Here is a 72,089-nt window from a genome sequence, read left to right as displayed (position 1 = left end):
TCTTGACCACACTTGGAGTTTCGTGAAGCTTGGCCTCTCTAATCCATTCCTACCGAATATTTGAAAAACTAAAAGCAAGGAAGAAACTAAGTTTAAAAAACTCGAATAGCAGAAAAGAATTAGGAACTTGGTAACGGAAAATGGAAATGCATTATTAATTCAGTTCTATATATTTTATATTTCACTCTTCTTTAATTAATTTTGGTATTAATTGATATAGCTATTTATTTTTAATAGAAATGTAAACTATAGGAACAATAAAATTAAAAATAGATAGATAGTTGATACCAAACGATGCTTGCAATTATTACTTGACTGACACTTTTTATATTTGGTGTCTTCTTAAAAAATCTTATTATGAATAAAGTTTTATAGAATTTAAATAAATATTTTTAATTTTATCTATATTATTTTAAATAAATTAAAATTAGATTTTGTTAATATTATATTATTATTAAAAGTTATGAGACAATCTTAAATAATACGAAAGCTATATTATGTTTGATCGTTCATCGATGTATTATGAGACAATCTTAAATAATATGAAAGCTATATTGTGTTTGGTGACTTGGTCGTACATCGATGAGTAATTCATGAATAAGGAAAAGGTAAAATAGTGTCGTTAGTGGAAATTTGATCATATAATACATGTGAAAGTGTTGTCCTACAAATGCTTTAACTCTATAGCTAGGAATGAGTGCACATGAAGAGTGTATATATATGCACATATAATGCCACTTTTGATGTAAGAATTAGAGTGCACATGGATTGTAAAGAAAAAGAAGATATTGGAATATTTTGATGAGATTTGTGAAGAGAGGAGAGAACGTGATGATATGCCATTTAACAAAAATTTAACAATTGCTCTTTTGAAAACAATAGATTCATAGTGTTTCTCCAAAAACAAGAATTTAACAACTACTAAAATTATAATCATGATGCTTAGTTAGTTTGAAATTCAACCATTTTTTAATAAATTTGATACATTTAAAAAAAATTTGAGTTAGATGAGATTTGTGAAGAGAGGAGAGAACGTGCTGATATGTCTATACTCTGTAGGATGGTAGGTGGGGTATAGTTTTGATGGTACTTTGATAATTAAACCATTTAACAAGAATTTAACAATTACTATTTTGTTTTAATAGATTCAAAGTATTTCTCCAAAAACAAGAATTTAACAACTACCAAACTTATAATCACGATGCTTAGTTAGTTTAAAATTCAATCATTTTTTTTTTAAATTTTGATACATTTATAAAATTTGTGATTTATTATGGTAAATTTAAATAAGAGTAATAAGTTTTTTAATAATATTTAAGGTATGACATAATTAAAACAGAGAAACTAATGAGAATGATTATAAGCTTTTGTAGAAATCATCATAAGATATTTGATTTTTTTTAAGATAAAAATTTGATCTAAATCATAACTAAAGAAGTAAAGTTCTCAAATTTACATAATGTAAGTTTAACGTGAGTTTGTTTAACAAAATTTAACTTCATTTTCTTCAGTATTCGCTTTTTATTAATAGGTATAAGGTCGATTTGCTCATTTTACAATAATAACTCATGCTGAGAAGACAACTTTTGGATGTTGAGAGTTCTTTGTGATAACTATTAAAGAGCGAGTTTATATCAAGTGTCTGGTATTTCTAGATGATGGCATATGATCAAGAAGAAGATATTTAAGGTCTTATCAGTAAGATGGTTCAAAGATCCAGTTGGAGTGTTAATGTTAGACGCTGGCCTAAGGATCTCTAGAGGGGGGGTGAATAGATCTCACAGAGTTTTTCGGAATTATTTCGAACTAAGGCGAAAGCGGTTCTGAATCGACTTGCGTCTATTCCGGACCGTTATTGCAAGGATCGTATATGTGACAGAACCACAAGATAATTGAGATTAACGATGAAATGATATGTTATCGAATCAATATGTTTCACTTTAGAAAATCGATTAACTTCTGATTTGATAAACTTTGATTTGCAATGCAGTAATAATGAAAGAAGCAAAAACACAAACACTTGGTGATAATGATCAAATTGATGGTGATTCGATGTGTGATGAATTGTGATGTTTATACAAGTTCTTAATTCACGATTTTAACACTCGAATCGTTGATCAATTTGCAATTATAACCAAATATGAACAGAACGTAAATGAAAAGATAAAGGCGACAAGAACACGATATTTGTTTAGGCAGTTCGTCGGTCGTCCTCGCTACGACTACGTCTGCCCCCAATTCCAAACTGAAATTGGGAAATCTTCCATTAATGTTGAAAGGAGTTTATACAAAGAAGATAACAAAGCGATGAACAATAAACCAAATTTGTCGATCCTTTGAATCTTCTTCCCCCTTAATCTTGAGCCAGATTAAGGTCTTCCAAGAGCTTCACTTTGATCCCTTTCTGCAGTGTCTTGAATTGCTCGAACACTTGTTCTTCAATCTTCACACTCATCTGGATCCTTGATGAAGCCTCTTGATAAAAACCCCCAAAATTCACCTATCTTGGAGGACAAAACCCTCAGATTTTATTCACCAAAAACCCCACAAATCTTCACCCACTAGGAATCTTCAATTCCGTTCCATGGACGTTATCGAACTCGATCACTAACCCTCAATGCAAGAATGATTATGTGTAATTGTGTCGGAGATGATGAAGAACGAAGATGAGAAGCATTCGTGTATCTTTCAGTTGTTGGTGTTGAGAACTACAATAATGAACCTTGGACAATATATATGAGAGCTTATCAGTTGGAGCAAAGAAAACCAGAAATTTTGCATTTTTGATCAGATAGGTCAACCTCTTGTAGTGCTTAGGTCGACCTAACAGAGCTGCATATTCTTTGAATAACATTTGTTCCCAGTTAGGTCGACCTGCTAAAAAAGTAGGTCGACCAGAATCCACTTCAGATACGTTTTGGGGACCTTTCCTCAGTTTAGGTCGACCTAGTTGTTGTGTAGGTCGACCTGGCAGAATGATATGTAAATTTCTCTACTTTAGGTCGACCTGGGTTGGGAGTAGGTCGACCTGACTGTTGTTTTTCTGAGTTCCTCTTGTTTTACTTGTATTGAGTCGACCTATATGCATAGTAGGTCGACCTGCTCTGTCATGAGTGACCAATGCTTGCTTTTCTTTGAGTTCTTCTGCTTGTGCCTTGTTGCTTGTATGCTTGTGGAGTTTGCCATGAATCAAAAACATCTTTGTGAGTGTGATCTTGTATTCACATACTCCCCCTTTTTGATGATGGCAAACCGGTAGTAGAAGCTTTGGCAATAAGTGGTAAAAGCTCCCCCGTACACTCAGCTGAGCTCCCCCGTACACTCAGCATCTATCTCCCCCTTTGACAACATCAAAAGAGATACAACGAAATAAAAAGGAGAGTAATGAGAGAAACGTAGATAAAACGCTAGCATTCATAGTATAATAGATAAAAGGTAGATAGTTATAACATAAGAACCAAGCAGTTATGAAAGTACATTTCAACAGACATAATATTAAAAAAAAACTAAGTACTTAGAGCATGTAGCAAATGATCATAATAATAGAGAAATGAAATGCAATGAGATGATGTAATGAGAATGCATCCTAACGCCTGCCCCTTCTTCCTCTTCCTCTTTGAAATGTATGAGGGCGATCTTTTTCAACTTGTTCCAACAGATCCAGCACAGATAGGTTGAGAGTGTTGAAGCTTTGGCTTATGTTGGCATGACGATGCAGAGCAGTTTCTTCAAACTGATTTTGTCTTAGGGTCGAGTTGGATGCAAACGTCTCAAAATCGCTTTTGTGGTCTTGAACCAAGTTGTACAACGAGTGATATTGTCGTTGTTATTCGTCATAGCGATCTTGTTGGAGCTGTTGCATCTGTTGGAATTAGAGCTGCTGTGTGTCGAAGTGCTGTTCTTGTAGGAGTTTCATATTTTCTAACATGGAAATGATGTTGGTTTGATCTGGCGGAGGCGGAGCTGTGTATCCCCATGGGATTTCCTCCTTTTGAGGAGGAACATATCTCCAATTTTCATCCGTATCTTGTGGAACATCTTCCATAGGGTGATCATCATCATTTGCATTGTCTTGATCAAGTCCTTCTTCTTCATTTCCTGCAATGTTTCCAAACTCTGTGGGATCATCATAATTGTAAATAACCTTCCCGGTTCCCTTTTGAATGAGATAGTAGGTTTTCCTAACTGGATTCCAATGGTATCCCATAAGGGTCAAGGTTGTTTGTGAGAATTCTTGAGATTGTTGCATGCTGATGTAGTGCAAGTGATCAAGCCTCATGCCGAAATGGTTGACAATTGTTTGAATTATTGATCCATAACACAGGGCGGTAGTTTTCTGTTGGACCTCATGAAACTTAGCAGCTAGAAAGTAAGGCCAATGTATACGCGTTCTGTTTTGCAGCAGATACATGAGCACAACTTCATTCCGTTCAATTCTTGAGTACCCTCCTGCTCTTGGTCGAATGATTCTTGAGATGACCCAATTTAGGAGCCTAGGATCTCGCTTCAGGTGACCGGCTGTTATTGTTTCATTTGGTTTGTCAAAGACGGAAGGGTCTTTGAGGATAGATTTCATGTAGGCCACATGGTCATAGTTTCCCGGTACATCCCCGTCTTCCATACAGAATTCATCACCTACAATTTTGAGACCAAAAATGCTAATCCAAGCCCGTTTGTCAACAACATGCGACCTAGAGCCCATTTTGAATCGGAAATTACAACCATCCCCTTTTGTAAATCCTGCATAGAAAGCCCTGGCAGTATTTTCACAGTACGGAGTATCACATTGCACTAAGGGATGAATATTTTGATGTTCAATCAGATCAGCGACATCGGGGATATGCATATTTTTGACAAGATTTGGATCATAGGTATATTGCTTAACAATTTTTCGTTTCATCTGCCACTTCTCAAAATTTTCCCTACAGTCAGGATGAGCAAGAGCACTTACCGGTTGAGAAGATGAACTAGCAGCAACTTCCTTTCCCTTTCTTGATTTTGGAGGCGTGTTTGTTGAGTATGAGAGTGAGAAGGAAGATTTGTGACAGATTTTGTGCTTGAGGAATTAGGGTTGGCCGTACAAATGGGATGCAAATGAGCAAAAGAGGTAAAAGAGATGATTATGTATGAGGGGGTATGGGTCGGGTCGACCAACAGACCCAATTTGGGAAAATTTTATAGCAGTAGGTCGACCTAATTTAGGGCTGGGTCGACCTAACAGACAAGCCTTAAAAAAATGCAGATTAGGTCGACCTAAAAGAAGGGTAGGTCGACGTAACTGGGCATTTTAGTTTGTATGTTGAAAAATGACTTGTGTAGGTCGACTCAGAGGCAGATTAGGTCGACCTATATTCCCAAAATTTGTGAAAATGCTCTATATGAGATGTGTTTATGTCAAGTTACTTGCTTGTATGTTTGGAATATGATATGCTATGATTAAAGATGAAACACATACATGAGCAAGAAAGATATATGTATGAAGTCACTATAAGCATGTTAATTGATAGCATATTATAGCATCAATGATATTTTTGGAAGTGAACAAGAACCATGTTACCGTCTTCTCAGTATGTAGGTGTCACCGTTTAGTGGAAGCCTTTAGTCAATGTGGAATGATGCCTGGCTTGATGATGAACTACCTTTACACTAAGAGAAAAGTTAGCTTAAGAGAGATCAATATATATATATATATATATATATATATATATATATATATATATATATATAAAGTAAAGGAATAACTTTAAGAGAAACAAACGTAATTAGCCAAAATTAGAGATATCGAGTATCCCTAATTCCCTACGAATGTTGAAGTATTGCTCCGTTGCTAGAGGTTTGGTGAAGATGTCAGCTAGTTGCTTCTTGCTCTCTACATGTTCAAATATAACGTCTCCTTTCTCTACATGATCTCTTAGGAAGTGATGCCTTATTTCAATATGCTTGGTTCGTGAGTGTAAGACAAGATTCTTACTCAAGTTTATGGCACTTGTGTTGTCGCACGTGATAGGTATACGATCAAGCTTAATACCAAAGTCAATAAGTTGTTGCTTGAGCCATAATACTTGCGCACAGCAGCTTCCGGCAGCTACATATTCTGACTCAGCAGTAGATAATGCAACCGATACTTTTTTCTTGCTATGCCAACTTATCAGTGAATTTGAGAATGGATGACATGTTCCACTGGTGCTCTTTCTATCGGATTTGCAGCCAGCAAAATCTGAGTCGGAGAATCCTATCAAATAACACTCATTTCCCTTCGGATACCATAGACCATATGTAGGAGTACCACGTAGATATCGCAGAATTCTTTTGACAGCTTTTAAGTGAGATTCCTTTGGACAAGATTGATATCTTGCACACATACACACACTAAACATGATATCTGGTCTTGAGGCAGTAAGGTACAATAGTGAACCTATCATGCCTCGGTACAATTTCACATCAACCTCTTTACCTTTCTCATCTTTGTCTAGGTTGGTATTTGTTGCCATAGGTGTGTCAATCTCCTTTGCTTCACTCATTCCAAATCTTTTGAGCAGCTCTGTACAGTATTTAGTTTGACTTACAAAAGTTCCATGACTGAGTTGCTTGATTTGTAGGCCAAGGAAGAAATTTTGCTCACCCATGAGACTCATCTCAAATTCACTCTGCATAAGCTTAGAAAAATCTTTGACAAGTTTTGCATTAGTCGGCCCAAATATAATATCATCTACATAAACTTGGACTAAGAGTACATCTTTATCTTTTCTTTTAATAAAGAGAGTAGTGTCAACTTTACCCCTAGAGTACCCTAGGCTAAGAAGAAATTTGCTCAAACGTTCGTACCAAGCCCGAGGGGCTTGTTTAAGACCGTATAGAGCACGTTTCAGCTTGTAAACATGAGTTGGATACATGTAATTCTCAAAGCCGGGTGGCTGAGCAACATAGACTTCTTCATTTATGTAGCCATTTAGAAAGGCACTTTTAACATCCATTTGGAATAGTTTGAAGTCTTTAGAACAAACATAGGCAAGTAAGAGGCGAATAGCTTCGAGACGTGCTACAGGAGCGTATGTCTCCTCATAATCAATACCTTCCTCTTGATTATAACCTTGGGCAACTAATCTAGCTTTGTTTCTAGTAATGACGCCGTTTTCATCAAGTTTGTTACGAAAAACCCATCTAGTGCCTATTACTTAATGATCTCCCGGATGAGGAACTAAGTCCCAAACATCATTCTGTTTAAATTGGTTTAATTCTTCTTGCATGGCCATTATCCAATGCTCATCAAGTAATGCGTCCTTAGCGTTTTTCGGCTCAACTTGTGAAACGAAAGCAAAATGATGACAGAAGTTACTTATCTTTGAGCGTGTTGTAACGCCCTTTGAGATGTCTCCTATTATGTTGTCAATTGGATGGTCTTTCACATTTGTCCAGGCCTTAGGAAGTTCTTCATTGTTTGAGATGCTCTCCTTTTCATTTTCATCATGAGACTCATCTTTCTCTTTCTCAGCATCTTTCTTTACAATATTTTCAGTCTCGTCTTCCTTATCTTTGACAATGTCTTCAGTGGATGGACCTGCACCATTAAACGAAAGACCTTTCTCGACATATTTTGTATAAGATTCATCAAAAGACACGTGTACTGACTCTTCTACTATAAGTAATCTTTTATTATATACCCGATATGCTTTGCTAGATTGTGAGTAACCAAGGAAGATGCCCTCATCAGCTTTAGCATCAAATTTACCAAGATTATCCTTACCATTGTTCAAAACATAACACTTGCAACCGAATACATGGAGATGAGATACATTTGGTTTTCTACCCTTTAGTAATTCATAGGGAGTTTTGTTCAGTATAGGACGTAATATTATCCTATTCAAAACATAACATGCGGTGCTAATCGCGTCAGCCCATAAATACTTAGGTAGACTACCCTCATTCAGCATTGTTCTTGCCAACTCCTCTAGAACCCGATTTTTGCGTTCAACCACCCCGTTTTGTTGTGGTGTTCTAGGAGCTGAAAAGTTATGCTCAATTCCATGTTTATCACAATATTTTTCAAAAAGATAGTTTTCAAACTCTCCACCGTGATCACTTCGAATTGCAACTATTTTGGTGTTCATTTTATTTTGACATAATCTTGCAAATTGTGTGAAAGCTAGAAAAGTTTGATCCTTACTAGGTAGAAAGATTGTCCAACAAAATCTAGAGTAATCATCGACAATGACAAAACCATAGATGTTTCCACCTATGCTTTTAGTCCTTGAAGGGCCAAAGAGATCCATGTGAAGTAGTTCAAGAGGGCGTGATGTTGAAACCACGTTCTTTGATTTAAAAGAGATTTTTGTTTGCTTTCCCTTTTGACAAGTATCACATAGATGATCTTTTGAAAACTTCATTTTAGGTAAGCCGATTACTAAATCTTTTGTGACAACTTTATTAAGTAAGTCAAAATTTATGTGGGCAAGACGTCTATGCCAAAGCCATGAGTCTTCGCCTAGAGCAATTAGACACTTGGTACTAGACTTAGATACCTCATCCAAGTTTAGCATATAGATGTTGTTTACTCTTAAGCCATTAAACATAATGTCTCTTTTCTTAGTATGTTCTATTGTGCAGCCAGAATTTGTAAACATTACTTTAAAATCTTTGTCGCACAATTGACTTATACTTAAAAGATTATGCTTAAGGCCTTCTACTAGCAGTACATCAGTTATAGTTGTGGTAGAAGGGTTACCTACACGTCCTTTACCAAGTATGGCTCCCCGATTGTTATCTCCATAGGTGACATACCCCTTTTTCTTTGCGTGAAACTCAACGAAAAGAGATATGTCTCCCGTCATGTGTCTTGAACATCCGCTATCAAGGAACCACAACCTTTCGGCAATGTCAAGACACTTTTCCTGCAGAATTAATTTAGAGAGGGAGGTCCCCAATTTTCATTGGGTCCTTGGTAGTGAGTACATAATTTGTTGCACTTGGGCAACCATTGAAATACTCCTTTAGGAACTAAAATTCTCCAAAATTTGCATTTTTCAATGGTATGACACTTTTTGCAACAATAATGACAGGTAATATGATGAGAATATGCTGTTTTGCTAGTTTATACTTTTGGTACAAAAGTGTATTTACTATATAAAGGAGTATACGATCTTTTGAACTTATTTGGATCAACCGCAAAAGTCACTTTTGGTTCTAGAGCCTTGTCTAATTTGGCTTTTAGATCTCTTACTTCTTTTTGCCAAATGTGACATGTCTCACAACCAAACCATGATGTAGGATCTATTTTAACTTTATCCTTTTGAATGTCTAGCATAGATTGTTTTAAAGCTTCCATATCCTTTTCGGTTTTCTCAACTTTTGATTCAAGATATGAAAAGATTTTCTTATTTGAGGCCAAAAGTTTGAAAGCTTCAATTGCATCTCTATGTAATTCTTCAAAAGCAAGTTTTAGTTGAGAATGAGATACCTTATCTATGAGTTCAGGTTTAAGATGACTTACATCTTTCTTTTTCTTGTGTTGATGAGCCATAAGGCATAAGTTTGCTGATTCTTCTTCATCGCTTGATGAGCTTTCACTAGATGAATCACTTTCCCATGCTATGTAGGCTCTTTTAGATTTGTTATGACCTTTGCTTTGGTTCTTCTCTTTTTCCTTCTTAAGGTATGGACAATCCGGTTTGTAGTGATCGACTTTCCCACAATTAAAGCAAGGGCCTTTGATTTTTCCTTTGTTGTTGTCATCTTGTTTGAACTTGTTTGATTGCTTTCTATAGTTGATCAAGCCTTTGTCAGAATGCTTTGCTCCATTTTTCTTTAGATATTTGTTGTATCTTCGCACAAATAGTCCCATTTCCTCATCATCGGAGTCTTCGTCATCACTTGTATCACTATCCTCTTGCTCTTGTCTTGAGGTCTTGGAGCTTGAAGCCTTTAGAGCTATTGACTTCTTCTCTACCTCTTTCTCCATGTTCTTCTCTTTCTTTGCCCTTTTCTCATGCATGTCAAGGCATTTAAGGTGTTGTTCATGTTCCTCTAGTTTACCAAAGAGAGTGGTAATGTCTAAGGTGTTTAGATCATTTGCTTCCTTTATTGCTGTAACCTTGGGTTGCCATTCCCCGTTCAAACATCTTAAGATTTTGTTAGTAGCAACTGCATTGGAAACAGGTCTATCAAGAGAATTTAAACGATTTTTCAAGTGAACGAATCTCTTCTGCATGTTTTCGATGGATTCACCATCTTCCATGTGGAAGAGTTCAAATTCTTGAGTTAACGTATTGATTCTAGCTAGTTTGACATCATCCGTTCCCTCGTGGGCAACTTGCAATGTGTCCCACATAGCTTTAGCGGATCTACAATGGGAAACGCGATAGTATTCATCAACTCCTAGAGTTGAGATTAGAATGTTTCTCGCTTTCCAATCGTATCCATATCTCTTTTCATCTTCAGCATCCCAAGTATTTTCTGGTTTTGGAACAACTGCACCAGCTGCATTTGTCATGGTGATCTGAAAGGGACCATTGACAATATCTGTCCAGATGTTCCTATCAATTGCATTGATGTGGACACACATACAATCTTTCCAATAGCCATAGTTTTCACCATTGAAAACTGGAGCTCTATTGTGAGCCCCTTTAGGTCCGGAAGCCATCTTTCCAATAAGTGTTTCACGTAGCACGGAATAAACCAGAGCTCTTGATGCCACTTGTTAGACGCTGGCCTAAGGATCTAGAGGGGGGTGAATAGATCTCACAGAGTTTTTCGGAATTATTTCGAACTAAGGCGAAAGCGGTTCTGAATCGACTTGCGTCTATTCCGGACCGTTATTGCAAGGATCGTATATGTGACAGAACCACAAGATAATTGAGATTAACGATGAAATGATATGTTATCGAATCAATATGTTTCACTTTAGAAAATCGATTAACTTCTGATTTGATAAACTTTGATTTGCAATGCAGTAATAATGAAAGAAGCAAAAACACAAACACTTGGTGATAATGATCAAATTGATGGTGATTCGATGTGTGATGAATTGTGATGTTTATACAAGTTCTTAATTCACGATTTTAACACTCGAATCGTTGATCAATTTGCAATTATAACCAAATATGAACAGAACGTAAATGAAAAGATAAAGGCGACAAGAACACGATATTTGTTTAGGCAGTTCGTCGGTCGTCCTCGCTACGACTACGTCTGCCCCCAATTCCAAACTGAAATTGGGAAATCTTCCATTAATGTTGAAAGCAGTTTATACAAAGAAGATAACAAAGCGATGAACAATAAACCAAATTTGTCGATCCTTTGAATCTTCTTCCCCCTTAATCTTGAGCCAGATTAAGGTCTTCCAAGAGCTTCACTTTGATCCCTTTCTGCAGTGTCTTGAATTGGTCGAACACTTGTTCTTCAATCTTCACACTCAGTTGGATCCTTGATGAAGCCTCTTGATAAAAAACCCCAAAATTCACCTATCTTGGAGGACAAAACCCTCAGATTTTATTCACCAAAAACCCCACAAATCTTCACCCACTAGGAATCTTCAATTCCGTTCCATGGACGTTATCGAACTCGATCACTAACCCTCAACGCAAGAATGATTATGTGTAATTGTGTTGGAGATGATGAAGAACGAAGATGAGAAGCATTCGTGTATCTTTCAGTTGTTGGTGTTGAGAACTACAATAATGAACCTTGGACAATATATATGAGAGCTTATCAGTTGGAGCAAAGAAAACCAGAAATTTTGCATTTTTGATCAGATAGGTCGACCTCTTGTAGTGCTTAGGTCGACCTAACAAAGCTGCATATTCTTTGAATAACATTTGTTCCCAGTTAGGTCGACCTGTTAAAGAAGTAGGTCGACCAGAATCCACTTCAGATACGTTTTGGGGACCTTTCCTCAGTTTAGGTCGACCTAGTTGTTGTGTAGGTCGACCTGGCAGAATGATATGTAAATTTCTCTACTTTAGGTCGACCTGGGTTGGGAGTAGGTCGACCTGACTGCTGTTTTTCTGAGTTCCTCTTGTTTTACTTGTATTGAGTCGACCTATATGCATAGTAGGTCGACCTGCTCTGTCATGAGTGACCAATGCTTGCTTTTCTTTGAGTTCTTCTGCTTGTGCCTTGTTGCTTATATGCTTGTGGAGTTTGCCATGAATCAAAAACATCTTTGTGAGTGTGATCTTGTATTCACAGTTAATTCATTGTAGAATGAAGAAGAGTATCTTTAAGTTTTAAAAAGAGAGGGAGAGTATGCAAGCTCATCTGGTCATGCTCTAGATGTTTTAGAGTGACCAATTTAAATTATAAAAGTTTAAGAATAAGTATTCAATGTTGGGGTTATCAATTCAAAGGTCAACATGGGGAGCATTTTCATTTAGGCTTTTATTTGATGACCAACACACATTGTGAAAGACATACCACATACTCACTAAAAATTTTAAGGTGACAGGTGTGTAGGTTCTCTCATATAAATACTTAAGTCTCCACTTTTCAAATCAATGTGGGACTTCCTCACACACACTTCTTAACTCACACTTTCTTGTTTCAACACCCCCCTCAAATGTGAGTTTATCCATAATCCTCCCCCACGTGAGGAAGCTCTTTCATCACATACAATTGTATCTCCATTGAAAATCTTGAATATGACACTTTTACCCATGACCATGTGGGGATACTTTCGATACAAGTGAGACAGTCTCTTCACTTGAACTAAATGTTCATGATACCACTATTGGGGCTATCAAATCCGGGGTCAACATGAGAGAGCATTTACTTTGGGAATTTTATTTTATGAGCAACAAACCTTGTGAGAGACTCACTGCATACTCACCCAAAACCTTAAGATGATAGGTGTATGAGTTCTCTCACTTATAAATGCTCACGTCTTATCTCACACTTGCTTTTTCTAACATTTAAGTACTGAGACAATTAAACATAATAATATTTTTCAAACCTTTTATGAGTTCATAAATCTTCTTGAAGGGGTGAGCGAGGGATTAACTTCCTTATTTCTCCAGTGTTTGAGAATTGAAATAATGCATGTACATCATCAGTAAAGTTTTATTTAAAAGCACACCGTTTAGCAATTTAATCATCCTCCCTCTAATATTTGCATAAGTAAAAGTTTGATAAAGAAACGGAACAAGAGATATATTTGAAAACAGTAGGTAAAAATTAATAGAATCAAAACATACAATGCTCATTTCATTAAAATTATCATTTAGAAACAAACAAAGTTCAATGCAGTACGCAATACAAAACAAGGAAATTGATAATCAACAACACTGGCTTTAGGAAAGGTTACTTTGGCTTGCTTTGTTTTCAACCACTCTAATTTGGCAAAGAATTAGTTTTAACATTAGGACCAACATCCTTGAAAGATAAAACATTTTCCCTCATTAACTCTTGTACTCTAACCTTCAATGCATTGCAGTTCTCTAAATCATGGCCAACACCACCTTGATGGAATGCACAATAAAGATCAGACCTAAAACCGGCTGGAAGAGGATTTGGAGGAGTAAAAGCTCTTGTTGTAATCAAACCTCCTTAAACTAGCGCATGATAGAGCTCAGTGTAAGTTATGGGGATAGGATCATAGGTGGCCCTATGGCGATTCTGGTTTTGTCCAACAATATGACGTTGAGGAACTTGTTGAGCATTGACAACAAGAGCAACAACATCTATAAATGGTTGATTGTAATACTGAGCCTTTTAACGAGGTATTCTTCTCTCATTGGAGACAACATTGGTTTCTTATCTCTTTCTTTGGAAGTTCCCAAAGGATTTCTTTATACCATTAGAAGATTCACAAGCAGTAGACATTTTGCCCTTCTTAATCCCCTTTTTTAACCTCTGGCTAATATTCACCAAGTTTGTGAAGTTTGAAGATATACTTCCAAACATTTTCTCCTAAAAGAAAAGTGACAGTGTTTCCATAAACATGCTTGTAAGTTCCTTCTCAGCTAGAGGTGGTTCAACTTGAGAGGCTAGCACTTTCCAACTTTCAAGGATTCTTTCTCCTTTTGAGTCATGTTTTGTAGTTAACGAAGGTCAGGGGCCATGTCAATGTTGTATTTGTATTGCTTCATGAAGGCATCAGCTAAATCCTAGAAGCATTGTATACGGTTCCTTTTAAGTCCCATATACCACTTGAGTGAATCACCAATAAAACTATCTTGAAAGCAATGAATGGGCAATTTATGATTGTTCTTGTGGGAAGCCATCTTTCTCACTTACATGCCCATTCAAACTCTGGAGTCTTGAACTTTGTAGGCATCATAAGGTTAGAAACTAAGCACATGCTATTAGCATCAACACTAAAGAACTCATTGCCTTCCATGGCCCTCAATATCTTCTCTAATGTATGAAACTGTTCTTGGACACCTTCATGTTCAACAACATCTTCTTGAATTTCACTTCGGGTATCAACAACATGTTACTCGAAAAGAGGATTCTCATAAGGAGCTCAGAAAGCTTGGGAAGTAATATGCACAACAGGATAAGGTTCAGTGAATACAGGAGCTTGAAACATTGGTCGAGAAGATTGTCCAATCATAATAGTAGTGGCCAAACGTGGAGAATGATTCGGAGGCAAACCAAACTCTGGCCATGTAATGGTTGGCATTTGGTTAAGTTGAGGATCAGTAACAACATCTATAACTTCTAAGAAAATAGTTCTCCAAGGAGGCTCCCCTATAGTAATCAAAACTTGCAACATTTTGTGAGCTTGGTCATGCCCAACTTCAACTCATCAATTTCCATTCTAACTTCCACGTCATGTTATTCTTGGTCTGCCATTCTTCGTTTGTTGTTAGCTCTAGTTGCGTACTTGTGTTAAGGAAAAAGCTTGACGGTTGACAGATAACTTTTGAAAGACATAATCGGAATGAGATTTTTGGACAACCTGGATGTATGCATAAATAATGTAAAGTATGCAAATGATATGCAATGTAATGCAATGCAAACATGGTTACAAACATGGGAGGTTTAAAGGTTCAATGTCACGAGCACAGAGTCATCGGTCTAACCATCCTAAAAGTTATGTATTGTGGTTACTTTGCACCTGAAGAACAATTTTCTAAAAAGGGTTACCAAAATTATGAAATTCAACCTGGGAATTATAAATGTTGCAATTTACTTGCTTATTTGATAATATTCCAAGAGAACCTCATATGAGTGTAGTATTGTGTAACAACCATTCTGGAATTGAATCCAACTAAAGTTTTCACACTACTTCCTAATGGCCAAGTTGGGTTAAGGGGTTCTAATGGTCCTCAGCTTCTACAATCATTTTGAATGTAATGATGTTTTTCGAATTTAACTAGGTCAACAAAGATTACCTTCAAAGAGGCCTCCACTGAGTGGTGGATCTCATATTGACTTTCTTAAGATTACTCCCTCAAGAGAAAAAGACTTTATGACACATCCTATCATAAGTGCCCTCAAATCCGGGTTTAGGATTTATCTCACCACACAGGGGATGTCAAGTCCTTTCCCATACAACCCACAAAATTACAAGTATTCACATAAACAGTTTATAATAGTAATAACTGTAACACCCCATTTACCCGACGAATATATTTAAAATCAGAGTTACAAAAATTACAACATATAAACAGGATGCCATATTTACTTCTTAAAACATCAACATTTAACCGCATGTAAAACAGATACATAACACTTAAAACTCGGATGAACCGATAGCAACATAATCTAGTCTTTGAAAACAAAACAACTTTCATTATTTAAGCAGCAGAATCACAAACTCAACTTTAATGATTTAACATCTTGTCCAACTAAAAAACAACTTCAAAACAAAAATATACTTAATGAAATCAACTTAAAATTCAGCAACTAAAGTAATAGCAACAATAAAGCAACAAGCATTCATCCCCCCCGAGTGTTACGTATCCGGGCAACAACACCTGACTCGAACTAATGAAGGTAAACAACCTTCACTCTGTATTACCTTCATATTACAAACATAGGGGTAACATTCAAACAGAAGGGGTGAGATATCAAACTATATATTCAGATGTATGATAAATATTATATTAGAATCAGTCCATGCAAAATCACCGCTTTACAACTTTTAAACAACATGTATCACAACAAAAATCATCAACTTAATAGAATAGTTATTTCATCATCACAATAACTCAAAAATGAAACTTAGAATGCGACTCGTTATAATACACATGCATGTGGTACTAATAGTGCATTAGCTCCCAACTTAATATTACCAATAAATAGAGGCATCAACAAGGCATAAGCCTTCAACTTCAAATTTTGCCAATCCGGGCCAACTTACAGAGCATGAGCTCCCAACTTTTATGCTATGTATGCGACAATATTATGAAACACAACAATAACCACAACAATCATCATTTACAACACAACAACAATTCAACACTGTCATAAGCCTACAACAAACAACAACAACAACAACAATAATTCGCCATTAGCATAAGCCAACAACAAACAACAACAAAAACAACTCAACATTAGCATAAGCCTACAACTTGATTTATTCCACTCAATAAAGGCACGCAACATAATTCATCACCACTGGAAATTTCTCCTCAATAGTATTTACTTTAGACCAACTTTGTACAATTCTCAGTTTTAACCGAAATATTCACATACACTCTATATAATTAATCAGGCAGTTCGACTATATTCCGCTAGATAATTTTTCTGAAACAACTTTTAATATTTCCTGCTCTTCTATACAATTTAGTACTACTGTTAACAAATTCATACTGATAATGGTATTGTTCTAGTGTCAGCAAGCTCCAATTATTTTGTTCTGTTATTTACTCATTAACTGTAGCTACTAGTTGTTGTATTATTTACTGTGATGTTTTTCTACTAATTGTCTCCTGGTAATGTTACTAAATTATTCAACTAACTAACATTTATTTTTCGTTAATTAACAAGTACCATATTGTCTCCTAGGAGGCTTACGCCTCCTTTCCCATGTCAGTGTGGAGGCAGGCGCCTCTCACACTTTATTATTTTGTTTTAATGTTTTTTCTTCTCTTACATGAGGCAGGCGCCTTTTACATTTGTGGCCCTCGCTACTCACAATGGTAATACTACAAGGGTATTAAACAATTAAGACAGTACAAACACCAATCACAGACATAATAATTCACACCATTACCATAATCATATAGGGAACAAACAGAGATTTGGTACAATATGAAACAACAATCAAACACAGAACATCAATTTCACACAACCCAAATCCTATATAATATTCATCATAAACCCAATTATAGAGTCAGATCCACCCCTTACCTTGGATTGGAGGTTGCTCTATAACTTTCTACCGATTGAAGCCTCGCGCTGTAACTTCCAACTTTTGCCTCTTTTCCTCTTCTGCAACTTTCTTATAGGTAATTCTCCCAACCCTTCTTTCCAAAACTCTAATTAACCTAATTCTCCTTATTTAACCAAACCTTATAATTTTATTATTTTCATTGGGCCTAACTTCCACACCCCACCTTTACTACAACCAACCACTTAAACAAGCCCAACAATTAATCTCATAATTATTTCAATATTACGGCTACTACAAATCAATTAAAAATTTCAAGATTTCAACAAATGATTCGAAAATAATCTAATTAAATAATTAATTAAATTAACGGGCGTTACAATAACAACAATAATAATATACATAACAAAGATAGGCTTAACCCTCTTAGAGATAATGTAGTATCCCAAGCAGTGTCGCCATTTTTCTGTAGCATTGAAAAATTCAGACTAAGCCATCAATTGACTTAACTTGTTATTTTAGTAGAGTCGCCACCGTGTTTTATTGTTTCCAAGGGAAATGGAAAAAAGAGAGAAATAAAACCTAAAGAAGTTTTTTTTTAAAATCAAAACTAATAAAATAAACAAAGATCTTAGGTTCGGGGGTTAGTTATGCAAGGGAAATGTATGATCACTACTCACATCTACGGTACTCAGTCAGAACCTCTTTGAAAATATATATTTGTTATTATTTTTATTATTTTCGTGTTTATGTGTTTTTGTTTAAATAGATTAGGATGGTGAGAAAAGAAATTTTTAAAAGTGTGTTTGGAAAGCACCGCATCTTGTGGCTACATACCTCTAAAGTGCAATAGGGAAGTCAGAGCGTTTGTAGTTCCTCTTAAAAGAAAAGTAAAGAGCCAAATGACAAAATCTTTTTGGGTGTTGAGCTTTAACAATATTACTCAACGGGTTTTTAAAATATAATCAAAATTCTGTTATGAAATATTGTTACACGTTTCTTGTAATAACTTTCAATAGCCCTTGTCTACAAAAGATAAGAAATTTTATGTTCCTTTACGATAAATCATTCGTCTTACAATAAATCATCCTCAAAAGAAGCGATAATTTTAAGATCAACAACAATACCTTCAAAGAAAAATTGATTTTAAGAGCTGAAAATGTAAAGATTGCGCGACATAGCTTGTAAAAAATCTGAAAACAAATTAAACATGTTAGAGCATGAACAATTTTTTCGATTGAAAAAGCAAGAGAACGAAGAATAACAAAAAAAATAGTTGAACCTTTTATCGTTTCAAAATCCAATGGATTTTAAAAGCTTTTTCAATTGAAAAAGCAAGAAGCAAGAAAAAGAATAGAAAAAAAAAGTCGGACGCTAAGTTTGTAAGGGAATGATATTGATTATATAGTAACTCGTGAAAATCCAAAAGGTTGGTTATTGAATATGTGTGAAAATTCCAAAAACCAAATAAATTTTTCAATATCCGTCAAAATGGAATAAATTTATAACAAACCCTAATATTATAGTTGGAATCAAAGTGGAGCCGTCAAAATTCAACAAATTTATTTATTGCAACAACCAATATTATTGTTTAAGAATCATAGTAAATTTTTTCAAAGTGTCCTTGAAGTCTAAGAGATATCTAACATTTAAATAGATATTAATTAGAAAAAAATAAAATAAAAGATTAAAATAGAGATTAACCGTGAATAAAATATTAAAAAAAATTAAAACAGACTAAGAAAAATTGTGATAGTGACACATCATATTAATTAAATGCTAAATTAATAAGTGGGAGAATAAGTTAAATATAAAGTTGGAATCAGAAAAATTTAATCATTTAATCAAAAGGGTATACTTAGAGCATCCACATCCATACCACCCAATTTGGTGGTATAAATGGACCCCACTTAATATAATATATTATTTCACACTTCTCAATTATTTAAACCACTAATTAAAATTTGTAAATATCCATACTACCCATCTAAAAACTTAAAATGGGTCCCACTAATCACACAATATACACTAAAAAATTAAAAAGTACCGTAGCATTATTTGGATATGGTGGTTATGTAATACTACACTATTTACATTCAATTATCCATACTATTATGACACAAGTGGTACATGTGGCAAATACCACCCCCTATATTTATGCTCTTAAAGGTTATACTTAGTTTCTTTATATACATTAAATTTTATATATTTATAATAGATTTAAAATAAACATTTATGAGACAACTTATAACTTCTAAGAAGTCATTCGAACGATTTATAACTATTAAATTAAATAAAATATGAAAAAAGAAATTTGTGATTCATCACGAATGAATTACGCTATGTATTAACTGACCACGTGATAAACCTTGCAGATTTTGCAAGATGAAATACATGTTATACTTTAGGTGTAACAAATTGAGTTAATCAAACTTCGGTTCGTCGATGGCACCTTTCTTAAACCACCTACTAGACAATCATCCTCTTCTTCCTACAATACATCTTCTTCACGTATGAATTAGTTATCGATCTAGAATATTCGGCTTAAACTCCTAACCTTAGGGTTAGGGGCCTTGGTTCTGGTGACGATCTCTGGTTTGTAGTGCAGAAATCTAGATATCACAATGATAAACAACAATGGTAACTTTGAATGGAGGAAGGTTAGGAATAGAAACAACGGATAGGAAGTCGGGTTATGAATACAAGATTTTAGTGTGATGGAGACACCCAATGGTTGGATTGAAGGGGTTCAGGAGGTTAAAGGATTCATTAGAAATTACTTTCACGAATTCTTTAAAGAGAAGTGCAGCATAAGGCCAAGTCCAGAAGGGATTGATTTCAAAAGTTTGAATGATGATGAAGCTTTGTATTTGGAAAGATAATTCACAGAAGAAGAAATCAAAACTGCAATATGGAATTGTGAAGGGGACAAAACACCGGGGCCGGAATACGTACTTAACCCCTAGGTACGTGGTTCGATTCATGCGGGAGGCAAAAACAATATTTCCTGGACAGCCGGTAAGCGGACCTAGGGGGAGTATTGATTAAGCTGGTGACATGCTCGGTTGGCCGACACGGTTGATGCGTGTAGCGGATATCGGGGTGTTATACACAACATTGTTTATCACCCTTATACCGAAAGTCAAAAACCCCCAAAATCTGTTAGAATATCGGCCAATTTGCTTGGTAGGGTGTTTACAAAAAATTCTGTCTAAACTTCTTGCAGGAAGATTGAAGGAAGTCATAAGAGTAATATCTTTGGGATTAATCTGAGCACGAGAATCATGGATATGACGTCGAATTTCTTAAATTGTGGAGTCGGTGTATTGCCTTTTAAGTTCCTGGGAATCAAGGTGGGAGGGAATCCTAGAAAGGTTAGCATGTGGAATGAGGTGATTGAATATGTCCGTAAAAGACTTAAAAAATGGCGTGGGAGGTTTTTGTCAATGGGAGGAAGGGTGACGTTACTAAATTCTATTTTGAACGCGGTTCCAATTTACTCTTTATCGTTCTACCGTGCTCCTAAAATAGTCCTAAACGAGATAAGGCGTATTCAAAGGAAATTTCTTTGGGGGGGAGTGGAAGGAGGAAGATGCATAAACTGGGTCAGCTGGAGTAAAGCTTGCAAGTCTAAAGTAGATGGTGGGCTGGGCATTCGCGACGTTGGTTGTATGAACATTTCGCTACTCATGAAGTGGAAGTGGAGAATTCTCACTAAGGATTCAGCTACTTGGAAGGAATTATTAAAGCATAGATACAACAAAATGAAAGTAAAGATGTTCGCAAACGACAAAAAAATAATCAACAAGGGTGACTCTATTTGGTGGCGCGACCTTATACTCATTAACGATTGCGACGAGTCTAACGATTGTTTTGTTTCCGACTTGATTCATAGCAGGTTGTGCAATGATGTAGACGCATCTTTCTGGTTCACCAGGTGGGCGGTTTTACAAGCATTATCGGAGGCCTATTCGAAGCTTTACGAAAATGCTAAGAACCTGTTAATGACCGTGGCGGATGTAGACCGGTGGGAGGCTGATAAGTGAATGTGGGATGCTGCACTATGGTTGAAGGAACAACATGAAGATGAAATTTTTTTGGTAGAGGACCTCATCATACAGCTGCATCAGTATAAACCAAGGGAAAATGGAAACAAGGATGAATTCTGGTGAGCTGCTAAAGTAGAGGAAGGATTCACTGTAAAGAGTTGTGCTTTTCAGTTATATGGTAGAGGACCAGCTGGGGTTATGCAAGAAGATTGGCTGCGCAAGATGGGATTTATGTGAAGCTTGAAAATTCCTTCCAAAGTTAGTATCTTTGCATGGAGATTCATTTGGGAAAGATTACCTACAAGAGAAAATCTGAAAACAAGAGGTGTGTTGGTTCTTGATAGGGACTGTTGTTGTATTTTTTGCTTCAAAGAATTAGAAAGTTCTATCCATCTTTTTGATCAATGCTCGTTTACTACTAGTATTTGGATTAAGGTTAGAAATTGGCTTGGAGATTCGGTTAACATATCTATAGATGCGCTGAAGAATTATGGTGACAATTTTGAGAATATCAACTTTATAGAAGAGCGATTAACTATAGGAGTCGTTTGGCTAGCGGTGGTGTGGTCAATATGGAAAGTTAGAAACGCTATTGTTTTCAACGACTACATATTCAATTTCAATGAATGCTTTAGTGCGATTGTTTTTGCTTCGTGGAAGTGGTTTAGAATAGTTAATGAGTCTTCTATGATATGTAATTTTCATTATTGGAGCACTTACCCTTTTTCGTGTGTAAAGAGGTAATAGGTTCCATCTGTGTAATTTCTTGTGATTAATATACCATAACTTATTAAAAAACTGTATTTTGGCTAATTAAATAAGATAGTATATATATATATATATATATATATATATATATATATATATATATATATATATTTTACATTATGAATATACTATATTCTCTAGACTCCAGTCACATATTGAAATGGCGAAGGTAATTTTAAAATAAATGTTTCAAGGTGATATTGATGAAATGTTATGAAAATAATGAATATAGATGGTACTATATAAGTGTAGTGTAGGAAATATGTACTATGTATGGTAGGATAAATAAAAGCATTCTTTGATATTCGTGTGATATCTCTCTCGCCACATATAGCACTTCTCATAAAATATATTACATTGATTTATTTGTAAGTGGTACAAAAGTGACAGGTGATTTTTCTAGTATCAAATTTAATAACATAATGCAAGTCTAGGTGTGAATCATAATGTTATGAAGACAACTAGGCCCAAAAGATATAAGAGACAGTCCATGTGGCTGAAGGATTTTATCTTAAAATAAGGAGGTGAAGATAGTATTATTTTTAGTAATGTTTTAAGCTTTGTTAGTACTGGTTCGGCCCATGGCCCATATAAGGACACAAACCCTACTATATATTGTATGCTGCAGCATTTAAGAATACAAGAAGAAAAGTTGTTTTGTTTAATTGTCTTTTTATGTAATTTTAAGAATAGATCTAGGGTACCTAACATTAATCTATCACATAATCATATCCCAACCCCACTACTCGTGACAATGAGGAGGATTATGTGGATTTGAGTATGAAGGTGGTTAAGAGAAGGGATCCGCTTAGGGGTATTACAATGGCTAAGGCTGTTAATTCTGGTTTGCAGACTGATGGCACTGGTGTTTTGATAAGGTTGTTGCGGTCTGAGATGGTTTCAACGACGCCGGAGGTTGATGAGAGTATTCCCCGTGGTGGCGGTCACCATTGGACGAGTCTTGTTGTGCTTAGTATTTGTGGTTGTGGCTTGTCGGTGAGCTTTACTTTGTCGTTATTCAATGCGAGTCTAGTTTTATGGATTTATTGTTGCTTTGATTAGAGTAGTTTCTTCTGATATGATTTTATGCAGTTAATGAGTTTCAACCTGTGTGAGTTCAATATTTAGCATATGTATAGATTTTACCTTTGCGATTCATATGCCTGATTTTGATAATCTGACGGCTGTTGATTGATATGTATACTTTCCAAAATTGAAAGAATTTGCCTATGTATGGAAACTTTGGCTCTAGAGGTGAAAAATCACTAGCTTTTCAAACTCACGGTGAAAACTACTTTGAACGCACGGTAGCGGTGTTTCACTTTGGTACCAAACATATATAGGCTTAGTTAGTCTGATTTTGTTGATATTCTGATTTATTGCTAAGTACCATGAAATATAGATGTTGTATTGTTTCTGTTTTGTATGCATGTTATCTCTTCCTTGATTCTCTGGAAGGGCATTTAATTTCATAATTTGGGTGCGGAAGCCGAACATGATTGATAACGCGAAAATGTATCGTTTATTTGGCTTGATCTACATATATTATTTCCCTATTTTATCTTAATTATGTTGCTTTATGTCGGTATTATGCTGGTATTTTCATTGTTTCAGGTTTTATGTTCGTTTTGGAGACTATTTGTGAAAAGGAAAGAAATGGAGCTAAAATCACTACTATTTGTGCCTAAAAGATGGAAAAGGGGTGCTGAAGCAAGAAAGGGGTGCAAAGAAAGCCCAATTGTGCAAACTAAAAGCCCAATCCACGAAGATACAGGGAGATGCCCATCTCCAAATGGAGACCCCCGTCTCCAAATGGAGACCCCCGTCTCCAAACTGAGACCCCCGTCTCCAAAGTTGAGATGCCCATCTCCAAAGTTGGAGACCCCCGTCTCCAAAGGCCCAAAGCCCACAAATGACCACGTCACAAATAGAGACGCCCGTCTCCACCTCTCCACTATTTTCTCCACTTCTTTCTCACACAAGGCGCACGTCTCCAACCTCCCTAAAAAAAGCTCCACTTGAGACGCACGTCTCAAGTCTGTTCGCCTAGTCTTCCTGAAGAAGTGGAGAAGGTGCTATATTCACGGAACGAAACTGCCTACGCTCAGCTATAAAAGGAGACTGATACTTCAGTTTCCAGCGTCCGAGTTTTTCAGCAAGGATCAACATTTTAGTTTTAAGCTTTCATATTATTTTTATTCCAGTATTTTATTTCCAGCATTATATTTCCAGCAATTATTTTCTATCCCGTTCATCTTTTCTCACAACAATTTCTCCACCGGAAATTGTTGTGAACCTTTTATTGGATCTAACCTTACGTTAGATCATAGTATTTTATTTCCTTGTTTTTATAATTATTTGATCGAAGAATTTATCGAAGAACAATCCAACCGATTTGTGGTGGAGGTTCGAGTACTTGAAGATCTAAAGATTTATTCCAGATTAATTTTATTCAGGTTTATTATTTACCGCCTTTATTTATATTTATTTGCATGATATATTGTATGCCATTTAATATGCCTAATATTATGAACCGAATTTATTTATGCATGTTTAACCATATTAATATGTCTGGCTAATTTATTTATATATCGGTATGTAAAGTAAGTTAACCGTGGGATCCGAAATAAATTGGCTTAATTATGTTTTATTAAATATCACTTGTTTTTGGTTTGTATGTCTAATTTAATTAGTAAGTCTTAAAACCAATAGAGCGAAAGTTTGAGGGGTTAAGACGGTCAAAGGTTAAAATCAATAGAGCGAAAGTTTGAGATCTTTAACTGGATAGTAGACATAGGACATTAGTTTTAAGGATGGCGAAAGCGTATTAAAACTAATTAGAACTTATTTATTTTCAAAAAGTGTTTTTACACCCGCGCGGGATGGCGAAAGCGTACGTTAGGGATATTAGCATGTTCCGAGTCAACAGAGCGAGAGTTTGAGATTAGGAGATTTAAATAGATAACGACTTCATAAAACAAGCATTTTATTAACTATATTGTTTTCAAAAAGCGTTTCTAAATCTGGTGGGATGGCGAAAGCGTACATTAAGAGTTAGGATCGTAGTCTGAATCAATAGAGCGAGAGTTTGAGAGGAGGACTTTTAAATAACATAGTTAGTAAAGATTTTTAGTCGAATTATGCAAAAAGCCAATGGACCTTCGGATCACCTTAAGTTAAACGAAATACATGCTGATATCTGTCTTTTATTATATTCTTTATTTCTCACAATCACCTTCCCTTAGGAACAATCGAAATATTAGTAGCCTTAGCTTTACATAGTAACTTTAGATAACGGTAGGTCGATTTATAGTCCCTGTGGATTCGATATCTTTTAAAACTACACGACACGACTGTGCACTTGCAGTTATCCCGACTAATAGACACGCAAAGTCGCGATCAAGTTTTTGGCGCCGTTGCCGGGAACTATTCAAGTCGATATCGTAACTCGCTGTTACACCGTAGAGACTAAGGCATTATTATTTTTTTCTTTTCATTTATTACTATGTATCACCCAAACTTTTTCTACAACTCCCAACAACAGTATTTCGAGGGATACCAAGAATCCCATAAATCCGACCTCGAAATACTGTTGGAAAATTTCAAAGCGTCACAAACTCATTCTCACCCAAATCACCTCTGCAACTCCCAATCTCAACATTTCGAGGAACCACAAGAAACCTACAATCCAAACCTCGAAATATTAATTGGGGATTACAATTCGACATTAGCTTATCCTCAACTGAATTCCCTTTACAATCACCATTCCCAACATTTTGAGGAGTCGCAAGAATTTTATTCTAACCAAACCTATCCTCAACCGAATTTCCTCTATGATCACCATAATCAATATTTTGAGGAGTCACCAGAATCCCATAAATCCGACCTCGAAGTAATAATGGAAAATTTTAATGAAACATCTATGATGACAAGGAACTTTGTGGAAACACAAAATGCGACGCTAACCTACTTCGAGGAACCACAAGAATCCTATAATTCTAACCTCGAAGCATCAATAGAGGATTTCAATGCAACGCAAACTTATCATCAACCGAATTTCCTCTACGATCACCACGCCCAACATTTCGAGGAGTCGCAAGATTATCATAAATCCAACCTCGAAATCTTAATGGAGGAATTCGTTGAAGCACAAACTCTCTCTAGGCTAGAATCTATGATGACGAAGCACTTTGAGGAAACACAAAACGCAATGCTAACTCCCTTTGAAGAACCTCAAGAATCCCATAATTTTAGCTTTGAAACATCAATGGAGGATCCCGACGAGACGCTAACTCACTCTAGATTAGAAGCCATGATGGAGCACTTTGTAGAGACACAAACCGTCCAAAACCAAGAGTTTATCAAACAAAGTCTTCAAAACAATGAAACCCTTAGGCAACTGACCACTATGGTTGAGTCCCTCGCGACTCACAACATGGCATTAGAAACTCAAATCTCCCAACTTGAACAAAAGTCGCTAGGACACTTACTTGAGGAGTATATGGAAACAACCATTAGTGAAGAACAAATTGAAATTCCTGAGGAGAGTGATAATGAGATTGAGGAGAGTGATTATGAGATTGAGAAGAGTGATGATATGGTTGAGAAGAGTTCTAGTGAGAAAAGAGTGGAGATTGACAAAAACCCACCAACACAAACTGAAAGGGAGGTTGTAGAAGAGGTAGAGAGGGAAGCACCTATTATTATTCCTTTTCCCTATACCCCACCGATTTCTATCCCGCAAAGTTTTGTGGAAGCTAAGGTAGACTCCAAATCCATAATGTATGTGAAGATATTGGAAAATATCCACACCAATGCACCCTTATTTGAAGTCTTGCATAAAAAGAGAAATTTAGACGACCACGAAACTAAGGATATCATTAGTGATAAGAGGGTAAGGTTAACCTTTGAGGTGGTGGATAATATCACTAAGCCCGAACTTGAAAAGCTAATACTTAGGATCGATCCAGAACCGCCACCACGATTTCAAAAGAATGAACCACCCCACAGAAGAAAGAAAAGAAAAGGTGAGGGATATGTGAGATGGCTTGATAAGTGGCCATGGAAAACGAGGTTTGTTAAAAGTTCAACCGAGGAGTCATTCTCAAGAGAACCACCTTGAGTGCTTGCACTCTTAAGCCGTCGAGCTATTGACGTTAAACAAAGCGCCGCGTGGGAGACAACCCACGAGTTTTCAATTTAATGTTTTCCTTTTATTGTTTGAACTTGCAGATAATAAAGATATGGATCGCCTGTCACGTCTCGATCATATCTAGGCGAAAAACCTATAGATGATCATCTCAAAGATGAGAGGGTCTCCACGCACATTCCTACGAGTGTTGCTGCTGGTGGTGACACAAATTGATGAGTATGATAGGAGAAGGTATTTCCTCCGGACGCGGAGTGGATTTGGTCGTGATAGCCCGCCGGTAGCATCCATACAGGTTCTGTTTTTCCTTTTTCACCTTTTATCAAAACATTGAGGACAATGTTTGGTTTAAGTGTGGGGGAGAAGCTTTACCGCTTTCATTTATTACTTTATTTATTGTCTTCTAGTTGTGTTGTCGAGTCTTTATATGTGATTTTCAGTTGCTATTGAATTTCCCCAAAATTTGAAAATTTTAACCTCCAAAAAAAAAAAATTTTTGAATTTTGACGCATGGCATACACACTCCGAAAGTATAGAGGTTGTCACACTTTAGGCATTGTTAGAAAGACTTGGAGATGTTTCAACAACATCGATACTGTCCTGACACCCTAAACCCCCTCATTATGTGATATCAATTTGGATGCCCATTATTTCGATACCTTAGGCTCAAGTTTTCAAAGTAGCTCTTAAGTAGTTTATATTAGCAGTCGGCACCATCTTAAGCACAAACTACGTAGGGAGTCGATGAATATAAGTGAATGATCCTGTTTTTTTTAAAATGATTGAATTGAAGAATAACCTTCTAAGTTAGGTGACCCTCACCCGGTCATTTAGCCCAATGGTTGTTAAGCCAATAAGGATTTAATAATTAGCACCCGCTGTTGGTTGGCCTAGAGGTCACTGGTACTGGGCTTGGTAGGGTGGACTACGGTCTGATCCCCCGCAACCGTAGTTGGGAAAGATGGGGCTTTACCATTTAAAAAACCAGAACCCCGTGCTAAAGAAAAAGGATCATAGTCGCTAACCGATTTCCCCTACTATGTGCGTGTACGGATAACGGGCTTAATGTGATTGCGCTTGAATGAAAAGAGTGAAAGGAAAAACGAGAGATATAGGTTGAGTTATAATGGCATAATTCGAATTGGTTTGTATAAGGAGGGAGTTTTTGACATTATGTCGTTACGGTATCCTTGGTGTTGGCATTTAGTACCTATCGATCTAACCTTAGCCTAGTAACCACGTATGACTAGGAGTCGTGCCGTGCCTTTGTTTCAAAGACTTTGCTTAATCATTTTCTTTTACCGTGTGGTTGATTGCTTGAGGACAAGCAATGGTTTAAGTGTGGGGGTATTTGATAACGCGAAAATGTATCGTTTATTTGGCTTGATCTACATATATTATTTCCCTATTTTATCTTAATTATGTTGCTTTATGTCGGTATTATGCTGGTATTTTCATTGTTTCAGGTTTTATGTTCGTTTTGGAGACTATTTGTGAAAAGGAAAGAAATGGAGCTAAAATCACTACTATTTGTGCCTAAAAGATGGAAAAGGGGTGCTGAAGCAAGAAAGGGGTGCAAAGAAAGCCCAATTGTGCAAACTAAAAGCCCAATCCACGAAGATAGAGGGAGATGCCCATCTCCAAATGGAGACCCCCGTCTCCAAACTGAGACCCCCGTCTCCAAAGTTGAGATGCCCATCTCCAAAGTTGGAGACCCCCGTCTCCAAAGGCCCAAAGCCCACAAATGACCACGTCACAAATGGAGACGCCCGTCTCCACCTCTCCACTATTTTCTCCACTTCTTTCTCACACAAGGCGCACGTCTCCAACCTCCCTAAAAAAGCTCCACTTGAGACGCACGTCTCAAGTCTGTTTGCCTAGTCTTCCTGAAGAAGTGGAGACGTGCGTCTCCCAAGTCTGCGTCAGAAGGTGCTATATTCACGGAACGAAACTGCCTACGCTCAGCTATAAAAGGAGACTGATACTTCAGTTTCCAGCGTCCGAGTTTTTCAGCAAGGATCAACATTTTAGTTTTAAGCTTTCATATTATTTTTATTCCAGTATTTTATTTCCAGCATTATATTTCCAGCAATTATTTTCTATCCCGTTCATCTTTTCTCACAACAATTTCTCCACCGGAAATTGTTGTGAACCTTTTACTGGATCTAACCTTACGTTAGATCATAGTATTTTATTTCCTTGTTTTTATAATTATTTGATCGAAGAATTTATCGAAGAATAATCCAACCGATTTGTGGTGGAGGTTCGAGTACTTGAAGATCTAAAGATTTATTCCAGATTAATTTTATTCAGGTTTATTATTTACCGCCTTTATTTATATTTATTTACATGATATATTGTATGCCATTTAATATGCCTAATATTATGAACCGAATTTATTTATGCATGTTTAACCATATTAATATGTCTGGCTAATTTATTTATATATCGGTATGTAAAGTAAGTTAACCGTGGGATCCGAAATAAATTGGCTTAATTATGTTTTATTAAATATCACTTGTTTTTGGTTTGTATGTCTAATTTAATTAGTAAGTCTTAAAACCAATAGAGCGAAAGTTTGAGGGGTTAAGACGGTCAAAGGTTAAAATCAATAGAGCGAAAGTTTGAGATCTTTAACTGGATAGTAGACATAGGACATTAGTTTTAAGGATGGCGAAAGCGTATTAAAACTAATTAGAACTTATTTATTTTCAAAAAGTGTTTTTACACCCGCGCGGGATGGCGAAAGCGTACGTTAGGGATATTAGCATGTTCCGAGTCAACAGAGCGAGAGTTTGAGATTAGGAGATTTAAATAGATAACGACTTCATAAAACAAGCATTTTATTAACTATATTGTTTTCAAAAAGCGTTTCTAAATCTGGTGGGATGGCGAAAGCGTACATTAAGAGTTAGGATCGTAGTCTGAATTAATAGAGCGAGAGTTTGAGAGGAGGACTTTTAAATAACATAGTTAGTAAAGATTTTTAGTCGAATTATGCAAAAAGCCAATGGACCTTCGGATCACCTTAAGTTAAACGAAATACATGTTGATATCTGTCTTTTATTATATTCTTTATTTCTCACAATCACCTTCCCTTAGGAACAATCGAAATATTAGTAGCCTTAGCTTTACATAGTAACTTTAGATAACGGTAGGTCGATTTATAGTCCCTGTGGATTCGATATCTTTTAAAACTACACGACACGACTGTGCACTTGCAGTTATCCCGACTAATAGACACGCAAAGTCGCGATCAATGATTGAGTTGGATATGGGGTGTTTCTAACACTATATTCGTATACAGGTATTTCCAGTAGAGCTTACGCAATTGCCGCACATAGAAAAACTTTATCTAAATAACAACAAGCTGACCGTTTTGTGGGTTATAGGCTGGTTTCTATCGCTTTGATTAACAAAACTTTAAACTAAAATATAAAAACGAACTGAGATGAAGAAGAAAATAATATCATAAAGGTTTAGATCTATATTATAGATTATAGTGGCAACCAGACCAACCCATTCTCATAACTATATTGAGTAATTTATAGTTTATTACTTTTCATTTAATTTTACCACGGCTATTTTGATTCTCTAGTTGGAGCAGCAGCATTTGGTTGGAGCATGAGTCTTTCAAACCCACAAAAAGTCAGGTTAAGCACCTGAAAATCAAGAATACCTAAAGGTATATATACATTTCATCCAATCAAAATTTTACATTGTTATGTCACATAAGTAATCCCTCTTATGCCTTCATTTTTTATTTAGCAAACGGGTGAGAAGAGTTTTGTATGCATAAGAGATGCAACAATTGCCTACATGAACGAGAAAAAAAAATACAAAAAGCTTTTTATGCCGTGCTTGTAGGGATCAAAAGTTGGTCACCTTGCAGTCCGTAAGTTATTTAATTTACAAAATGTGAGTGTATTAGTTAAAATAAATTGTTGAGTAGTGATACTAATTTTATTATCTAATAGGTTTTTACTTCAAATTTTTATTATCAATATTTAATATTTATTTAAAGTTGTTTATTTTCTCTTGCAGTGGTGATCAATTTCTGTAATTCCATTTATTGGGACAGAGTTCTTGATAGAGGAAATGACCAAAAAAATTGAATTGGAAATCACAAGGCCGCATGAATCTTGGTTTCAAGGAGTGCAGGTAAATATGAAAATATTAGTATATGTTTGACATGTGAATATGTATCCACAATCTAAAGTCGTAATTATCAATTTTTATCTTTTCTTCCACTCATACGTGTAAAAATAACTTATTTTGATATTTACTGGTGGTCAAGGTGGCGGGATGGACCCAAGTATACGGGAATATTCTAACATTTGCGACAATAAAAGGCGCAGGTCATATTTAGACGATGCTTTTCCACCGGAGAGAATATTTGTGATGTGGAAGACATTTTTGGAAGGAAAACCACTTCCAATACTTGGGAATATTCTAACATTTGCGACAATAAAAGGCACGAGTCATATTCATCCGAAGCTTTTCCACCGGAGAAAACATTTGTGATATGGAAGACATTTTTGAAAGGAAAACCACTTCGAAAGAGACCCCATTCCATTATTAAAAAAAGATATTAAGAAAAAAAATACAATTATATAACATTATTTAAGCAAAAAGTACAATTATGTAACATTAGTTTTTTTTTTGAATACATTTGATGTGATTTTAATGAAGTGTGTATTGACTGGTATTTTTTATAAATAGTAATTATAGAAGCAATTCATAACTAGATTATAGTAAAAAATTACTCGGATTAATATTACAAAGATAAATTTATTATCAGTTTATTAATCATATTTGAAGCTGAGGCTGAACAATAGTCATATAAACAATGTTTAAATTGGTTATAGATTAATGAAAGAAATCAAGGGCTTACAAATGTCACATAAGCAAGCAATGTTTAAAATGTTGAAACTAATAAAAATAGAGTTATATCAATATCACATGTTTTTGACCATAAGGTTCCAAACAACTGATCGACCGCTTAATTTCGAAGAAACAATCAACCTTCATCAAAAATAAGAATATTCTGGATAGAGTTTTGGTTGTCAACGAGCTGCTGGATTTTGCCAACAGGGAAGGAAGAAGCTGTCTAGTTCTGAAAGTAAATTACGAGAAAGCCTATGATTGTGTAAGCTGGAATTACCTACGGTTTGTGATGAAAAGTATGGGATTCACCCGCATTTGGATTGAGGAAAATAAAAAGTATTATTAAAACATTAAATTTAAGTTAAAATGAAAAAATTATAAAAATACTAATATTAAAAAAATTGAATATTAAAAATAAAAAGTAATTAAGAAAATAAAGTTTATATTGTTTTAGATCGAATAATATTCCAAATTTGTTCCCGTAAATATTTTAATATTTTGATCAGTAATTTCATGTACCCATTAATATTCATTATTTTGATCTGTAACTCCGTCTTCTCTTTAATATTTATTATTTCGATCAATAACTTCGTGTTCCCGTTAATATTAAAAAAAATTGACCAGTAACTTAATGTTTCTGTTAATATTCAAAAAAATTATCAGTAACTTCGTGTTCTCGTTAATATTCAATATTTTGTCAATAAGTCGGTGTTCCCGTTAATATTTATTATTTTGATCAGTAAACTTCGTGCTCCCGTTAATATTTAATATTTTTATCATAAACTTCATTTTCCTGTTAATATTCAACATTTTGACCAGTAACTTCATGTTCTCATTAATATTAAATATTTTGATGAGTATATTCAATATTTTGTTCAATAACTTCATGTTCCCATTAATATTAAATATTTTGATCAATAATTTTATGTTCCCGTTAATATTACATTTTTTATAAGTAACTTCATGTTTCCATTAACATTAAATATTTTGTTCAATATTAATTTTTTTACATTAACTAATTTGATAAAAACATAAATTTTATATAAATATATAATCCTACAACTTCTCTATAAGAACTTTCCCGCCAAGACTCTTTTATCATAATTAATTAATTAATTAAAAACAAATTTATAATCCCACTACCTTATTATCAATTTAAAAGTCATTAATATTATATATATATATATATATATATATATATATATATATATATATATATATATAATCCTACAACTTCTCTATAAAAACATTCCCGCAAAGACTCTTTTATTATAATTAATTAATTAATTAAAAGCAAATCTATAATCCCACTACTTCATTATCAATTTAAAAGTCATTAATATAATTAATTATATATATATATATATATATATATATATATATATATATATATATATATATATATATATATATATATATATATATATATATATATATATATATATATATATATATATATATATATATATATATATAATCCTACAACTTCTCTATAAAAACTTTCTCGCCAAGACTCTTTTATTATAATTAATTAATTAATTAAAAGAAAATCTATAATCCCACTACTTCATTATCAATTTAAAAGTCATTAATATTATTAATTAAAAAATAGTTTATCTTTTATTATAATTAATTAATAAAAACTAAAACTATAATCCCACTATTTCATTATCAGTTTAAAAGTCATGAATATTATTAATTAAAAAATAGTTACTCTTTTATTATAATTAATTACTAAAAATAGTAGTTGACTGATAGTACAAAAGTAACATAGTCATAAAATTGTAATTCCAGAAGCAATTCATAACTGATGGATTATAGTAAAAAAATACTCGGATAATATTACAAAGATAAATTTATTATCAGTTTATTAATCATATTTGAAACTCAGGCTGAACAATAGTCATATAAACAATGTTTAAATTGATCATAAATTAGTGAAAGAAATCAAGGGCTTACACTGTCATATAAGCAAGCAATGTTTAAAATGATGAAACTAACAAAAATAGTGTTTTTTTTTAAAGAGCCAAAAGCAAAATATAACAAAAATAGAGTTATGTCAATATCACATGTCTTGGACAATGTTTATATGTTTCCTACCTTGTTGTATAAACCCGGATTTAAAGGGATAATGCTAAAAAATACATGTGCGTTGGAGCTTTCTCGGAAGATTCTCGTTGCTTTCAAGCTCTTGATAGAAACCAAATTTTTTTGACTCCCTTCTCCACCAATCAACATGTGAAACATGTCCTGAGTTGCTGCCCAATGCTAGAAAGGGTTATTGTACAACATATTGCACTTGTCCAATGTCCTGATGATTCAACAATATGGCCAACAGCTCAACACAGTACACTTCAGTGATTTTGAAACTTCATACTTTTGATGATAGATAAAGTGAAAAATAAAGAAAAGATTCATGTGAAGATGAGAGAAAGACACAAAATCACCCTAATTTTACCCAACACATCACATACCTTTGTCTATGACACTCCACAAATTTGAGGTATTGTGCATCCCACTATCATAGGTAGGTATTTGAGTGAGACCTTAAATATTAATCCACCACCACAAACATAATATATTATTATGTTAGCTTTTCCTATATGAATTAGTGTTTGATATCTAGTAAAATACTAAGTGAAAACAAAACTACGGTATAGATAATTTCCACTAATTCATAAAAAAGTACATGTCAAAATATTTGAATCTAGTCCAAGTATTTGAAACCTCAATGTCCCAAATTTTTGAGAGACTTGGTTCTATCTGACACCAAATGACACCTTCTTATTTATTAGAGACAACTTCTTCGAGTGTAAAAATAAAAAATTTGCAATCATTACAAGACACACAAATGAAGCACAAATAATTGTCCGTACAAAAATAAAACATTTCTCAAAGCCATACTAAGGTTGTTGGTGCACAATGAATAAAGATGGTGACAAAGAGAATAATAGAATAACAGCGCAAAAGAGATGAGAGAATAAATGTTGTATTCTACTTGCGTTGTTAATAAATGATAGCTACTACAAGGCTATTTATACAAAAGAAAATTTGCCACCTAAGCCCTAACAGACTAAACTTAGTGAACAAGTCTAAGGTACAAACAGTACAGTACTACAAAAATACTAAAGTACCCTTACTACTAAACAGCTAAGCTAATGGGACCCAGAAAATAACATCTTCTGGTCAACAACATCTTCTGAGTAACCATCAGAAGATCAACCCACATCAGAACATCAGAAGCATCTTCTTCTAATTAACAACAACTTCTGAATATTGAATTACTCTTCAATACCATCCCTTAATTCATATTCAGCTAGCCAAAATCTACAACACCAACTCCATCCCTCAAACGGATAAGGTGTTCAGTCTTGACATCCTTCATCAGAACATCTGCAAGTTTCTTCTGGTTGCTACAGTGTGTAACTTCTGATAGTCCATTTAGAAATGCAGATTTCTCCTTGAAAACCCATCTGACGCTGATGGTTTTCTTCTCCTTTGGAAGCTTAGTTAACTTCCAAGTCTTATTTCCTTCTAAAGCCTCAAGTTCTTCTTTTATGGCATTCAGCCAGCCTTTCTTCTCGAGTGCTTCTTCAATACCCAATAGTTCAGAATCTCCTTCTGATTCTGGAACCATATCTCCTTCTGGATTTTCTTCAGAGGTTTGATTACCACCAGAAGTTCCACCTTTGTTAACTCCTGGGTCTTGTTCAAAACTACCACCTTTAGAAGTTGGATCGCCTTCAGAAGCTCTGCCTTCAGAAGTTCCAACGTCATAATCTTTTCTTTCAGAATCATGACCACCGTCAGAAGCTGGACTACCTTCAGAAGCTCCGCCTTCAGAAGTTCCACCTTCAACGTCATGATTAATACCAGAAACATGATCATCTTTAGAAGCTTGTCCTCCAGAACCTATGTCTTCAGAGTTTTCCCTTCCAGAAGCATGACCACCACCAGATTCTTGATCATCATCAAAATCTGGATTAGAATCAGATTCACAATCTGACTCATCTTCAGAGTCTCCAGAAGATTCTTCATCTTCTGACTCTAAATCTTCTTCAGAACTTTCAAGTTCTGACTCATCATCAGAAGCAAAATCTTCTTCAGATTCTGACTCATCTTCTGATTCTCCTTCAGACTCAGAATCACCTTCGGATTCTGACTTGTCTTCAGCTTCAGAGTCATCTTCTAACTCTGACTCATCTTCAGAATCTTCAAAGTCATCTTCTGATTCTGAATCATATAAAAATACTCCTTCAGAATATTCAGAGTTATCTTCTTCCCCTTCAGCATCAGAAAATGACAAACTCACAGGTTCCTCATCAGATTCATAAGCCATTAATAGCACAGGTTCATCATCAGAATCTCCTCTGGCTATTTTTGCTTCTTCTTTGTTTGACCAACAATCTTTAGCAAAGTGGCCAAACCTATTACAACAGTAACACTGAATCATTCTCTTGTCATACTTCTCCTTTCCCTTCTGATGTTTCTCCTCATCAGAATAGAAGACTTCTGACTTCTGCGACCTACCATGTTTTTTCAGCTTCTGGTCCTTGACAAAAGAAGCCTTCAGAGCCTGCTCAACTTCCCTCTCAGAAGTTCTTTTAGTCAGACGCAACTCTTGCGCTTCTAAACTGCTTTGCAACTCTTCTATTCTCATGGTTTCCAGATCTTTAGAATGTTCAATGGATACAACAATATAATCAAATTGAGGAGTAAGTGACCTCAATATCTTCTCTATGATTACTTGTTCAGAAAGAGTTTCTCCACAAGCCTTCATCTCATTAGTGATCACAATCACTCTAGAGATATACTCAGAGAATTTCTCATTGTTCTTCATGTTGAGATTCTCATATTGCTTTCTCAGGGATTGAAGCTTCACCTTCTTCACTAATACGTCACCACCGTAACACCTGACCAGTATATCCCACGCCTCCTTTGACGTCATAGAATCAGCAATCTTCTCAAACACATTCACATCCACACACTGATGGATGAAGAACAACGCCTTTTGGTCTCTCTTCTTCGTCTCTCTCTGCGCTTCTCTTTGTTCTTCCGTTGCATCTGCTGCAACCGGAATATATCCTCCAGTGACAAGATCTAGAACATCTTGAGCACCAAATAATACACGCATTTGAATAATCCATCTATTCCAGTTTTTACCATCAAGAACTGGAAGTTTGGTATTCAAGTTGCTTCCACTCATCTTTAAACTTGTGCAGACAAAAACAGATTTCACTCACACTCACACAGTGTTTCCCAACCGACAAACAATCAAGAAAAATGTGATTGAACACAACTTTGTTTCCCAGAAACAAAATCAATCACACAGTCACACAAACTCACGTTCACTCGTGTTTCCCTGTGTTTGGAACCGGAGCTCTAGATACCAATTGTTGGTGCACAATGAATAAAGATGGTGACAAAGAGAATAATAGAATAACGGCGCAAAAGAGATGAGAGAATAAATGTTGTATTCTACTTGCGTTGTTAATAAATGATAGCTACTACAAGGCTATTTATACAAAAGAAAATTTGCCACCTAAGCCCTAACAGACTAAACTTAGTGAACAAGTCTAAGGTACAAACAGTACAGTACTACAAAAATACTAAAGTACCCTTACTACTAAACAGCTAAGCTAATGGGACCCAGAAAATAACATCTTCTGGTCAACAACATCTTCTGAGTAACCATCAGAAGATCAGCCCACATCAGAACATCAGAAGCATCTTCTTCTAATTAACAACAACTTCTGAATATTGAATTACTCTTCAATACCATCCCTTAATTCATATTCAGCTAGCCAAAATCTACAACACCAACTCCATCCCTCAAACGGATAAGGTGTTCAGTCTTGACATCCTTCATCAGAACATCTGCAAGTTTCTTCTGGTTGCTACAGTGTGTAACTTCTGATAGTCCATTTAGAAATGCAGATTTCTCCTTGAAAACCCATCTGACGCTGATGGTTTTCTTCTCCTTTGGAAGCTTAGTTAACTTCCAAGTCTTATTTCCTTCTAAAGCCTCAAGTTCTTCTTTTATGGCATTCAGCCAGCCTTTCTTCTCGAGTGCTTCTTCAATACCCAATAGTTCAGAATCTCCTTCTGATTCTGGAACCATATCTCCTTCTGGATTTTCTTCAGAGGTTTGATTACCACCAGAAGTTCCACCTTTGTTAACTCCTGGGTCTTGTTCAAAACTACCACCTTTAGAAGTTGGATCGCCTTCAGAAGCTCTGCCTTCAGAAGTTCCAACGTCATAATCTTTTCTGGTCAACAACATCTTCTGAGTAACCATCAGAAGATCAGCCCACATCAGAACATCAGAAGCATCTTCTTCTGATTAACAACAACTTCTGAATATTGAATTACTCTTCAATAAAGGTTGTATTTTATTGTCAAGTCTATAGTTCTTATTCAAATCCCAAGTGATCAAATAATTTTTTGATACTAACTAATAATTCTCTTAACATGTTTCTTTGATACTTACTAATAATTCTCTTACAATCAATAATAATGATTTTTTATAATTGTTTTTACAATAACATTTGAAATTTACTTAATTTTTCATATCTTCAAAGTAATCGTCTATTGGTATAACGCAATTAAAACAATTGTTTTAATTGTAACTGTTTGGTGCTTGACTAAAATATATCATTACAAAATATAATTTTATTAAGAATTAATAGAAAATCCGTGCACGAGAAATTTTATTATTGTATAATAGAAGAATCTATACATTTCATCTAAAAATATCATTGAAAAAAATACAATTAGAATTTTGAGATGCTTTTTTTTTTGATAATCAATGAGATTTGTATATAAATAGATGCAACCTGTGCAGAGAATCAAAAATTCTCAAACGGTTACAGACAAATACAGACCGATCTAACTAGCAGACATGTAAACTCCTAAAACCTACAAATAATCTAGAGGACAATGGCTCCATTCATAAAAATTACAGTAAATCTTTTGTTTGTTACCAATTGCTAACCACCACCATGTAAACATTTTCACATTGTGGACAATTTCCTCTAAGTCTACTACACCATTGCGACAAATGATGAATATTTTCCTGACATTGGCAGCCAAATACACAAAATGATGCATCGTTGTTTTCTATAATGCCTCTCTTTACAAGCTCTGTTTCCAATCTATCTTTGAACAATCTCCAAGCAAAAAATTTGACCTTCGACGACATCCATGACTTCCACACTATTGACCAAGCTTTTTTGGTCGCAGGCTCCTCTTCCATATTTGTTTGTTCCAAAACCATGCTCCCATAATAGTCTTTTACATTGAACACCCCCGATCCATTTAATGGCCAAACAAATAAATCCTTCTACCTCCACTTAGGTGCTACATCCAATAGAAGCTATCTCAACTCCCCCCATTCTTCTAACTCTGCCTGGGTCAGATTTGATTCACACTCCACAATCCGCCACTTCCACTGATTGTTCACCCACTCACCCATTTCCTTCACACTTTTGACTTCACAATCCAGAACCTGAAACAGATTAGGAAACTCACAGCTCAATGCATTTCTACCCAACCATCTTCTGCTCCAAAACGGCACCTTGCTTCCATCGCCAATACGAATTGAAATATTTCGAGTGAATCCTACAGCGCTACTGCTATCACCAATATTCATCAAGTCTCTCCACCATATTGATTCTAAGGAGTGCCTACCACTTAGTTTCTTAAATAATAATCTTTTATATAAAAGACTATACCTTTCCTCTAGAATCCCTTGCCATATTGCTCCCTCTTCCTTCAAGAACCTCCATAGCCACTTAGTTAACGAAGCCTTGTTGAATTTTTCCATGTCTTTTACACCTAACCATCCATCTTCTTTCCTCATACAAACTGTGCTCCAACTTATCCAATCAACACCTTTTTTTGCCCTGCATTATGCCATAGAAAATTGCGCTGCAGCTTTACAATTGTATCTAACACCTTTGCTGGCATTTTGAAGAAGGACATATGGTAAACAGGAATATTTGTTATCACAGAGTTGATGAGTGTCACTCTTCCACCTATTGAAAGCAACCTTCCAATCCAAGGAGACAACTTAGCCCTCATATTATCAAAAATCGGATTCCAGAAACTTAATCTTCTCGGATTACCACCAACCGTTATCCCTAGAAACATAAACGGTATGCTATCAATTTTACAACAAAGAAATTGACTTGCTCCCTGTAGAAAGGATTGATCAATATTTACACCATAAAGCTTACTTTTCCACATGTTTACTCTTAGCCCCGATACCATCTCAAGTGCCCGCAACATGATCATGATTTCCCACACTTTTCTCCATGAACCATCCCCCACCAACACTGTATCGTCTGCGAATTGCCATACGACACATCTTCACTTATCTTGAAGCCACTATACACTCCTCCTCTAATAGCCTGTCTCACCAGTCCTGTAAGTCCTTCAGACACAATAGTGAAAAGAAATGGTGACAACGGGTCACCTTGCCGTAGTCCCCTTTGAGCTTGAAATTCTCTTGACGGACTCTCGTTCACCAAGATTGACATATTACTATTAAACACTCCCGCATCCATCCATTTAATCCATCGGTGTCCGAACCCCATCTTTAATAGCATCTCCTTTAAAAACATCCAATCGACACAATCATAGGCTTGGGCGAAATCTACTTTAAACAACAGACAGCTCTTCTTTGATCTGTTTGCCAAATCTACAATCTCATTGGTAACTAACACACCATCTAAGATCTGACGACCTTGTAAGAAAGTTGTTTGAGACTTTGATGTCAACTTGCCAATGACTTTCCCTAATCTTGCTTCTAGGAGCTTGGATATTATTTTGTATATGCTACCAATCAAACAGATAGGTATATATTCCTCTAATCCTTGAGGATGATCAAATTTGGGAATTAGAGCAATGAACGAAGCTGCTAATGCCCTTGGAAGAGAAGCTTTTCTATGGAAGTCTTGAACACACCTCGCTATATCTTTCCCCACCACGTCCCAGCATTTTTTGATGAAAGCAACATTAAAACCGTCTGGCCCTGGACTTCTGTCCCCTTCGCAATTGAACTCAGTCTCTTTAATTTCCTCCCTTGAGAATTCCTCCGATAATAGTGCTATATCTTCCCTTGAGAGCCTATTAAACTCCAGCCCTTGCAATTTCGGTCTTGGTCTAACCAGCCTCTTGAATCTCCCTTCATAATGCCTCTTCACCTCACTTTTTATCTCCTTCCACAACACCCTGTGGTGTTTGGATAGAAACTAACATATTCCTTCTATTTCTTGTCTTCAACATAGAGTGAAAATATTTTGAATTATTATCTCCTTCTTTTATCCATCTCACCCTTTCCTTGTGTTTCAGCATACTCTCTTTGTAGTGGAGATTTTTCCATATACTGTGCTGAACTTGTCTCCTTTTCTCGCACACATATTGGTTCAACTGAGTTGAAATGAACATGTTTTCCTCTTCTATTGCATTTAATTCGTCTACATCATCCTTTATCTTCACATCCAGCCACCCAAATACTCTTTGATTCCACCATCTCAATCTATCCCTAAGATGTTTCAGCTTTTCTTTTAGAACAAATGCACCGCTCCCTTGAACGTGCTTCGAATTCCATTCCTGCTTCACAAACTCTACAAATTCCGGATGATCATACCAACAGTTAAACACTCTGAATGGTTTCGGTCCCCAGTCCACATATCTAGCTTTCACCCACACAGGCCTATGGTCTGAGATGTCTATGTTCCCCGTCACCTGAGCCACGATCTTCCACAGATTGATAATCCCTTCCGAAAGCAAGATTCTATCAATTATGCTCTTCGCTTTACCGCTGCAATTTATCCGTGTGAATTTGTTCCCTAACACCGGTAGATCCACCACCTCAAGCATTTCTATAAAGTTTGAAAACTTCTCCATTTCAACTCAATTGGCCGACACCCTCCCAATTCTCTCATCCCCTACCTTTATTGCATTAAAATCTCCTCCTATTATCCATTCTCCTCTTGGCAGTTTATGTTTCCATTCCAACAATTGACTCCACAGACTTCTCTTATCAACAATACCACAGGGGGAATATACATTAATAAAATAACAGTTAGTACCTCTCCAAGAAGCTTTAACTCCCAGGAATCCTTTAGCTTTGAAACTAAATTCAGAATTGATGACTCCTTTTCTCCAAATCGTAACTACACCCCCTGATTGTCCTTCAGAATCCAGCGCCGACCATTCACACTCCTCCACTCCCCACAAACTCTTAATAATATTCTCCTCCATCCTTTTTATCTTTGTTTCTTGAATGAAGCATAAGTCAACCTTCGCCTTTGACAAAATCTTACAGACCCTCTTTCTCTTTACCAAATTACCACCCCCTCTTATGTTGAAAGTTCCAAAATTCATTGGACACCACTGATCTTCGCCTTCCCCGCTTCAAAACATGCTCGTTCTCTTGCTTCAATGTCACGCACGATCCCTTCAAACACTTCATCATCCTCTTCCCCCTCAACCCCTAACTCTTTGATAGATTTCCACACCTTGGTTGGTACCCCTTGAATAGATTTCCAGATACGCTTTTTCCCCTGTTCCACCCCTGAGTCTGTAATGGATTCTCCACAAAGAAGAGAATCTCCCGATCCTCCTGAATGCGATCCATGAATCTCATCTCTCGCCGGTGACACATTTAGGGAATGACGGATATGATTTTCTTGTGAATGGAGAAGAGCCAAAAAAATAAGAAGGAGCAAAGGGGATCTTTAAGTTCTCATAAATCTAGTTCACTTGTTTAATTTTCTTGGGCTTTCTTTGACTCCCAGGCCCAAACGATGAAATTGGATCCGACCCTACCTGATCCTGACCAACATCAAAACCTTCCTTATCCACCAGGCCCAATACACAATTTCCAATGGTTATTGATACCACGTGACGCTGACTTTTGCAAGCCTCCTCTCTCTCTTCTTGACATGACCTATCAAGTTCCTCCACATTTAATGCTCCCTCTCCATCATCATTAACTTTTGTCGCAACAATTGACGCAGAGAGGGTAGACTTTCTCCTAGAATCCCTATTATTTCTCTGAAAATTCCCCTGACTCACCAACTTTTTCCGTCAAAGATTGAGTGCTTTCCTCCAAAACATACTGAGTTTCTCCTTCCCCTCTAACCCCCATAGCTATAGTAGCCCTTGGGCTATGAAGTGATATCTCCTTTTCATCTACCCCGCTTCTGACATCACCGAAATGCTTCTCCCCAACGTCTCCGTCACTTTCCTCCCAGTCTCCTACCTCTGACTCCGACGAACCTTCACGCAAAATTCCATCATGCCATTCTTTTGGTACAACAATCCTCCTAGGAACATGCATGTCCTCAACCAATTTGATATTATATGCATTATCATTCACTCCAATATTAATACTTTCATTGAGGACCAAGGAACATTTTGAGCGAATAAGGAACCTTGCTACATCCATCCTCTTCCTCTCCATAGTTTCATGATCCATGCACACAAATGTCCCAACAGGTTTAGAGATGAACTCATAAAACATTACATAAAAAGTTATCGTGTAAAAAAATTATAGTGCATGTGTATGACTTGTTTAAATAGATTCAAGTTTTTATATTATAATTATTCTTTTTTAAATTAAATTTAATTAATTGATTAGTGATAAAGATTTTTTGTGTATGACTACACTTCAAAGACTTCTTTAATATCTTATTTAAAAATGTCAATATTAAATGATTAAAACATATAATTAACTTTATTATATTGTTCTCATTGTTTTTTAATATGTTTAAGAAAATATATAGTATTTTTTCTTATAAACCATTATATTATTTGTTTTTTATTAAATTAATTTGAGGAAATTTTCTAAATAATGTTATTAAATTAATATGGTAATAAAATTTATAATATTATTAAATTAGTTTGGAGCAAAAAAATTTATAGTATTAAGAGAAAATAATTTAATTAATTAAATGAGGCGCAAAAAAATATTTTTTTATACTTATACATTTTTTGTTATAATATTAATATGAAAAAAGTCTAAAAAAAACATATTATAAATTGGTTTGTTGTAAGTATTAATTTATTAATTTAAGGTAGCAATAAGAGAAAAGTGATTCATAAATTTTTAATTGTTTTTTTTTTTGACAGAATAAATTTTTAATTGTTGTACAACGGAAAAATCTAAAATTAAGAAGCTTAGTTTATCATGAATGTTATAGATATTCATTTCAATCATTCCTTAATTTAGCGTAGGGGAATTTTATTTTTCCTCAGTTGGAGGTCATTCTAACACTATTCACAGTCGCACAGTTCGAATATTTAGAATGTTTTTTCTTATTTTTTTGGTTTGTTTGTTTTTATTATGGTGGTGGTGGTGTTTTTTAAGTTGATTTTTATGTATATTGATAATTGTTAGACACGTCTTGTGTTTTAAATTTATTTCTATTTTGATTGCTTTTTATCTATTCTATTTATTATTTAGCCATTTTATTAATAGATTGTATTAAACTAAAGAAAAAAAGTGGGACTATAAATATTGCCTATTTTTTATAAAATCTACTCTTAAAATATTAAAAATGCAATAGTAGTTTGATTATTCAGTAAGCATTAGAGCTATATAAACTCTGTTTGTGAGTTTGGAGATGAAGGAAGGGAAAAGCTTTCGAAAATGTTTTTTTTTTTTAAAAATGATTTTGTATAGAATGATAAAATAATGTCTATCATTATTATATTTTTAATTTTTAGAATACTATAATAATATAAAAGATATTTAAAAAATTTATGTTAATCTTCCAAAATCCTCATTCAATACAAATTTGAAATTCCTCCAAATTAGGAAATTTTTGGTGTTATGAATAAAATTAACCTTCCAGAACTCTCTCAACCCAAACCTCTCTATTCTTTTCACTCAATTCTTCATATTTTTTAAAATTCTCCCCTCCCCCCCCCCCCCCTAAACTTGCAAATAAAGTCATATTTTCCATAATAAAAAAAATTCTCCCCTCCCCCCCTTCAAACTCGCAAATAAAGTCATATTTTCCATAATAAAAAAAATATGGCTCCTATTGCGTCTTAAATTTATTATTGATCTAAGATGCGTTTTACTTAACAAAAATTCTTAAAACATTATTGTTATGAAATCTCATAGCAATTTTATTTATTAATCATTTCTTTTGGTTTATATATTTTTATTAATAAAATTGTAATTAGATAAAAAATTATATTTAATTATTTTCAATATTTCTAAATTATAATTGACTTTAATTCTGAAATATCATCTTTTTGAACTTAATAGTAAACGTATTTAAATTTTTACAAGAAAAAAATTAACTTCACAATATTATATTTTTTATCTTCTTTTGACTATAAGTTTCATTTTTTTAAAATTTATTATTAATAAATTTCACATATATTAAATAAATTTAAACTAACATTTTAAGTTAAAAATAAATGATCAAAAATTAAGATTGACATATTATTAAATAAAAATGTTGTAAAAAAGTATTTGAAAGAGTTTCTTTAAAAATATATCTAAAATATTATAATATAACTATTTTTTAAAGAGTTAAAAGGTAGTGCACTGACAGTGTAAAACTATTTTACATTGTCATCCAATAGGGAGTCATGAATGTGCCATGTCATTAAAGTTTTTTTAAAATAAAATAATGTTTTAATTGGATGCACGGTGGTGATTAGTTGACAGTGTAAAAATATTTTACACTGTCAGTGCATGACCCATTTTTTCTTTTTTAAAACTAAATTATATTCTACGTGGTTATTATGGGTAAAAATATAATAACACTAACCAATCAAGTCAAATATTTGAATAATATTTAAATAATAAAAAAAATTCTCCAAACCAAATGCATGAGAAACAAGTACGAGTAGTGTATAGTTCAAGAATTTCTTCAAATGCATGTGAATGTGAAGAATAACCATCACCTAACTCTCAAAATATAAACCAATAAGAAGTAGACAACAAACAATTTCAACCAATTACAACTTGACAACATTTATACCATGCCATGTTAATTCTCTCTTCCATTTGTTTCAAACTTTATTTTCACTTTATTCTCCTCTATCATCTGTCTCTCTCAAAATATCAAAACTATTCATTTTCTATGTCCTCTCTTTGTTATTTTATAAGGCCAAATTGTAGTACTCTTTCAATAAAAATAATGATAATGAAAATCTTTTCTCGTTGTTCTTTTTTAAGTTCAAATTGTAGTGCTCCTTAAATAAAAATAATACTGTAATAATCTAGTTTTTTCTTCTATTTGTAAAACGAGAGTTCAAGAAATAAAATGAATATTAAAATATATTATTCAGAGACTAATTAAATAAAAATAAATAATAAACTTGCATAAAACAATTTAAAAATACTTTTGCACACCTTTGGATAATCAAATATTTCTTTTATACGGAAAAAAACAACTAGCATAGCATCTTAAATTTGTTAATAGATTTAGCCATTTTTAAAAAAAAAAAAAAAACAACTCCCATAGATGCGTTTAAGTTAAAAAGTTCTTAAAATATTATTGTTATGGAGTTTCTTGAAACTTGGCCTCTCTAATACATTCCTACCAAAAATTTGAAAAACTAAAAGCAAGGAAGGAATTAAGTTCTTCTATATATTTTACATTTCACTCTTCTTTAATTACTATTGGTATTAATTAATGTAGCTATTCATTTTTAGCGGAAATGTAAACCATAGAAACAATAAAAGTAAAGATAGATAGTTGATACCAAAAGATGCTTGCAATTATTAATTGACTGACAATAGAGAATAGAAAGTAGTAGACACAGTCAATTTGGATCCCTATAGATTCTTGTTTTTTAAGAAAACATAAAACGCATCAAAATTATTAAAGTAGGGTGAATGGATGGTACGTGGGGTATAGTTTTGATAGTGCTTTGACACTTTTTTATATTTGGTGTTTTCCCTTGAAAAATGAATATCCCTCGAGTCTTCTTTCAAAATCTTATAATGAATAATATTTTATAGAATTTAAATAAATATTTTTAATTTCATCTATATTATTTTAAATAAATTAAAATTAGATTTTGTTAATATTATATTATTATTAAAAGTTATGAGACAATCTTAAATAATATGAAAGCTATATTATGTTTGATTGTACATCGATGTATTATGAGACAATCTTAAATAATATGAAAACTATATTGTGTTTGGTGACTTGGTCGTACATCGATGAGTAATTCATGAATAAGGAAAAGGTAAAATAGTGACGTTAGTGGAAATTAAAGAAGCAATGATTTGATCATATAATACATGTGAAAATGTTGTCCTACAAATGCTTTAACTCTATAGCTAGGAATGAGTGCACATGAAGAGTGTATATATATGCACATATAATGCCACTTTTGATGTAAGAATTAGAGTGCACATGGATTGTAAAGAAAAAGAAGATATTGGAATATTTTGATGAGATTTGTGAAGAGAGGAGAGAACGTGATGATATGCCATTTAACAAAAATTTAACAATTACTCTTTTGAACGTGATTTGAGTATGAAGGTGGTTAAGAGAAGAGATCCGCTTAGGGGTATTACAATGGCTAAGGCTGTTATTTCTGGTTTGCAGAGTGATGGCACTGGTGTTTTGACTGGGTTGTTGCGGTCTGAGATGGTTTCAACGACGCCGGAGGTTGACGAGAGTGTTCACCGTGGTGGCGGTCACCATTGGACGAGTCTTGCTGTGCTTAGTATTTGTCGTTGTGGCTTGTCGGTGAGCTTTACTTTGTCGTTATTCAATGCGAGTCCAGTTTTATGGATTTATTGTTGCTTTCATTAGAGTAGTTTCTTCTGATATGATTTTATGCGGTTAATGAGTTTCAACCTGTGTGAGTTCAATATTTAGCATATGTATAGATTTTACCTTTGCAATTCATATGCCTGATTTTGATAATCTGACTGCTGTTGATTGATATGTATACTTTCCAAAACTGAAAGAATTAGCCTATGTTTGGAAACTTTGGCTCTAGCTTTTCAAACTCACGGTGAAAACTACTTTGAACGCACGGTAGCGGTGTTTCACTTCGGTACCAAACATATATAGGCTTAGTTAGTCTGATTTTGTTGATATTCTGATTTATTGCTAAGTACCATGAAATATAGATGTTGTATTGTTTCTGTTTTATATGCCTGTTATCTCTTCTTTGATTCTCTGAAAGAGCATTTAATTTCATAATTTGTATGCCTGTTTTATTTTTGCCATTTTTTTCAATTTTCAATTTTGTGGGTTATAGGCTTGTTTCTATTGCTTTGATTAACAAAACTTTAAACTAAAACATAAAAACAAACTGAGAAGAAAATAATATCAGAAACGTTTATAGATTATAGTGGCAACCAGACCAACCCATTCTCATAACTATATTGAGTAATTTATAATTTATTAGTTTTCATTTAATTTTACCACGGCTATTTAATTTTACAGGACTTGGATTCTCTAGTTGGAGCAGGGGCATTTGGTTGGAGCATGAGTCTTTCAAACCCACAAAAAGTCAGGTTAAAATCCTGAAAATCAAGAATACCTAAAGGTATATACATTTCATCCAATCAAAACTTTACATTGTTATGTCACATAAATAATCCCTCTTATGCCTTAATTTTTTATTTAGCAAACGGGTGAGAAGACTTTTGTATGCATAAGAGATGCAACAATTGCCTACATGAACAAGAAAAAAAATACAAAAAGCTTTTCATGCCGTGCTTGTAGGGATCAAAAGTTGGTCACCTTGCAGTCTGTAAGTTATTTAATTTACTAAATGTGATGAGTGTATTAGTTAAAAAAAATGTTTAGTGATACTAATTTTATTATCTAATAGGTTTTTCCTATATAATTCCCAAAGTCAGCTGATTTCCACCATCTTTATTCTAGAGACCCTTGTCAAGGCTGGTGTAAGGGTTCTAGCATTTAGGTAATACTTTAATACCAAATTTTTTTCCTTCATATTTTTATTATCAATATTTAATATTTATTTAAAGCTGTTTATTTTCTCTTGTAGTGGTGATCAATATTCTGTAATTCCATTTATTGGGACAGAGTTCTTGATAGAGGAAATGGCCAAAAAAAATGGAGTGGAAATCACAAGGCCGCATGAATCTTGGTTTCAAGGAGTGCAGGTAAATATGAAAATATTAGTATATGTTTGACATGTGAATATGTATCCACAATCTAAAATCCTGATTATCAATTTTTATCTTTTCTTCCACTCATACATGTAAAAATAACTTATTTTGATATTTACTAGTCAAGGTGGCGGGATGGACCCAAGTATACGGGAATATTCTAACATTTGCGACAATAAAAGGCCCAGGTCATATTTAGCCGATGCTTTTCCACCGGAGAGAACATTTGTGATGTGGAAGACATTTTTGGACGGAAAACCACTTCCAATACTTGGGAATATTCTAACATTTACGACAATAAAAGGCGCGAGTTATATTCAGCCGAAGCTTTTCCACCAGAGAGAACATTTGTGATGTGGATGACATTTTTGGAAGGAAAACCACTTTGAAAGAGACCCCATTCCATTATTCAAAAAAGATATTAAGAAAAAAATACAATTATATAACATTATTTAAGCAAAAAGTACAATTATGTAACATTATTTTTTATTTTGAATACATTTGATGTGATTTTAATGAAATGTGTATTGACTGGTATTTTTTATAAATATACCCTACTAAAAATTGTAGTTGGCTGATGGATTTAGAACCTCTCCTGTGTCTTCTCTGCTGCTGCCCATCCTGCCTTCATCTAAGCCATTTATTCATGTTCTTTCTCTCTCTTCAAACCAACCTTGGCTGATAGTACAAAAGTAACATAGTCATAAAATAGTAATTATAGAAGCAATTCATAACTGGATTATAGTAAAAAATTACTTAGATTAATATTACAAAGATAAATTTATTATCAGTTTATTAATCATATTTGAAGCTGAGGCTGAACAATAGTCATATAAACAATGTTTAAATTGGTTATAGATTAATGAAAGAAATCAAGGGCTTACAACTGTCACATAAGCAAGCAATCTTTAAAATGTTGAAACTACTAAAAAAATAGTTATGTCAATATCACATGTTTTTTATCATAAGGTTCTAAACAACTGATCGACCGCTTAATTTTGAAGAAACAATCAACCTTCATCAAAAATAAGAATATTCTGGATAGAGTTTTGGTTGTCAACGAGTTGCTGGATTTTGCCAACGGGGAAGAAAGAAGCTGTCTATTTCTGAAGTGAATTACGAGAAAGCATATGATTGTGTAAGCTGGAATTATCTACGGTTTGTGATGAAAAGTATGGGATTCGGAATTAAATGGTTAAATTGGATGGAGCGTGTGTCTTTGTGAGTTCAACTAGTGTGATTCCCGTGCGTTCGCACGGGTACCCGTCTTTTACCCGCATTTGGATCGAGGAAAATAAAAATTATTATTAAAAGATTAAATTTAAGTTAAAATGAAAAAAATTATAAAAATACTACTATTAAAAAAATTGAATATTAAAAATAAAAAGTAATTAAGAAAATAAAGTTTATATTGTTTTAGATTGAATAATATTCCAAATTTGTTCCCGTTAATGTTTTAATATTTTGATCAGTAGTTTCATGTACCCGTTAGTATTCATTATTTTAATTTGTATCTCCGTCTTCTCTTTAATATTTATTATTTCGATCAATATCTTCATGTTCCCGTTAATATTAAAAAAAATTGACCAATAACTTAATGTTTCTGTTAATATTCAAAAACATTATCAGCAACTTCGTGTTCTCGTTAATATTCAATATTTTGTCAATAAGTCGGTGTTCCCGATAATATTTATTATTTTGATCAGTAAACTTCGTGCTCTCGTTAATATTTAATATTTTGATCATAAACTTCATTTTGTCAATAGGTCGGTGTTCCCGTTAATATTTATTATTTTGATCAGTAAACTTCGTGCTCTCGTTAATATTTAATATTTTGATCATAAACTTCATTTTCGTGTTAATATTCAACATTTTGACCAGTAACTTCATGTTCTCATTAATATTAAATATTTTGATTAGTATATTCAATATTTTGTTCAATAACTTCATGTTCCCATTAATAGTAAATATTTTAATCAATAATTTCATGTTCGCGTTAATATTACATTTTTTTATAAGTAACTTCATGTTTCCGTTAATATTAAATATTTTGTTCAATATTTAATTTTTTATATTAACTAATTTGGTAAAAACATAAATTATATATATATATATATATATATATATATATATATATATATATATATATATATATATATATATATATATCCTACAACTTCTCTATAAAAACTTTCCGGCCAAGACTCTTTTATTATAATTAATTAATTAATTACAAACAAATCTATAATCCCACTACTTCGTTATCAATTTAAAAGTCATTAATATATATAATCCTACAACTTCTCTATAAAAACTTTCCCGTCAAAACTCTTTTATTATAATTTTATTAATTAAAAGAAAATCTATAATCCCACTACTTCATTATCAATTTAAAAGTCATTAATATTATTAATTAAAAAATAGTTTATCTTTTATTATAATTAATTAATAAAAACTAAATCTATAATCCCACTATTTCATTATCAATTTAAAAGTCATTAATATTATTAATTAAAAAATAGTTACTCTTTTATTATAATTAATTACTAAAAATAGTAGTTGACTGATAGTACAAAAGTAACATAGTCATAAAATAGTAATTCCAGAAGCAATTCATAACTGATGGATTATAGTAAAAAGATACTCGGATAATATTACAAAGATAAATTTATTATGAGTTTATTAATCATATTTGAAACTGAGGCTAAACAATAGTTATATAAACAATGTTTAAATTGGTCATAAATTAATGAAAGAAATCAAGGGCTTACCGCTGTCATATAAGCAAGCAATGTTTAAAATGATGAAACTAACGAAAATAGAGTTTTTTTTTGAAAGAGCCAAAAGAAAAATATAACAAAAATAGAGTTATGTCAATATCACCTGTCTTGGACAATGTTTATATGTTTCCTTCCTTGTTGTAAAAACCCGGATTTAAAGGGATAATGCTAAAAAATATATGTGCGTTTGTGCTTTCTGGGAAGATTCTCGTTGCTTTCAAGCTCTTGATTGAAACCAAATTTTTTTGACTCCGTTCTCCACCAATTAACATGTGAAACATGTCCTGAGTTGCTGCCCAATGCTAGAAAAGGTTATTGTACAACAACTTGCACCATGGTGTCCAATGTCCTGATTTTGAAACTTCATACTTTTGATGATAGATAAAGTGAAAAAAAAAGAAAAGATTCATGTGAAGATGAGAGAAAGACACAAAATCACCCTAATTTTACCTAACACAGCACATACCTTTGTCTATGACACTCCACAAATTGGAGGTATTGTGCATCCCACTATCATAGGTAGGTATTTGAGTGAGACCTTAAATATTAATCCACCACCACAAACATAATATATTATGTTAGCATTTTCTATGAATTAGTGTGTGATATCTAGTAAAATAATAAGTGAAAACCAAACTACGGTATAGATAATTTCCACTAATTCATAAAAAAGTACATGTCAAATATTTGAATCTAATCCAAGTATTCGAAATCTCAATGTCCCAAATTTTTGAGAGACTTGGTTCTATCTGACGCCAAAGGACACCCTCTTTAAACTTCCTTTCGTCTTATTTATTAGAGACAACTTCTTCGAGTGTAAAATTAAAAAAGTTGCAATCATTACAAGACACACAAATGAACCACAAATAATTGTCACTTTGTTACTTTGTTTTTATTTTATTTAACTATCCCTGATTTCCATTTACATGATTAGACCATTTTGAGTTTTCAATTTTTTTGTGTGGTACAAATACTCTTTTGTTCATACTGTTTTGAATGCAATAGTATTGGTAGGGTAGTGCATGTGTTGTCGCAGGTGAATTAACTTACTTGTTTAGCATCCTTACATACATATCTGGGTGTTGAGTGTTACTTGTTTTGGTTTTATATGCTTTTCTGTACAGTATAGATGGCTTCCAATTGGATTCCCACATTTACTAACTAGATATCACTTTGCGTATCTTAAATCCATGATCTACAGATAAACAATAGAAAATAATTTTTCTACATCTTAACTAGATATTGTTTCATAATCAATCAGGCCAACACAATCCTAGAAACATGCTTTATTTATCAATAGAACACAATTCTAAATTACTTATGTATCTTGGTTTAAAATAATCAATTTTTAAAAGTTTTAAATTGCTGTTAGGTGAATGTGAAACTTGTTAAATCCATTTTGAAATGCACATAAAAGGAACTCGATTCAAGAAAGATGATGCTAATGTGTTTTTTTTTTATTTCAATTTTGATTGGTTAATTTCCTACGGGGAGGCTTGGTGTTGAATTCAAAAAAGATATATTTCACATGTCAGAGCATTTAGCCATAAAAATAACGACTGGTTACTTAGGGAGCCTTACAACCTTCAGTGGAATATCTCATTCATTGCTCATGTTTGTAAATTTGACTCAACTACTAAGATCTTGTTTCTTTTGAATGGGTACTTTGTAGTTGGAAACTAGTTCACATTTTGTTCAGATTTAAATATCTGCATGTTATGAACCTTGTTTCACATATGATCTTGAACTTGATATTATGATTATTTTTCTCCTTAATTGATTCTGTTGTTATGAAGATTGTGACTTAGTTGTTGTAATGATAATTAGTTGTTGTTGTAATGATAATTACATGGTTTGTTGTGTACTTGATGATAATTAGTGGTTGTTGTAATGATAATTACATGGTTGGTTGTGTACTTAAGTCTCTAACTGCACAAAAAAAACTCTTATATCTACACCAAATTATTCTCTAAATAGTTTAATCAAACAATAAATTAAAAAAAAACAGCAAGAGAATTTTTATTTTTGCACAATAATGACGGTCTAATAGAATTTTTCAAACATCACTAATTTATTAACTTTTGTGCCTATTCTTAAAAGTAAAAGGGTGACTTTCTGGCAGTGGTTTTCCTTCTAAAAAAGTCTTCAGCATCAGAAGCGTATTCTTCAGTTAAGAAACTCCAACTGGATGACCTTCTCCTAATATTGTAGCATGTGTTAGGATGTCTTGAAAAACTTTGGTCCGTCCAACGATCTTACAAACCAAATATCAAAATAAGTTAGTTTTATAGGCAATTAAGTGATAATTAAAGGGTAAAAAAGAAGATAAAAAATAGTTATGCCTAAACATTCGTACACATCAAATTTCTTACACTTAAATAGGACAAATATTTTACCTGACAACCTTGAAACCAGGTTTGATAATCCCTTGTCTGAATCGAAAATCTTTCACCTTTTCACGTATTAAAGACCATGTCCCTATAAATGGAATGACAAAATCAGTATCACCACTGCAAGGAAAAAACAACTTTGCTTATAGTCAAAAGAATTAAATATTAAATAGATTAGTAGTAGATGAAATAAAAATATAGTATTACAATATTACCTAAATATAAATACTAGTACCCTAACACCTGAGCTAACAAGTGTCTCTAGTAAAGTGATGGTTGGGTTGAACTGCTCATAGGGATTATAGAAGTGAACCCTAATACTTAAAGAAATCAATGCAATTAAATAAAATCAAAGGAAAGTTGCTTACTTAATTTTTCTAATCAATTTAAAAATAAAAAAAAAAACTATAACCATATAACAAAATATTTATGTCAATGAAAAAACTTATTGGTCGCAAATGGACCATTTTTAAATCCCTACCGGCTATGCATGTAAAGATTTTAATGTTCCTTGTTTATTCATGTATGCATTAGTTCCTTGTTTATTCATGTATGCATAAGTTTTATCTTCTGTTTACTAAACAACGAAAAAGAATAGGCATAAGAATAACATTAAAAACAAATTTATAAATGGTAATTTAAACTTAAAGAATTCGAAAAAAAATTATATATACCTGTAGGTAACTTTCATTTTCTCGAGGGGCTAGGCAAGTGTTAGCATACACATTGAATGTGTTAGTATAACCATTCACCTGCACATGATGAAATGTAAACTCAAGTTAATAAAGTGAAATATTATTAAAACAAATATACATGAAAATATCCTTTTAAGAAAATCCATATATTCCTTACACACCTCAATGGACATCTTTGTATTAGTATCCTCGCAAGCTTCACTATATTTTTTTTTAGTGATATACTCCTTTCTAATAGAAGCATGACCACATAAATCATCCGTGGAGTTATAGTCATTATCTTACTCCAAAAGAGTATTTCTTATCTGAAAAAAAAAAACCATTAAATAAGTCTGTTATTTTTCATATATAGTATTAAAATCTATTTATCATCTAATAAAATAAAGAGAGTCACAAATTTATTTGTTCATTGGCTACTACTAATGGTGGTGTTAGTTTTTCACATATTTTGTCATATATATTATATTAGCATGTTAAAGCTATTTACAACAAATATTTACGAAAAATATATTATATTAATAAAAAAAAATCTATCTTGCACGGTTTGAAAATTCTAAAATTTTTTTTCCATCGTACTAAAGAAAAACCAGTATTGTACAAAAATGATTTTCCATGTCCTTCGAAAGAAAATGAAGAAATTATTTTTATTCTAATAATTATTAAAATGAAAAACTTTTTTACTCACAACAATCCCCTTTAAATTTATTTTGGATTTGGTTTCGAGAATGAGTTGTGCAAGTTGAGATGTAAAGTTACTTGAAGACAATCAAATAAAGAATCATTAATAAACAAAATCCAAAAATAAAATAAAAAATCATTAAACACAAATATTACCTGCATAGCCCTCTCCTGCCATGAAGAATTCATTGGTCTTGAAATCTGGGAATTTGTTGAACCAATGCTGAAGGAAAACAAGGTGATCCCTTCCTGGAAATCACAAGAGTTAGTAATGATAAAATTTATAGCATTGATAAAATAATATAAAAATTGCTAAATTTTAAGTTTATTACCTCTCATTTCATAAGGAACAAGCAAATAGTCATAACTGTTGGTGGAGTAAGAAAAACTCACCCCAGCAGGAGAATCAAGATAAGCATGTTTGCCACTGTAATAATAATATTTTACGATAACTTTTATCAAAGACTTAATTAGTACTAATAAAATGATATTACATAGATAGTTTTATTAATAATAAATGTCGAATTTTGCACTTGTTGTAAGAAAAAGTGTTGATTTTTGTCTAAATATTAGAAAGAGCCATAATTATTAACTAAAAAATTGTACCTATAGTTTTGTAAAAATAAATTAGTACAAAAATTAATTTTATTAATTAAGTAATCAAACATAATTATTCAAATTTTAATTTTTTTAATTAAAAAAATTAAACAAGGAGAAATAATCAAACTCTATAAAGTTTTTTAATATAACCCAACATATTAGTCTAAATTAACAACTAATATATTAATATTTGTTTAGCAAATTTATAGCTATAAGTAATAAGTTTGCATAAATAAAAAAACTTAAGAAAATTTTATATCATAAATTTTATATAATATCATCGAAGTTGATTATATAAAAACATAATTTTATATAATGTCATCGGAGGACACAGGTGACTCAGAATCCATGGCGGAGAGAGAATCGGAGGAGGTGGAGGAGGAAGATGTTGATAGCGCGTGGGTGGACGAATTTGGAACAGTTTCCCAGAGAGATGTCAGAGGAGCAGGGAAGTCTATGGTTCAGGTGTAGGGTGGTAGGATTCTCGGTGAGGGCGTTAAGGATTCTAGCTACAAAGGGGGTGTTTCAATGTCAGAGAAGATAGTTCAGGATGGCTCAGATAGTTTTTCAAGTGAAAGTAGGGTGGTGGGTACAGGGTTTGTTGACATTTCTGGGAAGGAGAGTAAAGGAGGTACAGAAACGGCTAAGCAGAAGAGAGAGGTAGAGGGTGGCACTAACCCTAGTTGTGTAAAGGGCGCTGTGGGCCATGCTATTGGTGGGCCAAACGTTAATGGGGGGGCGGCCCAGAAGGTTTTTTTGGAAAGAAACAATTGTGGATTTTCAAAAATTAACGCACTTGGATCAGTTTTGTCGCCTAGTGATAAAATTAATCCTATTAATTTAATTAATTCTGCTTGTATTTCGGTGGGACCCGGGGCTTCACAAAAGGAGAACACTCTATTGGAGGAGGGCTTATCCATGCACGTAGGAATGGAAAAAGGCGTGGGAGAGGTTTTGTCTTTTGACGATCAATGCTTTAAATTGAAAAACTCCAGGAAGGTGAGAAAGCATATGAGGGAGATTTTCAACTTGGGTGAGAGGGTGGATAATTTCTGCTATCCTCCAGATTTGTTGTTTCCTTTGCAAGCAGAGGCCGAACAGAGGACTGACAAAGGAGATTTTATTGAGGAGCATTCTTTTTCAAACAATTCTCTTACGGATTCGGATGTGAGGAACTGCAATGGTAGAGTTCTAAAGAGAGGCATAGGAGCTTCATCTGAGGGGTTATGGAAGTCTATGAACATGTTGGGGATCGCTAACTCTGAATTTTGCAAACCAATAAAAAAATTGGAGGAGATGGAGTTAAGGGGTCACAAAGAGAAGGAGTCTTTGAAGGAGTCTATCAACGGGTTGAAATGATTATTTTCTCTCTTAACATCAGAGGAGGAGGTAAGAGGGTGAAGAGGAAGAGAATCGGTTTTAATATTCAGAGAGGTAGGGTGGATGTAGCTTTTATTCAAGAAACCAAGTTGAGGGATGTAGATCATCAACAGGTTGAGGAGTTGTGGGGTGATGAGTGGGTGGAGTGGTCTCACTTAGAGGCCGTAGGGTCAGCGGGAGGTATTCTTATTATGTGGAAGAAAGATTTGTTCAATCTCATTTACAGTTTTCGTGGAGATAGTTATTTAGGTGTGTGTATGGAAAAGGATAACAAAAGAATATATTTCATCAACATATATGCTTCTTGTGATCATAACGTCCGAATGAACTCATGGAGGAAGCTTGTGGATTTGAAGAGGAGGAGTGTTGTTGGCTCTTGGTGTTTGGGAGGGGACTTCAATATGGTTACTTCTCCGGAGGAGAGAGTAGGTGTTTCGAAGAAGAATTATAAAAGGGAGATGGACGACTTTAAAGATTTCATTAAAGAGATGGAGTTGGTGGATCCACCCACGATTGGAGGGAAGTTCACTTGGTCTAATAAGTGTGGTAGCGCGATGAGTAGATTGGATAGATTCATGTTGACTCCTTCCTTCATTGATGATTGGAAGGTTGAAGGACAATCTATAGGAGGAAGAGATGTATCGGATCATGCTCCCATTTGGATTCGTGACAACAAAAGGAATTGGGGACCCAAACCTTTTAGATTCAATAATCTTTGGTTTAGTCACAAGGACTTTTTCTCTTTTGTGGAGAGGGAGTGGAACTCTTTGGAGGTGAAGGGTAGGGGGGACTATTGTCTTGTTGAAAAAATGAAGGCTCTAAAACTCAAATTGTCTTTATGGAATAAGGAGGTAATGTTCCGGAGGAGGAGGTGGTAAAAAGATCTAAGGCGGCAATTATGTTTTGGGACAATATTAATAAGAAAGAAGGTTTTCTTCGCTTAAAGTCAAGACAATTGTGGCTTGCCGAAGGTGATTGCAACACGAGGTACTTTCATAATTCTCTTAAAGAGAGAAGACGGAGGAATTCTTTGTGCTCTCTTTTGTCTAGTAGAGGTGTGATCGAGGATGTTAATGAGGTAAAAGACTTTACTTTTAATCATTTCAAATCTTTCTTCGAGGATCCCGAGGAGGGGAGGCCGAACCTTAGTGGTTTGGAGTTGAAGAAGCTTCATGTAGCGGAGGGATTGAGTGTAGAGCGCCCTTTCTCGGAGTTGGAAATTAGGGAGGCCATTTGGGCTTGTGATGGCAACAAAAGTGCCGGCCCGGATGGATATTCTTTAGATTTCTTCAAGAGGTTTTGGAGCGTGATTCGGGTTGACGTTTTGAAAATGTGCAATGACTTTTATCTTAAAGGTTCTCTTGTGAAATCTATCACTTCATCTTTCCTTGCTTTGATTCCAAAAACCAACAACCCTCAATCTTTAGGCGAGTATCGTCCCATTTGTTTGGTGGGTAGCATCTACAAAATCATTGTGAAAATTTTAGCGGCTAGATTGAAGGAGGTCATTGGGAATTTGGTGTCTACCAATCAAACCGCTTTTGTTCCGGGAAGGAATATGATGGATGGTGTTCTTTTGGTCAATGAAATTTTAGATTGGACGAGGAGGAAGAAACGTAGTTGTCTCATTCTCAAGGTGGACTTTGAAAAGGCGTATGATTCCGTATCTTGGCAATACCTTAGAGAAACTTTGTTGAGGATGGGTTTTGGATCTAGGTGGATGAAGTGGATGGATGCTTGTATTTTCAACAATCACATGTCCGTGTTGGTTAATGGAAGCGCTACTAAAGAGTTTAAGGTGCAAAGAGGATTAAGACAAGGTGATCCTTTGTCTCCTTTTCTCTTTGTTATTGCCATGGAAGGATTGACCGCTTTAGTGAAGAAGTCGGTAGAGGTGGGGAACTTCAAAACTTTTATGTACGGGGAGACCGATAGTGTGGACATTTTACAATTTGCGGATGACACTATAATCCTCGGTGAAGCGTCTTGTGATAATATTTGGAATATGAAGGTGATTTTGAGAGGGTTTGAATTGGTTTCCGGGTTGAGGATTAATTTTTCCAAAAGCAATATTATAGGGGTGAATGTTGGTGAGTGGTACATGAATGCCGCATTGACTTTTCTCTCTTGCAAGAAAGGGGTGGCTCCTTTCAAGTTTCTTGGAATCATGGTGGGGGACAATCCTAGAAGGAAGAAGGTGTGGTTGGAAGTGGTCAATAATATAAAGAGGCGGCTTTCCTCGTGGAAGGGAAGAAACATTTCAATGGGTTGTAGAGTAACTTTAATCAATTCGGTTTTGAATTCCATTCCTATTTTTACTCTCTCCTTTTTCAAGATTCCCGGGAACATCGCCAAAACAATAAGGAAAATCCAAAGTGAGTTTTTATGGAGTGGGAAGTTTGAAAATAGGAGCATTCATTGGGTTAAGTGGGAGGTGGTGTGTAGGCCAAAGGAGAAGGGTGGTTTGGGGGTTAGAGATGTAAGAGAAATGAACAAAGCTCTCCTTTTGAAATGGAAGTGGAGAATCCTTCATGATAATGATGCTATTTGGCAAAGATTCTTTAAGGTGAGGTATGCTTGTCATAAAACAAGAATTCAAGAGGTTGGGGGTGTTTTTCATAGAAGTGATGATTCCATTTGGTGGAGAGATATGTGCACGGAAAATTTGTTGGATAACATTATTGATAACGGTTTCTCCGGATGTTTCAATTGCTCTTGCAAAAATGGAATGGATGTTCTTTTTTGGCTTAATAATTGGTTGGGAGAACAATCTCTTTGCACGGAATTTCCGGACTTGTATGAATTGTCAAATTGGAAGCATTGTACGGTGGCGGAGGTGTTAGTGCGGATAGAAGGTTCGGTTAGGTGGGATTTTGGAGGCCTTTTTTCAGCCGGAGCTACTCACGGCTTCTCCAACACAGCCGCGGCAGCAGCCAGTCCAAATTGGACTCGGTTTTGCGACCGCATTCGGGGATTCACGCCTAGTGAGAATGGTTGCGACACTTTTGAGTGGTCTTTAGACGAGTATAAGGATTTCACCGTTGCGAGCATCACTCACGTGATTGATAGCGCCAAATCTTTTGCATGGGATTATCATTTGATTAATCCCTTGAAAGTGATGTGGGAGCTAAAACTACCACCCAAGATTAAGGTCTTTGCTTGGAGATTCTTTATTGATCGGCTTCCTACTAGAGATCAATTATTGAAAAGAGGTGTTGCTAATGTATCGAGCCCGGATTGTGTGATGTGTGGTTCTTCCGTTGAATCATCTTCTCATCTTTTTTTCACCTGTCAAGAGGTGAAAATAATTTGGAAACATGTTTTTATTTGGCTTGGAATTTCGGAGGCGATTAATGTGGAGGAGTTTCTTTGTTTCGATGTTATTCAAGAAAAGGTGAATTGTCGCAAGCGAAGAATTTTAATCAATTTTGTTTGGGTGGCTACTATTTGGAGCATTTGGTTTATGAGGAATGCTATTATCTTCAAGGGGGAGGAGTTTTGCTTCGATGTTATTTGTTCTAACATTGTTTTTCTTTCTTGGAGATGGTTGTATAGCGGATATACTAAGTTTACACCAACCTATTATGAGTGGTTTAAACTTCCTTTATCCGACACAAGCAGTCTTTAGTGCTTGGTGTTTTTTTGTAAGGGTTGCACCCCTAGTGCGAGCTGTTCAATCAATTGCTTATTAAAAAAAAATAATAATAATTATACATATGAAATTTAACATGGTGTTTAATTTAGCTAAGGAGAGATGTCGTTCATTATTTTACGTTATTTAGTATAAAATTTTTTAATAATAATAATAATATAATAATATATATGTTAAATAAAAACAATAAAATAAATAGTTTTATCACTTCACTTGCTACTATACTAAAAGTTTTCGTAAATCTAAAATTGTATTCCGGTTGAAAAATCAAGCCTTACAACTAAAAGAAAAATCAAGTTGTTTAAGTAAAAGAGTAATGCTATTCTTACACTATTTATTACATTAAATATTTACACCAAACACTGTTCATCGTATTTGGTTAATGTAGTGTAAAAATTTGGTTAATGCAGTAATAAAGTTAGTTAATGCAACATTCAGGTATTAAAAATAATTTTTAGCAATCACCAAACTTGGTTAATGCTGTGTAAAAATTTGGTTAATGCAGTAATAAAGTTGGTTAATGCAAAATCCATGTATAAAAAATAATTTTTAGCAGTCATCAAACTTGGTTAATGCAGTGTAAAAATTTGGTTAATGCAGTAATGAAGTTGGTTAATGCACGTTCAGGTATTAAAAATAAATGTCCGTACATGAATAGTATTCACGCCGTACATGAATAGTATTCGTCCGTACATGAACAGTATCATCCGTACATGAACAGTGTCGTCCGTACATACGGTGTAGGTGTAGGAATTGGTGTAAGAATAGCATTTCTGTTAAGTAAAATTACCTTTATTTCAGCTGTACTATTTTTTATCAAACCCCTCATGGTGGGCATGAAAGGGCCGTGTTGACCGAATGCTCCTCCTCCAACAGTAGAGCCTCTAGGTCCTAGAAAATTAAATAAATATAAAAAATAGAGAGAGAAAATATATCATCCGTGTTTTTTTAATTTTTTTTTCTAAATGCTGGTAAATTAGCCTTCTATAAATTATCTTATAGTTTTCTTATTTTAATAGTAAATGTCTTTAAACTTTTTTAAAAATACCAATGATATTTAATATAAATTGCAAAACAAAGATTATAGTACAGAAATATTCTTCTCTTACCAAAAAATAATTCTGGTCTCTCTATTTTTACTTGCTAACTTTTTTTTTCTATTTTAAAACTATTTAATTTTTGTCTCTATCTTATGTTTTATAACTTAAAAATAGTTACTTGATATATGTATATATATTTTGACATAAAAAACAAACAATTAAGTTAGATTTGATATAAAGTTTAATATTAATTTTGTTAAATTATAATGTAACTATCTATTATTAGTGTCATTAAATTATAGTTCACCTTCTTCTGATTCAGGCATTGGTTTCATTCATTTTTGTATGTTCTAGTTTGATAATAGTATTTATTTTGTTTCTCTAATGTTTTTTCAATCTTCAAACTATTTTTTTTCAATAGGCAAATGATTAAAAGAAATCGCACTAGGGGTGCAACCTTTACATCACAGGAAACTAATTATACTTGAAACAATCCAAAAGTCTCTTGTACCAGACATAAAAACTATCCTGAGCTAATTTATGAGATAAACCTAACCATCTCCAAGAGAGAAACAAAGTATTAGAAAACACCTCATCAAAACTATACGATTTATCCTCGAAAATAATAGAATTTCTCATTATCCACAAGCTCCAAACAGTGGCTATACAAATAACATTAATCGAGGCCTTGATTTTGGAATTCTTCACCTTGTTTTGAATAGACTCAAAACACATGAAATCTTGAAAAGAAATATGGCTAGCTTCTCCCATCGAAATAAATATTCTTCCCACACCTCTTTAGAGATCAAACAATCAAAAAACAAGTGTTCCAAACTTTTCGGTTGAGCCGAACAAAAAACGCAAACATACGTTGGAAAATTGGAAACACCCCACTGTAGCATAAGGTCTTTGACAGGAATTCTTTTAGCAAAAAATCTCCAAGAGAACACCTTTATTCTAAGCGGTAACGACAGGTTCCAAATGACTCTCATATTGTTTACCTTGTCCATAATCCAAGCGAAGTCTGAGTTATCCTCCGATAAGCTTGTTAAGCTCGAGACCAAAAACTCGCCGTTCCCGTTCAGAATCCAAACATGCAAGTCCTCCGCGTTTTGATCCCTCCTAACATGCTGCCAGTAGTCGTGCAGTGACTGGGCCAGCACCGCTGCCTGCGACTGCAGCCCCACTGAGTCCGCACCAGCAGTAGCTTCGACTGTAGATAGCTGCAGAACAGAGTTGTTGGCAGCGATTTCCGCCTCTGCAAAAAGCTTATAAGAGTTCCACAAATCAACGCCATCCATGAATTGCGATATATGCTCCACCGTGCACAGTTTTTTGGTTGATCTATCATACAATTCCGGGAATATTCCGCGAAGAGATTGATCTCCCAACCAAATACTATGCCAAAAAAGAATGTTGTCTCCCTTGTTTAAAATGCTTTTCACACAACCGGAGAAACCTTCATCAAAGATATCCGGATTTAAATCGTTTTGGATCACGTCCCTCCACCAAATAGAATCGTCTTTGTTTATACCACCTCCACTAGACACTTGAACAATCAATCTAGGATTATGATACCTCACCTCTAGAAATATACTCCAAATGACATTTTTCTCCCTTAGAATCCTCCACTTCCATTTTTAAAGTAATGCTCTATTCATTTCTTTGACATCCCTAATCCCTAATCCACCTTTGCTTTTTGTTTGCAAACAACATCCCATTTGATCCAATGAATACCTCTCTTGCTAACATTGCCACTCCATAAAAAGTTGCTTTGAAGCCCTCTTATCTCTTGGATGATCTTCTTAGGAGCCTTATAAAAAGAAAGAGTGAACGTTGGAATAGCATTTAGAACTGAATTGATAAGAATCAACCTACCTCCAATGGAGATATTTCTACCTTTCCAAGTCGAAAGTCTAATTTTGATATGAGATAGAACCTCCTTCCACCCCTTCTTCCTTCTAGGATTGATACCCACCCAAATGCCAAGAAACTTGAACAGAACATTACCTTTCTTGCATGCTAGAAACGATGTTGCCATATGCATCATCCAGTCACTAATATGCACTCCTATAATATTACTCTTGGAAAAGTTAATTTTCAAACCCGAAATGAGTTCGAAACCCCTTAAAATCGCTTTCATACTCCAAAGGTTGTCACAAGTCGGTTCTACAAGGATAACGGTATCGTCTGCAAATTGAAGAATGTCTACATAGTCCTCCTCTCCAAATTTGAATGGTTTAAAATCCCCCACTTTCACCGAATTTTTGACTAAAGCGGTCAAACCTTCCATAGCAAGCACGAATAAGAAAGGCGACAAAGGATCACCTTGACGCAAACCTCTGTGGGCCGAAAAATCTTTCGTCGCACTCCCGTTGACTAAAATCTCCAAACTATTTATTTTTTATTCTCTTTCAATTTGAAGTTAAAGTCATTTAATTAGATAAATTTTAAATGAACTATCTATAATTAAAAAATATAAATAAAAACCAATAAGTACTCCTAAATTTTATTAAAAATGTTAAATGTTATGAATCTAATCCACAAAAAACACAAAAGTTTAAAAGATTGCAAATTTAAATTGAAGTAAAAATCACCTTTAGTCGAGCTCTGACCAAATACTTTTTGATCTTTTGATTGTGGGTTTAAAAGACTCATGCTGACCAAATGCTCCAATAGTAGAACACTCAGGTCCTGCAAAATTAAATAACAGTGGTAAAATAATAAAAAACTATAAATTATTCAATAAAATTATAAGAGTGGGTTGGTTTGGATCGGTTGGGCCAACCTATTAGTGTGGATTGATTTGAGTGAATATAAATTAAGCAAAATAGAAAGAGAGAACAAAATAAAGTAAGGCAGCGGCTAAGATAAACTCCTGAAATCGTAACGTAAAGTAAAAGGAAAATAATCTACCAACCTCATTGGAAATTATTTACAACAATACTTACTTAAATAAAGACAAGAAATCTCTTATTCTCACATGAAAATGCGCAAATTTATCTTTTCATCAATAAGTTGAACCAAAATGATTAAAAACACTCCAACATCAGTGGAACACAGAGCACAACATTACTCTCATAAAACTTTGTATAAGCCATATACATTGAAATTTCAGCTTGTGTTCAACACACTACATGTATATTTATATTTATGTTATTATCTAGTAATAATAAAAAAAGTTTCTGACAATAATGCTATCTTATAAAATTTGTTTAATTTTTTCAACTGCTTTTTAATTATTAAGCCCTTATAATATTATATTTTATTTTAATAAAAACCACTCTATTTTTAATTATAACTGCAGTTTAAAAGAACAAAATTTTTCTCTAAACAATAAGGTACTATTTAAGTTATAAAACATATTAATTAATATTTAAATTATATTATTACTAATTTTTATCTATACTGACACATAATTTTCTTTATTTCTTTTATTTTTAATTATTTAATATAATATAATAAATTTAAAAAATGAAATATCTAAAAGTTTTATTTTTATTTTGTCATCCCAAAAACAGTTTTATTTTCAAATAGATTTTCTATTTTTTATCTATAAAACTGTTTTAAAAACTTAGATTGCCATACACAATTTTTTTTAATTCTTTTTTCAAAAAGAGTTTTTAATACAAATTTATTAAACACCATTTAAAAACTAAAAATCAAAATTGATTTAAACAACCCCAAGAATTCTCTTATTCTCACATGGAATATGCACAAATATATGAAGAACACTCTTAACAAAAATAGTGCAACACAAAGCAATACAAGCAAAATGAAGATGGTTGAAAGAAAAAACAAACTACCGGTAGCTTCGAAGGCGACGACGGATCGAGATCATGACTTGGTAGTAGTGGGGCTTTCACAGTTGCAGAGCAGGTTTGTGCGCCTCGGTGTCGTGAGATGTGCGGATCGGTCAGAGTCATAGTTGTGTAAATGAGAGAACAAGAATATTGTTGTTGGATGAGAATCAATGGTGGCTATACATTCGGTTTATGTTGTTCAATGGTGATATGAAGTGTTGAAAGGAGAAATAGATCCGGTGGAAAAATGAAAGAGAAATATGGCCTTGTTTTTTTCTTTTTGTAGATCCGTTTTATCTTTTGTAGGATGAAAGTAAGGGTGAGGGATGGCCGCCTTGGTTTTTGTAAATATTTTTTTATTGTTTCTAACGCTTATGAAATAAATAATCTCGTGTTATAAACATTTTAAAAGGAAAATGTATAATTCATACTCAGTAAAACAATTATAGTAAGAATACAACATACTCAGTAAAACAATTATAGTAAGAATACAATATTTTATTTAAAAGGTTATGAGAAATATTTTTATCAAAATCAATGAAATTTAAAAAATAACTAAGAATACAATATATATATATATATATATATATATATATATATATATATATATATATATATATATATATATATATATATATATCACAAATTTGTGTGCTTTTGTGTATATATATTTTAAAAGCAAGTATGTATGTTTAGGACTAAAAACAAGTAAATATATTTTAAAAACAAAAAAAATTTTAGGACTAAAAACAAGTATATAGTTTATATATGATTCACATGTATATATTTTTTTAGGACTAAAAACAAGTAAATATATTTTAAAAACAAATATTTTTTTAGGACTAAAAACAAGTATATAGTTTATATATTGAATATAATTAAACATGATTCACATGTGCAATATGGAACATTACCAATTCTATCGTAGTTGGATGTATGGTAGAATGTTTCCTGGACGACGTGGGCTTAAACCACATTTTATGGAAGGAGTTGCCGCGTTTTCTCTCGTATGCATTTGCTCAAGAATGTTGTCGTAGGGAAGGAGGGGTAAGGTCTCCATGTTTAATGTGTGTTTGCAGAAATATTATTAGTGACCCTAGTGAAGTGAAACGTCACTTGGAGAGAGTGGGTTTTAGGCCAATTTACTGGGTTTGGACATCTAATGGGGAAACAATGCAGGAGATGAATAGAGAGACTTCTAGCAGTCAAACACATATTGAACCAAATATAAATAGAGTTGATCCAGGGTGTAGTTCATCACATATGCAATGCTAGGAGAAATTTAATCTCGTTGAGGAGATGTTCACTGACGCATTAGGGGTGAATGTGGCGTATGATGAACCACAAGACTTAGATGGAGAAGAGCTCCCGAATGAGAAAACTCAAAGGTTTTATCAGCTGTTGAAAGAAATAATTATACCATTGTTTGAGGGGTCTTATGACTCCAAGCTATCAATGTGTGTGAGACTTTTGGCTGCGAAATCAAATTGGAATGTTCCTGATCAGTGTTTAGAATTCTTTGCGAGAATGATGTTGGACGCGACTCCTGTGAAAGAAAACATGCCTACAAGTTATTATGATGCAAAGAGGATGGTGTTGAAGTTGGGATTAGAAGTAAAAAAGATTAATTGTTGCATTAGAGGTTGCATGTTGTTTTATGACAACGAGTTTGGTACAAATGATGGGGAATTGGAGGAATGTAAGTTTTGCGAGAGTCAAAGGTTTTTAGTTAGCAGTAAAGGTGTTGACCAAAGGCAAAATCGCATTGTAGTGAAATCTATGTTCTATCTACCAATAATACCTAGGTTGCAAAGAATGTTTGCATCAATGCACAGTGCAAGCCCAATGGCATGGCACCACACAAACAGAATTAGTTCAGGCATGATGCGACATCCATCTGATGGCGAGGCATGGAAACACTTTGATAGAGTTCATCCTGAATTTGCACTTGAACCCAGGAATGTCCGACTTGGATTATGCTCAGATGGTTTCACTCCTTATAATTTTTCAGGAAATGCATATTCTTGTTGGCTAGTTGTTGTTACCCCGTACAATCTCTCTCCTGAGATGTGCATGACAAAACCTTACATGTTTTTGACATGCATCATTCCGGGACCTTCGAGTCCAAAGGCGGGAATCGATGTTTATTTGCAACCTTTAATTGATGATCTCAAGAGGCTGTGGGTGGGAGCGTGGACTTATGATGTGTCTCGTAAACAAAATTTTAATATGCGAGTGGCTTTGATGTGGACAATTAACGACTCTCCTGCATATGGCATGTTGTCTGGATGGGGTACACATGGTAAAATGGGATTTCCGCATTGCATGAATCACACAAAAGCGTTTACTTTGAAACTTGGTGGGAAAAGTTCGTGGTTTGACTGTCATCGTAGGTTCTTACCTACCAACCATGAATTTAGAAGGAATAAAGATGCTTTTAGTAAAGGAATAAAAGTAAAAGATCTACCTCCCCCTCGATTGTCATCGACTCAAGTATGGAATAGTGTTTGTGACCTGCCAAAATTCACAGACTATGGTGAAGCACGTAGAATTAAAGGATATGGGGTTGACCACAATTGGACAAAAAGAAGTATCTTTTGGGATTTCCCATGTTGGAAGTGTAGCGGGGAAAATCTGAGATCGAAGCCATTATGTTGACTCGACTCAATGTTTCAGTGAAAGTCGCCACCGCGCTTTATTATTTCCAAAGGAAAAGGGAAAAGAACGAAAAAAACCCAAACTTTGTTTTTAAAACAAAAAGAAGAGATCTTAGGTACGGGTGTTGTTTATACAAGGGGAAGGTTTTAAGCACCCCTCATATCTGTGGTACTCCACAGGAACCTTTTTGAAAATCTGTGTTGTGTGTGCTAAAAAACGGTTTGTTTTATTTTTAAAATAAGCTCGGCGAAGCGTTAAGCTTTGTGCCTACATACCTCCTCGGTGCAATGGAGAAGTCAGAGCTAATGTAGTTCCTCTTAAAAGGGAAAACATTTTAAAAACGAATAAACACTTTATCGTCGTCGGAGAGAAATACTCAGCCATTGATCTTGAGCATGAGAACAAATGAGTTCTTTGCATCGCAAATGAAAGAAGGGCTCCAACTCGGATAAAATCAACGAGTATGCCACTAGCTCTCTCACGCGGAAAAGATCCCATTATATCAATCAATTTCAAAATCGTGGGGTATAACCACTCGTTTCGACAATTAACAGTGTCTAAACTTTGAAGAAAAAGGCCACTAAGGGCAAAAGATATTTTAAAAGAAAAGTTTTTGAAAAGGTTGCAAACATAAGAAGGTTTTGGAAAAAGGGAGAAGATTTTGAAAATCTAAGAAGTGGGAGGAGATGAAGAGGCTATCCTAATGCGTAAAAGAAAAGCTAAGGAAAGAACGGTCTAACCGAAGAAGAAGCCAACACTTGACATTATGAGTCAAGGTAGATTTCCCATCCTTTGGAATATCAATACTAAACCAACATTATCACTTGGGGATCCAGATGAATTTATTATTTTAGCACCACTTTGCATTAAGCACATTAAAATTCTGACGAAAATCGGGCAGAGTAACGGCTGTTTTCGGGTAAAATCCTTATATCGATGCCTTGGAATTAACCATCAAGGGCTTTCAAGGAAATACCTACACATACAAACAGACAACAATCCAATGCCAAACAGACAGAATAACAGCAGAGTAACAGTATCATAAGGGTCCAGAGGTACTAAGTCCATAAGTCCGAATCTCCAAAATGATAGGGATAGTAACCAATAGTCCAAAAGAGAGCCTTAAGTGTTTTTTTAGATTTTCGTTATTTATTAGTGTTTTAGCATAAAAGTAAAGTATGGTCCAAGTGGACAAAAAGAAAATAGCGGAAACATAAACATAGTGTCCAAGTGGACAAAGAGAAAATAGCGGAATATAAACGTCCAAATGGACAAAGAGAAAATGGTGGAATGTAAATATGATGAAATGATAAAGTAAAGCGATAAAGCGAGAAATATAAAAAGCGATATAATAAAATGCGGAAATTAAAGTTAGTTGTTAGATGTTAAAGATAACCATCTTGAAACTTGTCAAGTATGTTATCAAAGTTAGTAAGAAAGATCGATGGTGAGTGAAGGATGTTCTCGGATTTAAATTCAATGGACATTTATCAGAAGCTTGATAAAATCATAGCGACTACACGATAAACCTCCATAAGTCTTAAATCAACCGCATACAATTCTCTTCCATATTTGATCTATTTTTATTCGGGACACGAAATATTGCGCTATGTTAAGCAGATCGCCAAGTGATTTATGTAGAAATCACCCTACAACGAGGCCGGTCAAAACTTTATGTGCTAATGCATGCGAGAGACATGATATGTAGATCATTCTCCGAAAGCAATACCGCACGAAAATAAAATAGGTAACGATCTAGTCTTTACTAAGAATCCATAAGAATTCTCAAAGTATTAAGACTTTCATCGATCAAAAGAAAAAAGGAGAAGAAGAAGATAAAATGCATAAAGTAAAATCAACTCACACTATCATTAATATCATTCATCTAATATTATGGATTTGGTCCTTTCAAACCTATCAACATCCTAAATCCAATGATATTAATAAAATGGAGGAAGTAGGAAGCCAGAACAAGCATAAAAAAGGCAAAAAAACACTCTGCCAGAAGGAAATCGATTTACCTCTGTAGGAAATCGATTTCCTGAGTGCAGAGTTCAAATTTTGAAAAAAAATAAGGTGGAAATCGATTTCCTACATAGGGAAATCGATTTCCTGCACGCAGCATTCAAAAAATCAGCATTAGGAGGCATAAAACTTGACTTAAGCAAACATACAAACACCTTATGATCACACATCAATTGGAGCACGAATTTTCCATCAATTCACCATCAAATAGGACCAATATAGCATCAAAGATGCATCACACACAAGCACAAAAGAATCACATTATGATGGATGAATAAGGATGAAGAAAATTACCAAATCTTGAACAAAACTTAGATCTGTTGCACCCCAAAATTTGCCCATCTAATTTATTTCTAATTGGCTTATAGTTTCTCATTCATTTGCATTAGGTCATCAGCACATTGTACATTCATTGGATCAATAATCAGACACAGGATCAAGGTTATAAAAAATCAGAGTTTCACTTAAAGGCTTGGGGATTTCTCAACAATAAGGGTTATTTAATTTGTGCTCTTCAACAGAGAAGTGGTCATGCTATTAGGGTCGACGTGAGTCATTGTTTTGGGACCTCACTCAAGTGACGGGAACACGGAGTATATGTCATGATTGGCGTTGATAATTAGCTTTGATCCTCTTGAAGGTTGGAACAATTAAAGAACCCTAGATGGTCTTGTGAATGAACACTCCAAGATGAGTTCACGCATCTATGGTTCATTCTTTAATCTCCTGGTCAAAAGACGGTCCCAAAAAGCTTGTTCCTTTTGCCATAATCATATTGGAGACTTCTTTTGCCTCAAAATGGAATGCTGTTCATGCTAGTGATTGAAAAGAAAAAGGAAAGGAGAGAAAAGGTGTTACTTCATTTTACTTAAATTATAAGTTGTCCATACAAAGCTAATATTATTCAAGGTCACTTGCAAAGAAAATATATATACACAAACCCTTGTCATTACATTCATCTTACGAGCCAAGAATTTAAGACAAAAACAGTTCCGATTCATACATCACCCAAATTCCATAAAATCCATTCATCACTTCAAATACCCATTACATAATCCATACTACATCATATTCAATGGTCATTTACATTACATGAAAAAAAGAAACTATAATACATTCA

General features: G+C 34.2%; 4 protein-coding genes and 2 long non-coding RNA genes across 12 annotated transcripts; 4 read left to right on the top strand and 2 right to left on the bottom strand.

Annotated features, from left to right (window-relative positions):
* Positions 1-20,556: 20,556 nt before the first annotated feature.
* On the top strand, positions 20,557-21,318 carry LOC131597132 (uncharacterized mitochondrial protein AtMg00310-like). The gene has a single exon (XM_058869844.1). It carries the CDS (start codon positions 20,557-20,559, stop codon positions 21,316-21,318), a length of 762 nt encoding a protein of 253 aa, XP_058725827.1.
* A 1,522-nt stretch (positions 21,319-22,840) lies between these two features.
* Positions 22,841-30,819, top strand: LOC131599105 (phospholipase A I-like). Its single transcript, XM_058871583.1, has 2 exons — positions 22,841-23,085; positions 30,546-30,819. The coding sequence occupies exons 1-2, from the start codon at positions 22,870-22,872 to the stop codon at positions 30,648-30,650; spliced, it is 321 nt and encodes a 106-aa protein (XP_058727566.1). The 5' UTR covers positions 22,841-22,869; the 3' UTR covers positions 30,651-30,819.
* Positions 30,820-30,823: 4 nt separating this feature from the next.
* Positions 30,824-32,119, top strand: LOC131599106 (uncharacterized). Its single transcript, XR_009282559.1, has 3 exons — positions 30,824-30,923; positions 31,007-31,399; positions 31,536-32,119. It is a non-coding gene; the product is annotated as an uncharacterized LOC131599106 (long non-coding RNA).
* Positions 32,120-39,500: 7,381 nt separating this feature from the next.
* On the bottom strand, positions 39,501-42,037 carry LOC131597131 (uncharacterized). The gene is made up of 4 exons (XM_058869843.1): positions 41,462-42,037; positions 40,447-41,346; positions 40,176-40,321; positions 39,501-40,029 (listed from the first exon to the last, which is right to left on the bottom strand). Exons 1-4 carry the CDS (start codon positions 42,035-42,037, stop codon positions 39,501-39,503), a joined length of 2,151 nt encoding a protein of 716 aa, XP_058725826.1.
* A 5,391-nt stretch (positions 42,038-47,428) lies between these two features.
* On the top strand, positions 47,429-49,789 carry LOC131599104 (uncharacterized). The gene is made up of 6 exons (XR_009282558.1): positions 47,429-47,865; positions 48,574-48,676; positions 48,758-48,883; positions 48,965-49,057; positions 49,145-49,262; positions 49,391-49,789. It is a non-coding gene; the product is annotated as an uncharacterized LOC131599104 (long non-coding RNA).
* Positions 49,790-54,001: 4,212 nt separating this feature from the next.
* LOC131594760 (uncharacterized) lies at positions 54,002-66,618 on the bottom strand. Of its 7 annotated transcripts, XR_009281503.1 has the most exons (9): positions 66,290-66,618; positions 65,081-65,177; positions 62,234-62,334; positions 56,144-56,238; positions 55,968-56,060; positions 55,295-55,438; positions 55,113-55,190; positions 54,445-54,526; positions 54,002-54,302 (listed from the first exon to the last, which is right to left on the bottom strand). XR_009281503.1 is itself a non-coding variant. In XM_058866961.1 (8 exons), exons 1-5 carry the CDS (start codon positions 66,407-66,409, stop codon positions 55,415-55,417), a joined length of 435 nt encoding a protein of 144 aa, XP_058722944.1. In that variant the 5' UTR covers positions 66,410-66,618; the 3' UTR covers positions 54,002-54,302; positions 54,445-54,558; positions 55,113-55,190; positions 55,295-55,414. The 7 variants fall into 7 exon arrangements, 5 of the variants coding, with proteins under 5 accessions (XP_058722944.1, XP_058722943.1, XP_058722947.1 ...); XR_009281504.1 differs by lacking the exon at positions 62,234-62,334; XM_058866961.1 differs by lacking the exon at positions 56,144-56,238 and having other exon boundaries at positions 54,445-54,558.
* Between the last annotated feature and the right edge of the window lie 5,471 nt (positions 66,619-72,089).

Source organism: Vicia villosa, linkage group LG4 (assembly GCF_029867415.1).
Source record: "Vicia villosa cultivar HV-30 ecotype Madison, WI linkage group LG4, Vvil1.0, whole genome shotgun sequence".
Classification (NCBI taxonomy): domain Eukaryota; kingdom Viridiplantae; phylum Streptophyta; class Magnoliopsida; order Fabales; family Fabaceae; genus Vicia; species Vicia villosa.
This window is presented reverse-complemented; position numbering and strand designations above follow the sequence as displayed.

Coding starts and splice junctions, on each gene's coding strand:
- LOC131597132 (XM_058869844.1), top strand. CDS start 20,557: ATGGATATGACGTCGAATTTCTTAAATTGTGGAGTCGGTGTATTGCCT.
- LOC131599105 (XM_058871583.1), top strand. CDS start 22,870: ATGAAGGTGGTTAAGAGAAGGGATCCGCTTAGGGGTATTACAATGGCT. Junction 23,086..30,545: donor TTTGTGGTTGTGGCTTGTCG/GTGAGCTTTACT, acceptor ATTCGTATACAG/GTATTTCCAGTAGAGCTTAC.
- LOC131597131 (XM_058869843.1), bottom strand. CDS start 42,037: ATGGAGAAGTTTTCAAACTTTATAGAAATGCTTGAGGTGGTGGATCTA. Junction 40,322..40,446: donor TACAGTGTTGGTGGGGGATG/GTTCATGGAGAA, acceptor TCCTTTCTACAG/GGAGCAAGTCAATTTCTTTG. Junction 40,030..40,175: donor TTGTCTCCTTGGATTGGAAG/GTTGCTTTCAAT, acceptor GGCATAATGCAG/GGCAAAAAAAGGTGTTGATT.
- LOC131594760 (XM_058866961.1), bottom strand. CDS start 66,409: ATGACTCTGACCGATCCGCACATCTCACGACACCGAGGCGCACAAACC. Junction 62,335..65,080: donor TGGTCAGAGCTCGACTAAAG/GTGATTTTTACT, acceptor TTAATTTTCTAG/GACCTAGAGGCTCTACTGTT. Junction 55,439..55,967: donor GGCAGGAGAGGGCTATGCAG/GTAATATTTGTG, acceptor TTTTTTTTTCAG/ATAAGAAATACTCTTTTGGA.